Genomic DNA, 72,089 nt, shown 5'->3' on the forward strand with positions numbered 1-72,089 from the left:
TCTATTTAAAATTATTTAGGAATATGTCTCTATTTTAAATTCAATTTTTTTAAAATTGAGTTTCAATTAAAAACTCAATTTTTAGATAATTGTTAATAAAATATTTTAGAAAAATTTGACACAACTTTTATGGGAAATACAAAAAACTGTTAAAATAATGAATAATGATACATACACAAACTATTTTACAACAGTTTTATAAACTGCTGTTGTGACTTAACATTTCTAAATATTTATTGGTAAGTAAAAATATAATATTAGTGGTAGACCCAAATTGAAACTAGTAAGAATTTGTCACGTCAGTAGTTTATAAAAATGTTATAAAATAATTTCTGGTTGTAGCATTACTATAAAAAAATTAATTACTTTTTTTCTTTTCCCATAAAAAGTTTATTAAAATAGTTCCTAAACTAATACTCTTCAGGCATCTATTAACATTTTTCAATAATAATAAGAAGAGTAAGTAGTTAATATAACACAGTTAGACTCATTAAAAATAAAAAGTTAAGCCCAAACTCCAAAAAAAAAAAATAATAATAAAAGTTTAAACTTTTGGATTAATTGGTGCCTTTATGAGTATTTTTGATAGACTGTAATAGATAATATAATATAATAGTTATTCCAATGTTTTAGTTATTCAGTAGTTTGCCTTTTTAAAAGAAAAAGTTATTTAGTAGTTTGATTATATTTTTATTTCGGGGAATATATATTTTTTATGAATAATTATTCTTTAAACTAAGAAATCTCTAAAAGGTTCATAATAGATACTTATTAGTAAGTGTTATAATTTTTAAAATTAATATATTTTCAAATATACAAACTTTCCATATGTATATAAAAATTAAAAAAAATCATAAAAAATAACTTTTTTCTCTCTCAAATTTAAAAAACATTATTCTTTAGGAAATATAATTGTTTAAAATATTTCCTATATATAGATCTTAAGTTTTATTTGGTTACAACTTATGATCAAATTTATAAATAGATTTAGTTATTTCATTACAACATAGTTTATTCTCAATATTAAAGATTACCATTTTTTTCTCCAAAAAAAAAAAAGATTATCATTTCTGTTGTAATTTCTATTTAGCGTTCCAAGTGTGCCTTATATGTTATATTAACTACTTAATTGGAGTCTCTCCAAGATGTTTGTCTCCATAAGAAGTGGTATTTAGAGCCCATGGTAGTGTGTGACAAGATGTTCAAGGTACCCTTTACAATTGGAGTGGAAACACGATGTGTGTATTTGGACCCCGTGAATGTTAAATATAAACGAATGGTGTCACGTGAGGTTCCCATGGACATGGATATACAAAACAGTTCCTATGGATGAATGTGCGAAATTGACAAATGGTTCTCATGGATGAAATATGAAGAAAAATCCATAGCAGGGGAGAGTAAGTACTTGAACTTGTTCATAACCTATAGAGAAGTAATGACTTACATGTGAGAGGAAGCTTATTGGATATACACGTGCGAATGAAGTTTTACGTTAAATAATAATGAGAATAGTGAATTTTTAATATAATATAATTGACAAAAAAAAACTTAAAACATATTAGAAAGAACTTTGGGTTAAGTAGTGTTTTGAGCCCCCCAATGTGTTAGTTTCATAACATAAAAATTGATAAAGTTTGGTTACAAACTTTTTTATTTTTTACTTTATTTCTTTAAGAATATTAAGTATTTTTAACACACATACGGGCTAATGACTACAACTTCTACTAAAAAAAATTAACATAACTATATATTTTGAAAATATAACCGTTGATTGCATGTTCATTATGTTTTTAACATGCATGCCAGATTTACAATTTAATTTATATAAACTTATTTTTTATGCATAATTTTAAACTACAAAAATCTGAAATTTAAATATTTGTTTGATGACATAACTTTTAATTTTTTTTTTAATTTTACAAGTAGAGGATATAAGAAGAAAATGTTATTCAATGTTAAATTTATCAAAATTCGTATGTATTAAAATAATATTGAGTGGTATTGTAACCATTAACAACTACCAAATTTGAAATCAAACTTTTTTTCAAAAAAATTATATCATATATATATATATATATATATATGTATATATGTAATAGCGATATTACTCTATTTATAATCTATAAACTTAAAAAGTTACCCAAAAAAAAGTGATAAAAATTTTCATAACAACAAATTTCGTCGTGAAATAACTAAAAAGGAATACAGCAAAAAAAAATAAAATAAAAAAAAAACACTAAAAAGGCATATAATGGTCCTCAAAAGTCAAAAAGTATTTGATTCCAATCGAGTTGATGTCTTGCTAGAGTGTAGACAAGAAGAAATCAACGGCTCTATTGTATTGTCTATTGGCAACTGCAAGCGGACAGACGCAGACCGATGCAAACAGTCCAAGTTTACATAATTAACGTTAACGTTAGCAAGTTATGCAGTTTATGCAATCTCACGTGCACTCATAGCGCGTGTGCAGTACCTCCTACAAAACAAAATAAAAAAAAAATTAGCATGATTCATGAAGCTTGCATGCTTTCCATGTTTTCCCTTTTTGCTTCTTTTAAAATGAACAATATTTTCCAGTAAAGGATTTCTTTTTTCCTTTTTATATATTTATTTATAGATTTTCAACCTATGACATCTGTTTCTGATGATAACTCTTTATAATCAGACCAAAATATCAATAAGTTTTTAGTGTAAGTGAAAATTACTTTTCATATTTTTTATTTAACCATTAGAAATTTTACCAGTTGAGCTAACTGAAACTCACCAATAAAGAATTTTTTTAATTGTATTTGTATGTAATATATATATATATATATATATATATATATATATATATATATGTTGACGTCTTTAAATTATGAAGTCAGTTAATTAGGATAATATATCAATGTACTGTTTTTTTTTTTTTTTTGATGAAATGAATTTCCAGTCTTATATTGCATCTCTTATTAGGCATGCATGTACTTGATTATAGATTAAACAAATTAACATTATATCAATAATATATATATATATATATATATATATATATATATATATATATATGTTGAGGTCTTCAAATTATATATGAAGTCAGCTAATTAGGGCAATATGAATATAATTTAATTTGTTTAATCTATCATCAAGTACATGCATGCCTAATGATAGATGCAATATAAGACTGGAAATTCATGTCATCAACACAAGTTTTTAGAGCACGCTCTAACTTCTAAGAGATACAAAGTGCTAATTAACTACAAGTTTGTTTGTTTAATGTTTCCTCAAATTCATTTCTAAGAGACATTCGATATACATGTATATATATAAAAGATTGTATGATTAAAATAAATTAAGAGATTAAAAAACACATTTTTGATACAACTAACAGTGTTGTCCATTACGACTTGTCCTAGTTGGAAAATTATAGTAATGGATGTTATGCATAATTAAATAGATGCCCAATCGCTTTTAAAGAAAATGGTTTCAAAAACCATATTAAATATTAATGGGTGTGTTATAAATGGGTTTGGTATTTAATTTGTTAGCTTAAATATTAGGACTTTTTCAAAGTGGTGATGCTTGCCAATCCGTGTCATACTTTAAAATGGGGTTGTCTTTCTCCAAAAAGCTCTTTGAAAAAAATTACAACATACGCATCTTATCTCTTATTAATCGATTTGAACATCAACAAACTCATTGTTTATATAAAGTTAGAGACATTATTATCTTACTTAAAAAAGATCAATACCTTTTTCTCTCAAACTCGTAATAAAGAGTTTGATAGGACTTTTCAATAACTATCTTCAGAAAATCTAACATTGTTTGAATGCATGAAAATAGTCCACAGTCCAAACCATATTAGCACTAGAGATCGATGTGCTAAACCTAAATGTAGAGTCCAAATAATTAACTTTTACTCCGCAATCTTGTATATGTTCACCTAAACTGATTGACAGGAGTTTGGTCATCAGGAATCAAATATGCCTCATGATTTAGATCCCACCTTTCCTGTCATGACGCTCGCAACCACTTGAGGAATTGTTCTAGAAATATTCTCTCTCTCTCTCTCTCTCTCTCCTTATAAAATATTAACTTAAATAAAAATATTTTAGTGCAAGATATTTTTGCGACATCAAAAGAAACAATATATAACAAAATTTGGTTACAAATTTTGTTGTATTTCAGTAAAAAAAAATGACTACATATTTTGAAAATCTAATCAATGGATTGAATTTTTTTTTTATATTTTATGTTCTTAATAAGTATGTCAAATTTCGTGGCAATAAAATGTTATTTATTATTAAATCCATAAACTTATTTTTTACTCATAATTTTAGACTATAAAAACTTAAAATTTAAACAATTGATTAATGACATGACTATTTATCTTTAATATTCTGAATTTTTTGTAAACATAGAGGATATAAGAAGAAAATAGAATCCAATGGTGAATTTCTCAAATTTCACACCTAAATAAAAAAATATTGATGAGTGGAGTTGTAGCCATTAGCTACAATTAAGTTTGTAACTATACACACACACATATACTAGACTCATTACATGCGTTTTGAGCATGCAATAATGCTCATTTTTATTTATTTGTTTTTTTTTGGTTTGAGGTTATAATGTTTAAAACTTATATATAAATATCGTTGTTTGTATTTTTTTTTTAAGAGGTAAGGTAATCTGGAATAATATTTAAAATTTAGATAGAAATAGTGTCCTAAAATTTATGAATAGTAAATTACTCTTTTAACCAATTTGTGTTTTTTAATTTAAAATGATTTAACTAAAAAGTAAGGGTATTTTAGAGAGTTTAAGAATTTATGTGAGGGTATTTTAGTACGCAAAATATTGAAACCCAAACAGTGAATCTTGTTATCAATAGTATGGATATGTATATTTATATATATACACAAATATATTTTAAATTCACCATCAATTTTAGTGCAAAATATTTACAAACTAATACATTGTAACAATTCTTTAACATAGTAAGGGTATAGTTGGTATGCTGAAATAGATCTTGTAACAAAATGATTATTTATATGTAAGAACAACTAGGCTATTTGACTACATATGTATCAGAGGGAATGATTTGTTTTTAGTAATAGCTATTTCTTAAATTGAAAAATGATAATTTCTATCTAAAATTGTTGTAGTATTTATTCCTTAATATATGTAACCACTTTTAAAATTAAGATATTTTAAAAAAAATACTTACTTTTCCTATGAATCATCTTTTACAAATTTCTTTTAAGAAAATCTTTTACAAACTTTCTATAGGTAACAACCAAACATTTGAATATGAATAGTTACAACATCTTTTATTCATAGTAATAAAGATTGTTATAACTAATGTAATCTCTATTCAATCTACCAAATGTACCCAATTGATTTCTTAATCATCATCTTATTTTATGTATAAAAATTTATATTATTACCAACATCATTATAAAAAAATAAAATTTCCATGCTAAACCAAGCTTAATAATAGTAATATTAGTTAAAGTCTTATAACTTAACTGACACTTATATATAAGGGAAGAGGGATGAGATAAGAGAATACACTCACACAGATATATATATATATATATATATATGTGTGTGTGTGTGTGTGTGTGTGTGTGTGTGTGTATGTGTTTCTCAAATAAAAAAAACTAACACTTCGTATTGTTTTAATGGAGGCATCTATGATTCAAATATTTCTCTTCCAATTACCGAATATATATATATATATATATATATATATATTAACAGGAAAAACTTAGAGAAAGTTCAATTAGAATTCAATTTTGTACCGTGTGTCTAAATTTATGTGGGGACCACATCATAATTATCCACTAAAATTTGTTTTATGTGTCCACTTAAGTTTTTAAATATTTGTGCTAAGTGAGTTAATGAGTGCAAAATATTAAGAATCTAATCTTAATGGACCATAAAATTAAAAAAAAAAAAAACAATCACGTATAATCAATAAAACACAACACAATAAAGATCACTACACGTTCTTTCTCAAAAAAAAAAAAAAAAGAGATCATCACACGTTCTATGTTATTAAAAATTAGAAAAAAATTATCATAAGTAGTATTAAATTTAGGTAAGAATTTTAATATGTGACTAATTACGTTTACTTAAAAAAATAATTTGACTAATTATTTATATTTTTATGGAATCCAATTTTGTGCCATATGTCTAAATTTATGTGGGCACTACATCATAATTATTCAATTAAGTCTGTACTTTGTGTCCATTTAAGTTTTTTAATCTTTGTGGCAAGTGAGTTAATGACTGCAAAATACTAATAATCTAATATTAATAAATTATAAAAAAAAAACTAATCACATATACTCAATAAAAATCACCACCCGTTCTATTTTATTAAAAATTATAAGAAAATGATCATAAATAGTATTAAATTTAGGTACGAATATTAACATATGACTAATTGTGTTTACTTTTTTTTAAAAAAATAATTTGACTAATTATTTATATTTTTATGACAAAAATTGTGTTTAATTTTAAATGTATCTATAGTTATGCATGTGCTACATTTAAAAAAAAAAGTAATTTGACTAATTGTTTATATTTTTATAATAAATTTGTATTTAATTTTAAATGCACTCATGGGTTTACACATGTTACATGCTAGTTATCAATAAAATAAAAGTAAAATTTCGATAAGTAAAAAATAATATTATCTTTTCAAGATATTATAGATACAATCAAATTATCAAATTTTTTTTTTGAAAACATCAAATTATCAATTTGAAATCAATTGAAGAAATTAATATACAGTAACTAAAAGTTTTGGAGAAATGTTATATTCACAACATTTTCATAAGTAGTAAGTTATTATTGCTTATTATTTGAATCCACAACTTAAATTACTTTTTTTCTACCCTAAACAACCAATAACAACCCGACACTTATAATATATTGTGAAAATATTATAAAAATAGGTTAATATAAGATTTCTAGAACTGTTGTTGCCCTAATAATTGATCTTCCATCTAAAGGTTTCGTGTAATACACGCGCTGACATGGACCTTGAACTAATAATGCCAATAACCTCTGGTTGCGTTAGGCAGACGAAAGTGAAGCAATTAATCAAAATCAATCAATAAGTAAAAAACTAACCTTAGTTAATAACGTTGGAGTGTACTGTTCTCTCTGTTCCTCGTGTAATCACTAATCACTCGCTCAATAGCTCTCTCACACCAACAACACACACACAGTCACACTCAGAGATTGCACAGACAGAGAGAGAGAGAGAGAGAGGAATCAAGTTCTTCTTTGAATAAAGACATCCCAATATCCCATCCCACTTGTTGTCGGATGTACGAGAAAATAGAAAAAAAATCACAAATAAGCTTTTTGTGCAAACTGGAAGTAAAAGAAAAGTTCTGCTAATGTTATCGTCACAAAGTAAGAGAGAGAGAGAGAGAGAGAGAGAGAGAGAGAGAGAGAATCTTTCCTTTGTGTCTGGACTATCAATTCACAAACACGCACACATACACGCAGTGTGACACACACACTCTCTCTCTCTCTGTTTGTCTTTCCATGCCTTCTAGTGTGAGTTCATTTCTATTGTTTGTATCATTATAAAGCTTATATATTTCTTGTGGTTCTTTTTCTTTCATGTTGCATGCCACTTTCTCCTACTTTTGCTCACTTCCCACTTCAAAAGTTTGGCTGCATCTTCTACTGGTTAGCTAAAGTTGACTCTCTAAAGCTTCTTATTATATATATATATATATATACACAAATATATAAATTTTTTTATCTATGGATACTGGGTTGCTTATGCATTTGGCATTTTTCAGCCACTTTCGTCAGTTTTGCTGTCCAAATAGACCCTCTTGAGTCTTGACATTCCTGGTTTTCCCGGGTTGCTGTATGATTGGATTCTGGAGGTAATTTTGTCGCTTGTTTGTCTAATTCACTTCTGGGTACTCCCAAATCTGCTTAGAATTTCTTAATATCAGATTTCTTATGAGTTTTGCTCAGCAAGTGCTGAGTGTCAATCATATATATATGTATAATGAATAATTGTCATATGTAGAATCTGTATGTCTGGTTTATTTTTTCCTCTTTATGTCTGGTTAGGCTTTCATAATTTGGAATCATATGTAGAATTCAAGAGAGGCTCAACTGAGTTTCTGTTGAAAATTTACATATACATATATGCAGTTACTGGGATAGTGAGTGATTGGGGGGTTTATATTTCAATTTGCTTAGAGATTTGGGGAATTTCTGGCATATTTGTTCTGATTTTATTATTATTATTATTTTTTTTTTCAGTGTAGAACTTGATTTTCAGGAATCAAGATAGTCCTCTTTGTAGACCAAAAGTGTTTTGTCCTCAATCACAATGGTTTCAAGGTCATATTCTAACTTATTGGATCTTGCTTCTGGTGATTCTCTTTCTCTGACTTTTGGTCGTGAGAGGAGGAGGCTTCCTCGAGTGGCAACTGTTGCTGGTGTACTGTCCGAGCTAGATGATGATAGCACTGGCTCTGATGCTCCCTCATCCGTCTCTCAAGAACGGATGATCATTGTTGGAAACCAGCTTCCACTTCGGGCACATCGAAGTGACAGTGGAGAGTGGAATTTTAACTGGGATGAGGACTCACTTCTATTGCAACTTAAAGATGGCCTTGGAGAAGATGTTGAAGTAACCTATATTGGCTGTCTTAAAGAACAGGTTGATCCTCGTGAGCAAGACGATGTTGCTCAAACGTTACTTGAAACTTTCAAATGTGTACCAGCATTTATCCCCTCTGAGCTTTTTAGTAAATTCTATCATGGATTCTGTAAGCAACATTTGTGGCCTCTATTTCACTATATGCTCCCTCTATCACCGGATCTTGGTGGTCGGTTTGATCGGTCCCTTTGGCAAGCTTATTTATCAGTGAACAAGATATTTGCAGATAAAGTAATGGAAGTGATCAGTCCTGATGATGACTTTGTGTGGGTTCATGACTACCATTTGATGGTTTTGCCAACATTTTTGAGGAAGAGGTTCAATAGGGTAAAACTTGGTTTCTTTCTTCATAGTCCATTCCCTTCATCTGAGATATACCGGACACTTCCTGTTAGAGATGAACTTCTTAGAGCTCTTTTAAACTCTGACCTCATCGGATTCCATACTTTTGATTATGCTAGGCACTTCCTATCTTGTTGTAGTAGAATGCTTGGGCTTTCTTATCAATCAAAGCGGGGTTACATAGGGCTCGAGTATTATGGCCGCACTGTAAGCATTAAAATTCTTCCTGTTGGGATTCATATAGGCCAGCTTCAATCTGTTTTGAATCTGAATGAGACTGAAGCTAAGGTTGCAGAGTTACGAGATCAGTTTAGAGGCCAAACTGTTGTGCTTGGGGTTGATGACATGGACATCTTTAAAGGAATCAGCTTGAAACTTCTGGCTATGGAACAATTGCTCATACAACATCCTGATAAGAGGGGAAAAGTTGTTTTGGTTCAGATTGCGAACCCTGCAAGGGGCAGAGGGAAGGATGTACAGGAGGTCCAATCTGAAACTACTGCCACAGTGAGCAGGATCAATGAGACATTTGGAAGGCAAGGATATAAGCCAGTAGTCTTAATTGATACCCCACTTCAGTTTTATGAACGAATTGCTTATTATGTCATTGCAGAATGTTGTCTTGTTACAGCAGTGAGGGATGGAATGAATCTTATACCCTATGAATATATTATATGCCGACAAGGAAATGAGAAACTAGATGAGACCTTAAGGCTAAACCCATTGACCCCAAAAAAGAGCATGCTGGTGGTATCTGAGTTTATTGGGTGCTCCCCGTCACTCAGTGGTGCAATTCGAGTTAACCCATGGAACATTGATGCTGTAGCTGAAGCTATGGATACTGCCCTAATCGTCTCTGAGGCTGAAAAACAGATGAGGCATGAGAAGCACTATAGGTATGTCAGTACTCATGATGTTGCATATTGGGCACGAAGCTTTTTGCAAGATCTTGAAAGGGCATGTAGGGACCATGTGAGGAGGAGGTGCTGGGGAATTGGTTTTGGTTTAGGGTTTCGAGTGATTGCTTTGGATCCAAATTTCAGAAAACTTTCAGTTGAGCATATTGTTTCATCTTATAAGAGGACCAAGAGCCGAGCAATTCTTTTGGATTATGATGGTGCTATGATGTTGCCTGGTCCAATTAGGACAACTGCTAATACTGAAGTTGTCGGAATCTTAAACAGCTTGTGCCGAGACCCCAAAAATGTTGTCTTCCTTGTTAGTGGGAAGGGAAGAAATAGTCTAACCGAGTGGTTTTCTGCTTGTGAAAATCTTGGGCTTGCAGCAGAGCATGGTTATTTTGTAAGGTACATTCTCTTTTCCCTTTTCCAAAAAATAGAGCCATGTCAAATTTGAGGCTGCTCTTCACACTTGAAAATGTGATCTTTTGATTCTTAATCATCATCTAAGTTTGTTCCTCAATGTCATATGGGCAACATGCAAAATGATGTTGAGCATATACTAGGAAATTTTGTTTATTCAATTGGTGAATTTGCTGGTTTTCTTTGCAGAAGAAGTGTTAACTAGCTCCCCTTATCTGTTTGTGAATTGAATACGACCTAATATGCACCAAGTTGGTTTCCTTGTGGTAGTAATGGATGAGTCTTAAATTTGGATCATGATTGTTAGTTATTGCAAATTTGGTGGCTTAGGTTTGTGTCTTCAATTGAATAAAGAGCTAATCTCTAGCATGTCCATTTTGGTTGGCTGACTATTATCCACAGCTTCATGCCATATGTTGGAAAGCCAAGGAGAAAATGGAAAAGTGATATTAGGATCTCATTTGCGCGTATTTGCTTCTGTTACTTAAATTTGGATTTCTAGAATTGACAGCCCTTGTGGTGGTGATTATTTCAAACCTTCATATTTCACCAGCTTGTCTTCAATTGTAATGTGAATGGACCATCCAGTTTACGGGAGATATCCAGATGCCCCTTAAATCCCAAACCTGAAAAGTCTTAATTTTGCATATATTGCTGTTTCTTATATCTGATGTTCCTACAGTATTTGAGTCTTAAAATTTATTCAGGCTTGGCTTCACAGGCTTTTGCATGTTCAAATCATCTAAAGTGGTAGAGAGTCTATTGCCCTCAACCTGAAAAATTGGCATTTTGGTTACTTTTGTTGTGAAGATAGTACTATGGGGAGACTTTAATCGAGGCCTTAACTTAAAATTTGGGGACACCACTTAACCCAAAAGCTTGTGTTATATTAATTTCTCTCCATGGGGCTTTGAGACCTCTCTATATAAGATGATACCTTGGGAGACTCCAATTGAGGCCTTATACCACTTAACCTAAAAGTTTAAGCTTATGAGTTTGGGCTTAATTATATTGCATTAATTTCTCAAGTTTTTGGTATATTTGATTATTTTCTCTATGTGGGATTTCCACTCACTTATGTATACCCAACAGTTTTAAGGGATGTAATAAAATGAAACCAGCATATGGTTGGGCAATCCATTTAATAATTGTCCATCAAGTTTCTGTTCTTAAAGATTTGTAATCATAATCACAGCTGAGTTCAGAAGAAGATGGATTTGCTTCATGAGTTTTGGACCAAACACCTACCCAACCAACCCGACTTCAACACTGGAGCCAAAGTCCAAGGGCAAATAAGTCATATTGTTATCATAATATGTAGTGATCACATAGCTTTTAAAAGGTTTATTTTATTGTCATTATATCTTTTATTCCATTTGTTTTAGCATATAGTAGTGTAATATTGGCTGTGATTATTGTTAACAATCCATTCATCAGTTGGCATTCATTTTTCACAATATCGTCAAAACAACATATTCCAAACCCCAATTATTTTTGTGTCATTCAATTTGATTGTTGTTCTTTTCAGGACAAATCATGAGGCAGATTGGGAAACTTGTGTTTCTGTGCCAGATTTTGATTGGAAGCAGATTGCTGAGCCAGTAATGCAATTATATACTGAAACAACTGATGGATCTACCATAGAGACAAAAGAGAGTGCTCTTGTTTGGAGTTATCAGTATGCAGATCCAGATTTTGGCTCATGCCAGGCTAAGGAGCTTCTTGACCACCTGGAGAGTGTTCTTGCTAATGAGCCAGTTTCTGTCAAGAGTGGCCAACACATAGTAGAAGTTAAACCTCAGGTTAGTGGTACAATTCTATTTCTACAATCCATATATCCGTCTATAATGAGGTGCCAAGATTTAATAGCTGGAGAACTGGTTGTTAACATTAATCTTCATGGAACTTGCTGCTTTCATTAATGCCTTAAATACACACATACACACACACCTGGGCAAGGAAACCTGGGTATGGAGTGGAGTGGTGGCATTTAGCCATCCCTACTCCCCTGCCCAGTGCCCCCATGGCCTCCCAAAGTGTCAAATTTTTATGGACTCTAAAGGTATCATCATCGCCTATTGTAAAGGAAACTGCAATATTTTTTTCCATTAGTATGTTTTATTTTATAGAGTCAAATTGACCGGAGACAGAGCCTTTAGGCCAAAGGAAGGCCTCATCCCACTCAACTGAATTAACCAGATCAAAACTCTTGAATAATCTCATGAGCTAGCAGTGAGCTTGTTCTGTCCTGAGAGCACCGAAATTATAAAACTCTACCAGTTATAGAGGATGTATTTTAGCTGTCACTCTATTTAACTTTTACAATTGCTTATTTTTTCAATCAAATGGCCAGGTTACAACACAGTTAAGGATAGAATTTTGAATTTCCTCTCATTCTTATTCTTTTTTAGCTTAGAAACTGAGAAATAGAGAATTAATTCATGTCATTATACAGTTTATTTTATTTCTTTTCGAATCCGATACAATACCCAAGGATCTATGTGGTTGTTATTTTGTAAGGGTTAGTATTTACTAAATGCCTAGCAGAAGAAAGGGGGAAGAGGGGGGGGGGGGTGGTTGGAATAATTTCTTATCTCATATGAGTAGAATAGGGGTTAGTGTCAAGTTTTAATTATGGAGAGAACCTTAGAAAGATTGTCCGTTACGCTGGACTAACTACATCAGAATCTACCTTAGAAATTGTAAAAGTAAGCATAACTGAAAGGTTTTTTTTTCTTTTAATTTTTTTTACGATGGTGATCAAACCACAATTCCTTGAGTCAAGCGACTAATTTTGTGATCCATTTGTGAAGAAAAGGAAGTTTTTGCTAAACAGCATCAGGTGCAAAGTTTTTAACTACCATTAAACAGGAGAGAGTAACTTAATCATCTTCAGATTGATTTGTGGTTGGTAACTGCTATCCTTGCATTCAAATGGTGATGCAGCAACGTGTCTTCGTCTGTTGGAACATTTGATTTCAAAACCTAATAATTTAAGATTTTGGGTTAATGTGGTACCAATCATAATCGGTCTAAATTATGAAAAATTCATAGTGCATTTCATAAATTAATGGAATCTAGAAGTAATAGTTTTGTATGGGACCTTGAATTTCTAACCATTTCCTCTGCATGATTTGCCCATTTGCTTGGCTATTTTATAAGATTCATTCCTTTTTGTATTTCTAACTATAAGATGTGCTAAAATCTTGTTCTCTGTGTTTCTGTGACTACTCAACAGGGTGTTAATAAAGGTATTGTAGCAGAACATCTCCTCTCAACAATGCAACAGAAGGGAATGCTTCCAGATTTTGTTCTATGTATTGGGGATGACAGGTCGGATGAGGACATGTTTGAGGTGATACTGAGTGCAGGGGATTCTCTTTCCCCGGTTGCTGAAGTGTTTGCTTGCACTGTTGGCCAGAAACCCAGCAAGGCCAAGTACTACTTGGAAGACACAACTGAGATTGTGAGAATGTTGCAGGGCCTTGCCAATGCTTCAGAGCAGGCTGCTAGAAATCCTCCACAAGCTACTTTTCGACTGGCTTTCGCAGACAGTAAATAGTCTTCTCTCTCTTTCTCTGCTTTCTCTAGGGCCCTATCATAATCTAAAAGGGTTTATCTTGTGAAGATTTCTCGACTTGTGTGCGTTTTCTGGTTGGAGACAAAGTTCATCAGTATTTTGTAGGGGTAGTAGGTTCATTTCTGTCAGATTGCAAAGTACAAGTTGTATTGTTCATGTCATACTATTGGTTTGTTGATGATGGATTTCATGATTCTTTAACGATTGAATGTGCCATTGGGATAGCAGCTCATTCTCTGGCTTGCCAAAAACATTTCACAGGGCTGGCTGAGGAGCTTACAGAGGATAGGCTCACTGTGAAAATTTGAGAGGAAGCTACCCAAACGCATGGCACGCAGTATACTTCTTATAGCTGAATTCAACATAAATAATCAAGAGGGTCTTTTGGAGGAGTAATCAATAGTTAATATGTCCAAGATGTCTACTTCACTTAGAGATTAATTTTGCGTAATATGTTCATACAATTTTTTTTTTGTCAAGTGAGTTAATAGTACAAAAGTTGAAGGGTTCAAAAATAAATAAATAAATAAAGAGGAAAAAGAAAGTTTGGGGGAAATTTTAAAATAACAAGAATAATAATGAAAATAGAATTTATATTAATGTTGGACTTCGGCTTCAGTTTAGGTTTCATTCCCGTTTAAACTAAATCTAAATCAACGTAAACTAAAAACAACAAAAAGTTAATAACATTAGCTATTAGATGTTTTTCTGTTTATATATTATTATTATTTATTTTTTATATAAGATAAAAATTTTATTCTAACATAATCTAAGTGTGTATGTATGTGATCTGGAGACTTGAACTCTGACCTTTGCTCTCCACTTTCAACAAACATTTATATTTGTGGAGTGATCATCGCATCAAAGGTGTGTAGTAGTAAAAATAAAAAATATTGTATAAACACCTTGGGTAGTTAATATATCATATATAAACACACTTAACCAAAAAGGCCTAAGTCCCTTTTATATATTATTACTATACAAATAGTGATTGGACAAACTAAAATCGAGAATTTGATGGATTGTATTTAAATGATTTTCTTTGTCATTTGTTTCAAATAAATTTAAATTTATTTTATAAGTAGCTAAGTTATATTTTCAAATATACAAATATTATACATATTATATATAAACTTGGTAAAATTTTATACTTAGATGTAAATGTATAAGTATTAAAATTTTTGTTATTTGAAAATATGTATAAAAAAAAATTTAGTTATGCTTATATGTAAATGTATCCCATGCATATGCTTTAGATTACAAACTAGTTTTTATTTAGATGTAATACATATGGTAATTAAAAATATAAATATCATGTGTTAGTGCCACACATCCAAAAATGCAACATATTTGGCACATATTTAAAGTATTGCTAATGCTGAAAACTTTAGCTCCTTTTAGATACTTGTTGGTTGTTTTTGCTATAGCTGATTCGTTGGAAACCTATTTTGGCAATGGAACTAACATTAGCCCTATATTTTGAAAGGACTAGACACAATCACAGTTAATTGTAATTGTTTATTTAGTCTAGATGGACCTATTAGTTTTTTTTTTTTTTTTAATTTTTTTGAGAAACGTCACACACAAAGGAGAGGGAAAAAAATTTTAAATGAGCCTATTAGTTTGATGTGAGATTCAAGGTCGGCACACGTTGATACAAAGTTTTGAGTCTAAATTGACATAATTTTCTATGTAAGTCTATTAGTTTAATGTGAGATTCAAGGTCGGCACACGTCGATGCGAAGTTTTGAGTTTAAATTCACATAATTTTCTATATAAGCCTATTAGTTTGATGTGAGATTCAAGGATGGCACACGTCGGTACAAAGTTTTGAGTTTAAATTCACATAATTTGGGCATCACAATATGCTCTTCTTTATTCTATTGTTGACTCAACTTGATAGTGGAAGAAGAATTGGTGCATGATTAGATTCTAATACACCTTGAATTCGCAAGATGGAAATCTAGAACCCATTAGAAAAATAGTGTGATTGACTCAAATTTAATTGGAGAAAATGCAAAAGCAACTGGAATGTAAACGATAGGAATCTTGAATCCATTAAATAGATCAATAGTGATCGATTGAAATTTTAGGGGGGAAAAAAAACTTCCTCTTTTCAATGGAATGGTTAGACCTTTTATTCGTATATCATAATTATATGCTTTTACTTTTACACTATAGGAGTGAATTGCATAAGCAAGAATATACTGATCTAAGAAGTTCGGTACATCCTCAATCCACCCACCCACTCACATCCTTATATATTCTCAGCATCTCGGCCTAATTTGATGTTACCCTTAGTCTTGAGACATGGTTTTTTCACTTGAATTTAATATCTAACTTGATAATTTCTATATAAAAAAAAAAAAAAATCTAACTTGATACATTTTTTTTTTTTCCTGAACTTTGATAAAATATTTAATGTAACTTGTGTAATTTTTTATTAAAGAAAAAGAATCATAATTTATGACTAATGTGGTTAATAAAATTAAAAATATATGTGGGATTTGGGGCCAGAGAATATAAGTAGGGGGGGGGGGGGGGATTGGAGGGGCAGTTGAAAATGGAGAGGGAACTATGACATGACATAAAACATTGTCTTGTCATAGCTTTGTTAGCCACGTAGACAATGAGATTAATAGCAATTAACAGAATAACTAATAATATTCGTATTTAAAACTTGAAAGACTAATAATGCTTACTTGAAACTTAAGAGACCAATTGTGCTCATCTCTCCCTAAAAAAGAAAAAGAAAATTGCGCTCATCTAATAAACCTTAAGGACTAATAGTATTGTTTTGTCATAAAAAAATTATAGGGTTTAAAACTTTAATGTGATTTTTTTCAATAAAAAAAAAAGAGACTTTTTAGTTTTGGTAAAAAATATATAGCAAAGAGAGAGAGAGAGAGGAGTAAGATGGATAAATATTCTTAATTTTAAAACTATGTAGCAAAATACTCATCTTTTCAAAGTATTTAGCAAAATGTCTATATTTTAAAACTCAATTTTAACAAAATCAAGTTTTGCGTAAAACTCGCTATTCTGAAAATCGAGTTTTATGTGTATTTTAAAGTAGAACTCAGACATTAGCAAAGTTATATTCTACTTAAATTTTCAAAAAATATTAAATGGAAAAAAATATAATAAAATTTAGTTACAAAAATATGGATTTTTTTTTTTTTTTTTTTGCTAAATACTTTGTTTGCACACAAAATTAGAATCCATCCCCCCCAAAAAAAAAAAAAAAAAAAAAAAAAAATTCCATGCATTGAGTAGCAATGTTTTTTTGTGCGACTAAACAAACACAAAAAGAAAGCATTACTTAGGGAGCGAATCTGAGATATACCCAATCCATAAATTTTTTGGGATTTGGAGGAGAAGAAGAAGAAGAAGACGGTGGTGGTCCAACTCAAGTGGCTGAGGAGTGTCATCAGATCGACTCAGTCCCACCTTCCACCTTCCACCTTCCACCTTCCAATCCCTTGGTCAGTTTCCCTCTTCATCTTCTTCTTCTATTTGGGTTTGTTCTGTTTTACTTTTTTTTACATATAATTTGTAATATGTTGTTTCTAGCTTATCTTCTGCCTCCAAAAACTTTAGCAGAGTAAACCAAGTTTATCACTAATAAAAAAAAAAGCTTAGATTACTTGGTTATTTGGCTCACAATTTGATTATATACCCATATTCCTTCGTTTTTATTTATTTAAAACAGCCTAGTATTGGTAGACATGTACCTAGGAGTTTAATTTTATGAATTTTCTTTCACACCAACAACATAGAAAGAATAAGAGAAAATGGAATTTTTGATCATTTAGGCATTGGCCTCTGGGCAATGAGGTTATTCCCTTGGGATTTGAAATGTGATGTTGGGCTGATTTAGGAGATCTCTGCGTGCTTGTGGTGAGTTAGGGGCTAGGAAGCACGGACCCAGGCATGAACACACGAGATGGAATAGAATACAACATGATGGAAAATTATGGATGGCCATTCTTAGGTGTGGGGTTAGGAGAATTTGTGGTTAGGGCTCAAATTGATTAGACTTTTATGAAATGGGGAAGAAGGGCAAGAATACTTTTTCTTGAAGCAAACAAATTGCTAGAAAAATTATGGATAGCCATTGTGTTTAAGAATTTAAAGGTGGCTTGATGAGTTACTAGATGGTTATTTGGTAGAGAATCTATGTGGGGTTTTTAGAATTTTGTTAAGTAAAAGGAAGGGTTTGATTTGGGGTTGTAAGAAAGAAGGAAAAGTGAGCTAATGAGCATTAGCTCAAATGGAACCTCCTCTCCTTATAAGAGCAAGATGGAGGGTGACATGAGAAATGAAGACTGATTGGGTAACTTACCAATAAAAATAAAAATAAAAAATAAAAAAAAGAAAAAGAGAAATTTTTATGGTGCTCATGGGCTAGAGAAAAAATTCCTATGAACAATAGTAACATGAGAAAGAGAAGAAAGGAAAAATATCACACTAGGGCATACATTCCTTTCACAACCAAATATTCAATTCTTATTATCCATTCCTACATCAGTTCTTTGAGCTCATTTTGCATAGATGTATAGGGGCTCTTTCTTGTGCTAGTAGTATTAAAACTCCTTATTTGACTAGTAAATGACTTCCCAGTAACCATAAAGTGATAAAAGACTGACTTAGACTCCAATGAATTAAACCAAAGATACTTAGAATCTCCTTGAAAAGTTTAGCCTAAATTACCAAATTACTCTTAATTAGCAAGAGTTGCAAAAATTATAGTTTTGCCCTTGAATACAGAATTAACCATTTAGAATATTTATAACTAGACTTTTAAAACCATATGACTATTACTTCAATTGGACTTCATGCACTGGCCCAATAAAATAATCTTGAAATTACAAAATTTGAAGTAGCAACAAAATGTCTTCCATGGTTGTGTCATTCTCCCCCTGTTGGGAAAAATTCAGCCTTGATTTTGAAAGTACAAGAACTCTTGAACTTGAAACTTGTACCAACTCTTCAATCACTTTTTGAAAGATAAAGTCAATGGTTGGAAGGCTTTTCAACATAAAATCCTTCCTGTTTGATCCATAGCTAGAACATTGTTGTCTTACTTGGTCTTGACTTTTCCATGATTAGCCTTATGCTCATCTTGCTCTTTGCACTCTCTATTGCCCTTGTAATGCATTCCTTTGTCTGTTCTTGAAATTAGACGTCTCACATTGACCCAATAAACACATCTTGAAAGGAAAATTCCAAAGTAAGAAGATAATTTTTCCATTGTCACTTCAAAATGACTGGAAGATTCTATTTTATAGACTTATAGTATAAGGGATTTAGGAATTCATAACCTAAATCCACATTTTAGTATCCATATTTACTCTATAAGAATTTACAAAATTTTCCCCAAATGCTACCTCAGTCTTGAGTTAACTTCTCTCTTAATCCTTTTTCTTTTTTTGGCTTTTCCCCTTATTTCTGTAGAGCATACACAGATTACTATTGGCTAAGAACTGAAGGCTTCTTCTAATGGAGAAAGGAAATGGATGTTGCTTCTCCATTATGGCTTCAAGTGCTACCATTACATTCTTTCTCGTTGGTATCACCTTAGTCATGTGTCGTGTCCTCTATGCTATGTATAAAAGCAGCAAACCTCTTCGCAAAAGAGCTCCACAACCTGTCAGTACCCTCATTGTTTTAGGTTCAGGTGAACTTCTGGATCTACCTTGATTTCTGTTAATATAAAATTTGTTTCTTTCATTATTTATAATTATTTTTTTCTTTTTAATAATTGGACATTTTACAATTGTAGGGGGTCACACTGCTGAGATGCTTAATCTCTTGTCCGTGCTGCAGAAAGACAGGTTTTCTCCCAGAATCTACATTGCTGCCGCTACTGACAATATGAGTCTCCAAAAAGCTCGTTTGTTTGAAAATTCCCTTGCTGATGAGGTAAATATTGTTCTGGTTTTTCATTTTAACCTTTTATTCTCTCTCTCTCTCTCTCTCTCTCTCTCTCTCTCTCTCTCTTATTTGTCTCCAAGTCAATGAAGGGTTTGTGCTTTTCAAAGCTAAATGCATCCCAGATTTATCCTCCTTTAGGAAGCTCCCTCCATTTTTTGCATTGTTAGCGGATTTGTATGGTTGTACCAAGTCATTGTAGTCTGTTGCTCAGTTTGAGAGTGTGACTATTAGGCTTTTAGCTTTTCTTATGTCTAAGATGGTTGTGGAAGGGCTAAGCCTTCAATTGTTCATGTGACTGTATGCTATCTCAATTATGCTTTCAAGTTCAGCATCTTTGAATTGTGAGAGGTTTGGAGCATTCTTGGCTTGATTAATGATTATGTAGCATGAATCCATCAATACTAAAAAACCATTGGTTAGAAGCATAGTTAGTACAATACGGTAAGTATATGAACAGATATAATTCGACATCTTTTTAAAAAGTACGTTTTAAAATTTTGCAGAAAAATACAGAAATGGAAAAATAATAGCACGTGCATAATACTTTTATATTTTAAAACTTCGCAACAAAAATACAAAAAATATTTGTTATGTGCTTTTTTTTTTGGGAGATAAATACAATAATCCAACAAATTACAATCATATAGATAATCCACTTAACAAAGAAAATTATTTCCATAATCATATAAAAATTTCTCAACAATTTACACATTACAAGGCACGTGCAAGTATATTGTATAAATAAATACAATAGATTCAATCAAATAAATAATACGAAATGATATGCAGGTACATGAGAATGGATGCATCTATAATATTAGATGAAAGAGATTTAGAAGGAAAAAAAAAAACTTTAATAGAGAGCACTTAATACCATGGAAACGGTGAGGCAAAGCCTTAGAATTTAGAAACAATAAAATTTGACAATAAAAGAATGGTAGGATATTAAAATTTAGGCCATTAGGGTGCAGGTGCAATTGACTATAAGAATAGTAGAGTAGTAGCCTAGGGTTAGAAGATTGGTAAGGTGTGTTGTGGCCTCACATAGCTTGCTTTTTGGTTTTCAAATTTTGGGGTATATGGTAACTTCTCACAGGCTTCAGTGTGTTTGCTCACCACTTACTATACTTTTGTTGGTTGCCAAGCCTCGCAGGACGCTATTGCCTAATTAGAAGGAAATTTGATATTGTGTTATTGTTTTTATGATTCATATAATTGTCTTCCAATATTCCTAGCTTTTTACAATGACTTTGAATTTTGTTTCTTTTTTACTTTGATGGTAATCAATAGGATGAAAGAACATAAAGACGAGTTAGATTGAGTTAACGGGCATAGTTGTTACATTGCTCCCCAACCCCTTTGTACATGCCTTTGTGGGGGTGTTTGTAGATTGTAAGTTCATTGGATTGTGGTTCTATTAAGAGCTTGATTGGTGCTGATTTTATTTTCATTAGATTTTTGCTGGTTTATGATTGAATTTCAAGTTTACAATTGAACTTCTTGAGATTATTTTTACTGCAGAATGGAGTTGGGGCAGTAAAGACTGCACAATTCATGCAGATATATCGAAGTAGGGAGGTTGGTCAATCATATATTACTTCTGTTTGGACGACTCTTCTTGCTATTGTTCATGCCCTTCAACTAATGATTAAAATTCGACCCCAAGTGGTATTATTTCTATCCTTCTTGTTTATTCTCTCATTCATTTCTATTACTTTGGTTGTAATTCATTATTTACTTTGTCACAACCCCAGATTCTCTGCAATGGGCCTGGCACTTGTATTCCTCTATGCGCAATCGCATTCTTATTTAAGGTTTGGACATGTTTCATTAAAACTATTCCTTTTTGCTGATCGTCTTTCAAACTTAATTGGCTCATGTAGACTGATTCGTTGGGATGATAATGAAGTTCAATTAACGTTGTGTGCAGGTATTGGGGATTAGATGGTCATCTATCTTTTATGTTGAGAGTATAGCAAGGGTGAAAAGGCTGTCTTTAAGTGGTTTGCTTCTTTATAAGTTAAGAATAGCTGATGAGTTATTTGTTCAATGGCCACAACTACAGAGGAAATATCCCCGGGCTCACTATGTTGGTTGTCTCATGTAGTTGATTGCTTCATGCTACTGCCATGGGTACAGACTACAGAGACTAACCTAAGTTTTTGTAATGTACTTCCCTATCTCAAATGATTAGGGATAGTCTTTTTTTTTTTTTTTAATCACAAGAAAATAGCAGTGTTTTGAATCCCATCCTGGAGAACGCGGCAAAAATTATACAAGTGATTTTTAAGTTCATACTGCACAATTATAATGATAACCTTGAGTTCAATATATTAATACTTTTTTTAAGCACAATCTGGGCACCGGTTCTCTCTCTAGTCCTCAAATATTTATCCTTTTATTTTCTGCAAATTGGTAGAAATTGTATTGATCTTATAAAAAAATTAAAAATTAAAAATTTCAAGGGCACTCGCTATCTTTAGCTAGGCTAGGTTACTCGGTAGAAACCTTGATCAATACAATAAATCCCTCACTTGTGTCAGCCTTATTGTCATTCTTCCCCTAAACTTAAAAACTCCAAAATCACTCTATTCTAAAAGAATTGATAGGTTCCAAGTCTCTGTCTGATTGTTTCACAGCTATGATTTCATTCAACGCCTATTTCTGCACCCCCTTCGCACCCTTGAATTAATACTGCTGAAGGTAGTTGCATAAGACTTGGCATCTGCAATCAGATGGCCAAAAGATGCCATCGTCACTTTTTAAAACTTAAATAACCATCTTTGTGAAGTAACATTCTCAGAAGAAAATATGTAGTATTGTTTTATTTTTTTAGTTTGCTTATAGAAAATGTAATGATTATATAAGAGTGATCACATCATAACGATGTACCCTCATGACCTTTATACCATCCTTGGAATGATTGTTTCTCTTTGCATTATGATTATATTATTTAGGAGTAATGTTAAAACTACAACTTTTGTCACAACTTACTCACATGGCAAGTCATGAGTGGAGTAGAAGTAGTGGGTCCACAATTTCATCACTCATAACTTGTCATGTGAGTAAGTTATAGCAAAAATTGTGGCCTTAGTATTACTCATTATTTGGTAATCTTGTTCATCTTTAATTATATCATGTATGATTAAAATTAATTCTTTATTTATATACTGCATCTTAAAATCTAACAAAGATCATGAGCAAGATCTAACTGCGAGTGTATTCTCGTGATTCACATGGCCCATAATCTAGCCCTTACCTATTGCTCAAATTTTTACAATTTAGAATTCTAGGTGTGGTCTTTGTCAATCTAGCAAGGGAAAAATGGCAATGTTTCTTGCCTTGGCCATACTGGCAGTGGTAGGTATTGTAGCTTTTGAAATTGATGGAACTATGTGATGTCCTATCATTTCTATGATAATAATAGCAACCCCAAGTAGAAGCAGGGGTGTCAAGGACAGAATCATGATTGGGAGGGTCAAAGTTCTTTGTTCAAGAATGTTAGAAGTTGGAATATTAATACTAGAGGTTGATAATGACGCATTATTAGTATTAATTTTTTAATTTTTTTGTATTTTTTTTTAAAAATCAATAATAGATATTTATAATAAGGAATTCTATAAGTCAATTGACATGTCTTGATATTTTTAAGATTTGAAGTTTGACTAATTCTTTATTCTGTTCACATTATAATTTTTTTAATCTATTTATTCTTTTCACATAATTCTATACCTAATAACTTCATAATGCTATATATAAAAGATTCTAAAAAAATAAATACAAAAACTATAGTTAAAAGTTCAGATCCATGTCTAGTATTAAATTAATAAAACAACTAAAATAATGGTTAATCAACATCATGCACTAATATTCAACGAAAAAAAGGGTGAGACAATTATTGGTGTCTTGGTTAAAGAATTTTTTATTTATAATTACTTGGTTAAGGTTGAGGCAGCATAAATATGTGAGATCTTTTCTATAAAAAAATTTCCATTTTGAAAAAGTAGTAAAAAAATAAAAGAAAAAAAAATTTATTAAACAATCACATGATAATGAACGATAACTTTGAGACTTCAACTATGTAAATAATAAAGCTTTTTCCATCACTACATTAATTTAGCTAAGACACAAATTTTATTACCAATAAACTAATCACACACATGTTTTGGTGACAGTTTAGGTTAGGTACAAAACAGTAGATTGTTGTTTCACACGTGTATTACATTTATGTATGCATGCCAAGTGTGTCCCAAAGTTGATAAAATATTAAAAATTAATAAAATTTTATCATTCAAAGAAAACAAAAATTTTCCACTGGTTGTGTTAAAGAGTAGCAGCTCTTTAAAAATATAATTTTTTTTAATGGGTTGAGTTAAAGACAACAACTGATCCAAGTTACTGGTGACACTAATTGGTATGTGGATAGAGTGATTAATAGCATATGAGTTGTCTCTGTGACTATGGGATGAAGTCATTTAAGAGGGACAAAGTGCTCTCAAATTAAAGGTAAAAATTGGGTAAAGATTATTCAGTTTTTGTGATTTGTTTTGCTAGGATTGATAATTGATTTGTTATAATTTTTTTTTTACTAAAACCGTGTCCAAAGATTTTTTTTAATTATCTGAATATGTGAATTATTTTGTAGATTTCCTTATTGTCCGGATTTGTAAATTGTCCAAATGTTTAGCTAAATGTTTTTCTTGATATTCTTGGGACAACCAGACAAGGGATGATTTGATAATTTTTTTCATTTTTGGTTTCATGGGTTAGCTTATAAATTGTTTGAGAGAAGGGGGCCAAGTATATTAATTTTAGAGTGAAAAATAAATTTTTATGCTAATATATATACTAGGGACTTTTTTTTCAAGGGGGGGGGGGGGGCATGGCCCCCTCAGCCTCTAGGTAGTTCCATCCTTGCGGGGTGTGCATAGCATATGTTGAGGGGTTTTTTCAACTGGGTTTGGCTTGCCTCCAATACTTTTTTAATCGGACATGTTCTTTTGTTTTAAATATACAATGACAAGTGGTAGTGAGTTTTAATCTTCACCTTTTATTTAGTTAATGAGTGATGTGGTAGTCTCTCATTAAAACAAAATGAGATTCTTCTTAAAAAAATATTGAAGGTATGCCAAATCCTTTTCAACTTAGTCCACCATGGTGAGTTAAAAAAAAAAAATTCAACTCAAGCCGCGTAGATCAAGTTGGACCCATGGGTTGAAGAATTTTTTTTAATTACCATTATTATTATTAAATTGAGTATTAAAACAACACTACTACAAATAAGATAAATTTTATAACCAAATAATCTTGAACATAATACCAAACTAAGACAAACTATATGAGGAGAACTTAGAGTTTAGATTTCATTTAGAGCTCAAAATAGGAGTGGGAGTGGTGGTCGAGAGACAGAGTAACATGAGATAGGGAGGAGATTGAAATGAGAACTTAGGGTTTGAGTTTTATTTATAAAGAGGGGAAAAAAATAAATAATAAAATTGTATAATATATTTTTTTAAATTTAAATATATATTAAATATAAGGTGGTTGGGTCAGGTTAGGTGAATTTGGGAATTTGATGACTTGAACCCAACTCAACCCACTGTATAAAAAAAAAAATCACACCCCAACCCAACGCACAAACCCCTAAAAACTGAACCAACTTGGCGAGTTGGTTTGGATCAGGTCGGTTTTGGCGAGTTGACGAGTTAGCTGCACACCCCTAACCCTAAGTAAGACTTTATCCACCACCTTAGCCACATTGTCACATTTGTTTTAGGCTCCAGTTTATATCTAATGAAATATTTCCTATGCTTGTTACTTGTTTTAGGTTATTGTCATAAATCTAATGAAATATTATGTGAGCTTGTTTTTAGCCTATGGACTTCCTTACATTGTGTATTATTATTATTTTAAAACTCTACAAAAAAAGAAAAGACAACTCCTCTAGCAGATTTTACAACTCATAGAAACCAGTGAACAACAAAAATTCCAACTAGCACTCATGTTAGATTCTATATTTGTATAGTTTTTATTGGCAAACTCATGAACATAAACTTATCTAGATATAAAGTTCATTGAGTCTATAGGAATGATTAGACAATACTCAAGGTACTACTACAGTGTGAAAAGAACAAAAAATCAACTCATTCAAGAACTGGATTTTTAACAGTTTTGACTGATCGAAAGTCATATCTCAGAATCAGAATTTCAGCCCATTAGCCTATTAGACTATTAGGGTTTCAAACCTACTTCACTAAATATTTAATGGAAATCCTAGGGTACTTTTTTCAAGACTTTGGGGCAGCTTAGTTTGAGATTTAAAAGGTTTGTACCAACTGCTTCTTCAAAGTCTCTACTAATAATCACTCACATTCTTTGAATCGATGGATTTAAGTTGTTGATCTCCAAATATTCAAATCTTTAAGGGGACATTGAAGTACGTGGATTAGAGGTTAACGTTGTAGCATATCACAATCAAATCGTCTGTGGGATTAAGAGCTCAATTTGGTAATTGTAGTTAAATTTACAACGAATATGGTTATTTTGACTGTAAATCTCTATCTAATAGTGAAACTGTTTACATCAGGATTAATAAGTCTAGTCCCCCAAGTTTTTCCTATGAAAATGTTTGCATGTTTCATTGGTTTTCCGTTTCCTAGGTTATCATATCGTCTCTCTCTTAAATTTCCGCACTTGTATGATATTGATGATGATGTGTTTAACCTAAGGCTTTTATAATAGATCTAATTAACAACTCAACCTTAAAATTGGTTAAATACTATGTTTTGAGAGGGTCTAATGTCTAAATTCTAACAACTCTATTACAATCTGCCACTAAAGCAACTTCTTAATCTATAGAAAACACTAGTAACATAATTGGCCACAAGAGCCATTGGCATATCAAAGAAGGTGCAAACAACCACATCTAGAGCTTATTAGAATTCTGTGAAGCATGATATTCCCAGCAATAACAACATGCTCCATTTTAGCTCTAATCAATATCCCATTTAGTTCTCTATATAATCTATTCCGTGTCAAAACAACTCTTCCATGTCGGATATATGCATTGTTGCTAATCAAATATTAATCCTTTGTTTAAAGTCGATCAACAATGGTCTAAAGCTTAACATCTTCTTTTTTTTTTTTTTTTTTTTTTTTTTTTTTTTTTTTAAAGTATTAGATTTTAAAAAATTAGATGTGTCGAATGGTCAAAACAGGTCGAAATTTTCAAATAAAATAAACAGACTCAAAATTACTTCAGTAAAAATGTTTATTGTCTCCCTTTTGATCGGCCTGGAGTATTCTTATTTACTCTGGGGCTTCAAATACAATTTATATGCATATTATCTGCATTATGTCGCCACCTTTGAGTTGACCTTAATATTGTTGCAGACATGCAATATTCCAAACACAGTGACCCACAAAAAGTAAGTTGAACTGGGTTAGGGTCACCTCATAATTGATGAAGTCGACGTAAAGAGTGGGAAGCGGCAATCAGGGACGGAGCTAGGATTTCAAGTGAGGGGGGCGAGATATACTCAAACCCAAATGCTTAAAAAAATTGTTATAACCTAAACCTTTATATTGTAACTCTAGATTAACCCAATGAAAAACCTTTTTTTTTTTTATCCAAGCAACTTATAAAATTATATATATATCTGTGTGTGTGTTTATCCCAAACTTTTTTAGGGAACTTCATTGAACACTTAAGTTGCAATTATCCTACGCTAATACTTTAAGATAAATTTCATAAATCATTTAGAATCCAGACAGAAACTTATAAAAAGAATCAAAATTTAATGAAAATTTGAATAAAGAAATTGTATTTTTTTGTAAAAGCATGGAAACATTGAACAAAAATTGAGTATGAAAATTCAAAACCAAGTTTCATATATTTTATATTTTGCTTTTTCTCATTGGGCCAAGGGGGGCCATTGCCCCCCTTGGTCCAAGCATAGCTACGTCCCTGGCGGCAATGCAAATGCAATGCAATAAATTCATTAAATTGGCACAATTTTGTTGGTATCTCTTTTTTATATATATGGTATATTATAATCTAATCTGTTAGCCTTTAAAATCATCCATATCCAACCACTTCCATGCTTTCCATCTCATTGCCTAGTCCCCACCTCTCAACACTCAACTGCCTCTGCCCGTCTATATCATCATTTATTACTTATTAAATTTATATATATATATATATATATATATATATATATATATAATATACAAAATTTTAACTTATAACGAGTATATTTTAAAATGATAATATTTTATTTGAAGATAAAGAATTTAGTTGGTTTTTAGTACGGACGAGATATGTAGTATAATATTTAGAGGATAAGAAAATTTACCTATTAACTAATTTTTGTCGAAAGTTCAATTTCTTGCCAGGCCACTGACCTTATTATTTCATAATTTGTATTTAAAGCATTTAGGGAATTAGATACTACCGACATTAAAAAAATAGAAAAAGGGAGAAAGAAAGAAAAAAAGTTTCTTTTAACGGTTTAACCTATGAAAGTCTATTAATATTCCTTCCATTCCATTTTCTTTTTATTTATTCACTTAAAAAAAAAATCAAACTTCATTAGAAAATATCATTTCATACATTCTAAATAATATTTTCCACGTTACCCTACTAGTCTACATTCTAAATAATATTTAAACTCATACTACAAAACAAAAGGATTGAAACTCCTTCAAAAATTAAGTAGATGTAAGATGGAAAATCGCAAAGGATCTGTGGATCCTCGAAATAAAGTATCAAAATGGAAGTTATAACAAAGTTTGAGTTCAGTAATCTTTGATCTCGTGGATTATTAGGGTGATAGTAAGTGGTGGAAACTTTGTTTATGCAATTTCTATCTTCTTTTTTCCCCCCTGTTTAATTGGTACCTATCAGGCTACTTTAATTGAATCAATTATTATATCTTAATGAGTTTTTTGGGTGTTTGCTAAGTCTAATGTACATTAAAAAAAAAAAGAGGTTACGAAAATGGCTTCCTAGTTACCCCACAAACTGCTTGCCCTAAACTTCTTTGTTTCTAATAATTAAGTAACGCTAAGAGCTAAGATATCCTATAGTCCATTAATTGCACTAAAAGTACCAAAATGAGGATAAGGATTCTCATTAGGTCAAACTCATTCTGATTTTTTTCATTGATTATAATAAAACAGTTCAACGTGGGTGGGGCTTGTGTTTTATAGACTAGGCTAATGTGCATTGCTTGATCCATCAAATCATCACAATCCGTCACTATCCTATTAATGGTAAACTTGTACCATATATGTACAAATGAAGAAAATGTTTTGCAAAAATACTATTTCACGATGCGGATAGCCCTAACGTGTCCACAAAGTCGGCTCCAAGACCAATTCAAAGGGTTCAAATAAACTCCCTGGCCTGGTCCTAAATAAAAAAAATTGTATATAATTTTTTTGATCCCTACAATACAAAACTAAAACCCTAACTTAAAATTTTTTGTTAAAGCCAATTGAAATAAGTTTAAACATGATCCTTAGTTTTCTCTATGTTGGATTTGTATTTACATTTTCTTAGTATTTCCCTATGTTCGATCAAGTATTTTGATAAGTGCTCTACACATTTTCAAGTCTAAGAAATCTTTTATTATTTACTCCAATTTCAAGAGAGTGACAACGTGTATATTTAAAAAACCATACACTTCAAAAGCAAAATTTTATTACTGGAGTATTATTTTTCTTAGTTTCACACTTACTCCTAGGCTCCAACCGTACTCGTAAGTGTGTTACTATTCTTATTTATTTAATATTTTTTATTCAATTAATATAACTTATAAATATAAATTATATATTAAGTTATTATTAATTTGATAAATTTGTATAATTAGTTATTTAATTCTATTCGTTTACGCATCCAATGATTGTTGTCTTAATGATCTTTCTAATGTTAATATTTTTAAGATTATTGTACAATATAGTTGTGTTGTATATAATGTGAAAGTTATATATACAGAAAAAAAAAAACAAAAAAGATAATTATTTTTTTTTTTACTCATGCCTCTCCCGCCAATAAATTCATGGCTCTGCCATTATTGACCCTCCTAAATAAAAATCCTAGAACACCCACTGCAGGAATAGGGTGCCCCATGCCATTAATAGCGAATTTAAGTGAGCCCGCTTTCCCTATCAGATAAACACATCTTATTAAAAAAATAAAAATAAAATTGTAGAATGATGTGGAGATATGCCTCACATGTTAAATTCATCATAACAGTGATATGTTCATAAGAGAAGAGAATTCCTTATTTTCTGTCAAGAGTCTTGAAACTAAGCAACTTTGCCTGCTTCATTAATTAGAGAAATCAATCTTTAAAATTTCATCTTTATATATACTTTGGTGTAAGTATGTCCGTACAATAATAATTTTGCTCCTTTTGTTCACGGGGCACATGTTTGTTGCATCAAGCAAGTTTGTCAGCCACAGACACACAGCATCAGCATATTGTAAATTTGTGGGTTCCGACCAGCTAGTTCAACTGGTAAAATTTTTGATAGTTGAATAAGAAATCTGGAGTGTAATCTCTGCCTACACCAAAAACTGATTGGTGTTTTGGTCTGATGATAAAGAGCTATCATCAGGAGCAGAAGCCATAGGTTAAAACTCTCTCTCTCAAAAAAAAAAAAAAAAGTATATTGTAAATTTAAATGCAAATATCAGAGCATATAGTTTGGTGGGAGTTCATACCAACATAGAGTGTTTTAGACTCCTTAACCAAAAAAAAAAAAGCATACCACTTTGATCGATAAGAATCATGTTTGCCTCTTAACTGGGTAACTACCCAATTAATAAAGCGGCCTTTATGATGATATGGCCCAGCTGCAAAGACTTTCACATACAATCCGCAATTGGTAGCCAGTATCAGTTCTCTTTCTGAGTAGAATCGTACATGCGCAGGCATATCGGTTCTATCTTCTATATGTCGGCAAAAAGTCCAAGACCACGTACTTGTCTATACTCGCAGTTCTGGAAATCTTTTTAATAAAAAACAATTTGAATATATGGAGTTATCAAAAAATATATATACACATATATATATACAAACACAAATACATAAAATTTTACAATTTTCTTTTATGAGTTTTTATATTTTGAAATTGTTACATGATAATTTATATTAGTTGTTGTTATTTTTAATCAATGTGGGTAGATGTGATCATTTTATTTTGTTAAGTTTATATAACATTTTTATTTTTATGCAGTTTCATTATCTATTTGTTATTGGTTTTATTAAAATATTTTAAACTAAATGACAAAACTCAAACCACTAGCATTGTATTAATGATTGACCCACACAACTATACTCATTCATACATAAATTATACATTAAGTATTTATTTAACAAATCAAATGCTTGAACAATTACTAACTTTATTATTATTTTTCCCTAAATCGCTAACTTTATAACAAAAAGTTATTATATCATGATAAAAATACACACGCATGTAACAAACTCCATATGTTTCCTAATTATTAAATTATATAAAGTTATATTATATTTATATTATACATGCACACATTCACACAAATAACATTATAACAAAAAACAAAAGCACACAATCAATATTGAAAACACACACAGACACACACACATAAATTATACATATATATATATATATATATATATCTAAAAGTTGAAACGTAACATTTATTGTTACTACGCTTCTATTGAGCCACATTAGCGACTATATTATCTATCTATTTCTAACTTCTCTCCACTACTTCCAACCATAATTTTTCTTTTACCTTTTCATCTTTCCACTACTCTCAACCTTAATGTCACTCTTCATCTATCTCTCCCTCTTTCTTTTATTTTGACTCTTCTTATCCCCATTATATTACTATAAATATGACATTCTCTATCTCATTCTATACATATTTTCTCACATGAAAAATGTTCTCTCTCTCTCTCTCTCTCTCTCGTTTTATTTTTGTGTGAATTTTTTATTTTTTGTATTCTTACTTTAGATTGATGTATTTATGTGTTCTTTAGAATTTTAATTTGGGTTGCAATTTGGTTTTGTGTTTTAAAGTTATTATCTTTTTTTTTTCTTTCCTATAATTGTTAAAAGTTATTTTATTGCATATAAATATAATTTACAAGAAAATAATGTTATTCTATTATATATCATGGCTTGAATAATTTGGTGTTTGATTTATGATTATATTTTTTATTTGATGCTTCTTTTTCTCATTTTATTTCCTCTCTTCCGAAAAAGGTGATTGCGCTCTCTCTCTCTCTCTCTCTCTCTCTCTCTCTCTCTCTCTCTATATATATATATATGTATATATTCTTTTTTGCAACTTTACTTTAGGTTGAGGAATCATTGTATTTTTTATATAATACTATTTTGGGTTAATACGATTTGGTAGTATGTTTGATTTTTTTTTCCATCACAACTCACAAGTCTTCTCTCTCCCTCTTTTAGCTTTTGTTTGATTTTTTTTTTTTGGACAAAATACTTAATTAGTTATTTTGGAAGTGAGATTTTGAATTTATATCAAAATACAATGTTGACTATGTATTTGAATGTGTCTATCAACTATTAAAATTAAACCCCCTAAAAAAAACTATTAAAATTAAACCACCCAAGATGAATATGTATAGAAAATATTTTTATTTTTTTTATTGATTTATTATTTAGTTATAACATCAAAATTAAAGTAAATGAATATGTAAAGTTAAAACTGCCTAAGATGAATTTGTAAAGCCAATATATTTATATATTTAATATTTTCAAAAAAATTAAAAGTAAAAAATAATAATAATGATGTGGCCAATAATGTAACGGATAAGAAGGCTATCAGAAGCTTGTAACAAAAATGCGATATGCAGATTCAATTAAAGGCAATTAAATCTTAATAAATAAAGGTGTATGTAGTAAAAAAAAGAAAAAAAAGAAAAATATCATGTTCGCTTTATGTTATACATATTATTTTCTTTCATTTCGATAGGTGAAGTGTTTAATTTTAGACATAAAGTCTACTTTTTTATTAGATATTATTTTAAATATTAAATTTATAATATGGTACAATCTCTGAAGAATATCTAAGAAATATGATCTCCCTTAAAATGACCCTCATTGTTGATGAAATATGGCAAACTAGAAACCACATTCAGTTCCAAGTTGGCAAAGCCGATGTCCTCAATACCAAGCAGAATGTCGAAAAAAGGTTCCTTGAGATTTTAAAGTTGTATTCTCCAATCATCCACCCCCCACAGAAGCAAGTCTCTGTACAATGGTCCCCACCTCCTCAAGGTTGGATCAAAATCAATGTGGACGCTGCATTAAACAGCTCTAGATCAGTGCCAGCGGCTGTGGCTAGAGACCATCATGGCGAAGTCCTTTTCTTATGGGGAACAAGACATCAGTTATGCAGTCCGACCCAAATAGAAGCTGATGCCCTCCTGTGGGTAGTGAAACTAGCTATACATGAACAGTGGAGCTCAGTCTTCTTTGAAGGAGATGCTAAAAACTGCTTCGATGCGGTGTCAAACTCTGAGCTTATCCCCGATTGGCATTCGAGCACTACCATCAGTAATATCCGTTGTTTTTCTTCTCGTTTTGTTTCTGTCAAGTTCTGTTGGGTTCGGAGAAATGGTAATTCAGCAGCCCATGAAGCTGCTAAATTTGCCTTGAACTCCAATTTAGACTTTGTTTCAATAATGGAAATCTCCCCCCCTCCCTTGAGGCTGTTTGTAGGGGAGACTCCTCAGTTTGTACCTTTGCTGTTTAATGGATGTGTTGTTTATCAAAAAAAAAAAAAAATACAGTTCTAATTTCATGTATCTATATTAATAAGCGAAACTCAATCAATAGTTTAAAACTACTCCTACGATCAGAAAAATTATAAATATAATAATATCTCTTTAAGAGAATGAAAATTTTGAATAATATATTTGAAATTCAAACAATTTAGATGTACAGGAAAAAAAAATTTAGGAAAATATAACGCATGATAATGTAATTTATCAAACTATGGACCACCTAAAAAATGAATAATATCAATCAAATAAATCCAAATAATAAAAAGATGATATATTATTTGAGATAAATAAATGAAAAATAATTTTAGAAATTGTTTAAGTTTTTGGGAGAACAAATTATTTTCCACAAAATTTAGAGAACAAATTATATATTATACCATAACTAAAATATAATTATCAATTCCCATGCATCGAGTGAGTTAGCGTCTAGTTTATAATAAAGAGAGAGACACTTGCAACTCATAAACACTAACTCTTTACTCTTAAAATTAGAGATACTGAGATAGTTTGATAGAGAAAAGAGATGAGCCGAGATTCCTAAGAATGAGATCAGAGATCATATATATATATATATATATATATAGAGAGAGAGAGAGAGAGAGAGAGAGAGAGAGAGAGAGAGAGAGAGAGAGAGAGAGAGAGAGAGAGAGAGAGAGAGAGAGAGAGAGAGATTTGTGATGTTATTTGGTTTTAGGATGGATTAATATGAGTAGTTGTTTGGTTTTGGGTTGGGCTGATCTGTGATTAGGTTGTGCAAGATCTAATTAACTTTGAGTGTGCAAAAATATTTTCAAGGGTAAATTAAATTAGAAAAAAATATTTCATAGGTTAGAGTTTTAAGCCCCGATTGTCGCAAAATTAATCAAATTTTAGTCAATTGAATTGATTAACATATCACACAAGTACAAATCACTTGTAATATAACGACTCAAAAAAACCAATAAAACAAACTGTAAGGACCTGAGAATTCACAAACTTGTTTAACTTCCTCTTCTTCGTTTATTGATCAAAGATCCTTATACAATAAATTTGGTAGAGAGGGTTCAACAACAAAAAGTCCTCTTTTCGTAGTCTTTTGATTCCTATTTATATTGTTTTCTGCTTTCATCGTAGCCTTACACCTTGCAATCTGCAGTCCCTTCCCCATGACACTTGTCCGTCGGCAATGGAGCAAGATTCTACTTTGCGTTCCATACTGTTCAGGTTATGTCCACATTAATGCGACGGATAGAGGTGATGCTTGCTAATTAATGCGGCCAGAATGGTTGTTGCCGAGCATTTAATGCAACCTTCCAACTCAGCCTACTACATCCAGATATTTGTAACACGTCATTTATGTAGTTATCGTCCACGCCCCTTCATCTTCGGGCACACCCGGAGAGACCTCATCTTGCATACTAAATGTTGGCCCTCCTTTCTTCGGGTCCTAGGGTTCTCAGGTCCTTGGGTCCTCACACAAACTGTTTCACCCTAAAAAATATAGGGAGGATGTATTCTAATTAAACAATCCCTGAGGCAACATATCCGCTAAAATGGAATCGAAGTTTGTATAATAGAATTAACCCAAAATCTGCTGCTAACCTCATGTAGTACTTACTAGCATGACCACACATAGCTTCGAGATCCTCAAAACTATTCTATTCTGGACTATTTCACATGAACTCCCAAGTTCGTGACTCTGAGATTTATGCTCAAAGATTTGATCAGTAACTGTGGCTAAATGACTGCAGCAACTTTTATTTATAACTGGACCTGTTGTTTGTACATAGTCTCTAGTTGATGCTTCAAGAGAGCTTGGAAAAATCTAGATCTATGCAGAAACATCGCTCTTTTGTATGTGTAAAAACGTGCTCTAGGGTTCATATTCATATATACTTGAGTTCCATCAATGCCCTAGATCAAAAGTTGAGAGAAGAAATTGAAATTCCAATTGGCACAATCTCGATTGGTCGAGATGTGCAGTTCAACTAGTTGAAGTACGTGGTTTTCAACTTGTCAAGTTGTTGTCTTTTGGCAGTCCATTTTTTGAATTTTTGAGTCTTTCAAATGTTCTAAACTTGATTTGTTTTGATCCCAGGATTCATTCAACACTAATCAACAAGACAAACTAGGTTCTAAGTTGTTACATAATTTGTTCATGATTGCCAATCTAAAAATATAGACTTTATATATATATATATATATATATATATATATATATATATATATAATTTTACATTTTCAACAACATGTAGGGTTGCTCTTGCTTTTTTCACACTTTGATACAATTCAGACACATTATAACCAGTGATTGAATTACATTTTAATAAGTCTCAAAGGTAAACCCTACCTAAGTAATGTAATTAAACCACACATTAACAAATGGACAAGTTGTGTCAAAGTAGTCCCCGAACAACGTCTTTTGCACACTAAGTCTCTAGTATCGGGCAATATGAGACGTGGAATGGAATTTTTTTGTTTTGTTTTGTTTTTTATTAAGTGGAATAGCAACTTAACTAATGCATTAAAATAGACTTCTTTCAAATTTTTCATTAGTATATTTCTGTTTTAAGAGAAAGGAATGTGAGAGTCAATTTTTTTTTCCCTTTGTTATATGAATCAATTTCCTTTTAAAAGGGAAATGCTCATTAGTAAATGAATCCATGATGTATTCTCTCTTTATTACTAGACTAAGACACTATTTTTTTTTTGGGAGAATTGAAATTTAGATCTTTCATTTGATAGTAAAAAACTTTATTATTTGAGTTAATTGAATCTCACTATTGATTTCAAGTCAAGTTAGCCTGATATACCAAATATGCACTTCTAAATGTTTTGAGGAAAGCATAAGATCTAATTCTAAATCACTATGTCATTAATGGGCAACTTCCAATAAATCAAAACTTGTTAGCATACAGGCCTAACTGGCCTTAACCCTATTGTACTAGTGTTTTATTCATATTACTCGTATAACACTCATATGCCTGACAGTTGGGCCTTAATCCTATTGTACTATACTTGTACTTTATTCATATTACTTATACTGCCTCTAAAATTGTACGACGTACTACCTCTATGACAACATAGAGGCAGTACGTCATACAATTTTATATTGCAGACAAGTAATTTTAATGCCAAGTGTCCTTATATTTTAAATGTTCTTTAATTTATGCTAACTGTCATTTTATCTTATTTGTAAAATTTTGAATGTATAGCACTTCCAAGTTCCAACCATTTAAAATTATTTTTAGTCCATCTATAATTACTTAATCTAAAAATACTTCTAATTAACTCATTCTAGTTAGGTCCCATTTGAAATCATTTCCTATTTATTTAAAACCTAGATTTTCTTATAAAAGCTTATTATGAGTTAAAACATAAATTTCAATGAAAAATTATATTATAATGACAACATAGAGACAATAAGTCTTATTTAAAAAATGCATACATGAAATAAATTTACTGCATCACAATAACAAAAATTAAGTTAAGAAGTAAAATATTTTTTTTTCTAAAATAAAATACAAACACAAATAATTTGCATTTTCTACGAAAAAAATATTCTTACAATGCTTTTTTAAGAGTTAACAAAATATAATAATGACTATGTAAGTGCACAATTACACCTGGACCCAAAGAAGATTATGGGCTCAAGCCCAATGAGCCTTAAACAATAAAATTTGTAGAGTGTGGGCTTGAAACCTAGGTTAGAAGTGCTGGGAGCTTGATAACAGGCTTTTATAAACGAATACAGGTAAAGAACGAATGAGAATTACAAATGAATCTCCTCGGACGTGAGCCGAGGACTACTTCTTTATTATTTTTCTTTCTTTCTTACAGGTTACAATCCTTTATTTGTTTTCTTTTTCTTTTGAGAGAGAGAGAGTCAGCGAGAGAGAAAAAGATCCAGATCCCCCTTCCTTTTGCATTCCTCCCCCCTTAAATACCCCTTTTTTAGATGCCCTTTGGGACCCTAACTAGAAGTTTCTACCCTACTGTTCAGGGGTCACTTCCCCATTAATGCGGCCAGGGAGGTAGGTGCAGAGTCTTTAATGCGGAGGTGGCAGCCTTTGCTCTAGATATTTTCCTTAACACTAGGGTATCGAGAAGGTTCAGGGTTTCCCCTTTTAACCATTAGTCTTTCTAGAGTTGTGCTTTGACCTTCATAATGAAGCTTTGAGTTCTCTTGGACCTGTCCGAGGAGAAGCACGCCCTCGGCTGTATCCTCAGACCCTCGGCGTATTGGCCAATTCGTAGAGTTCAATTCTGAAGCAGGTCGGCCCTTCATGCTACAGTCCAAAGGCCCACATGCCCATTTGGGTCCTTTTACTCCCCACAGACCATATTTAGCTTATGTTGAAATTATAAAATATATTTAATTACATATTTTAAAATGTACCAATATATATATATATATATATATATATATATATATATATATATATATATATATATATATATATATATATATGGAGTTATAAGCTAATTATTATAATGTTTAATAACATGTGATTTTTCAATTTTGGCTTTTAGATTAATGGTAATTTACAGCTGTCATAATTCTCCTTTATATAGGAGAATAAAATTTATATAATCTCCAAGATTTACGATTTTTTATTTTGATAATTTGATAGTTACAATAAAAGAGGGGGAATTTGTACACTAGATGTTTTAGAAACAACATAAAGTGTCGATAAGTTAAGTTACACGACTTTTGGTAATTTATGAATATCTTTTTATAGAGATGGGTTCAAGTTACACTTTTTTTAAACCGTTGGATTTAAGTAGATCTAACGGTTAAAAAAAATATAATTATTACAAATATTCTGATTAAAATCTAATTAATTGCCCTCATTTATTACCTTCTAAACCTATCTTTAAACCTAAAAAAAGATTTGATTTCTGACTATTTCTCTCTCTCTCCGTTTCTCTCTCTAGGTTTCTCTCTCTCTCTCTCTCTTTCTCCTCCATCACCTCCACAGGTTGCCGGCAGAAAAAAAAAAAAAAAAAAAACCAAAATGGTGTACAAAGATTATAAAGCATACAAGTAGCAATTGAAGAATGCTTGCATATGTTGCTCTGTTGTAGAGCCCATGGACATTTTCATAAAAGACAAGTATAGCATCATACAAAGCTTAAGAAAACGTTTGATGAGAATCATAAAAAAAATTAGAGCAAGTTGTAGGTGTTATCTCTTATGCCTCTCTACCGACAAGTAAATGTCTCAAGCAATGCAACACCTTCATCAGGTCCATTGTTGTGGAAAATTCCAACCATTCCAAATTAATATACAATTGTTGACCATAGAATTAATTAGTTTACAATGAAATGTGGGAAATTCAGTAGAAAAAAAAGAAAGAAAGAAAGGACACCGGAGTAGAAATTTAATGAGTGCTGTGCCTGTGCCCTTATGCGTCATGTTGCATATATTGAAAAATAAAAATATCCTCACCCTTCTGATTATGATCAGTGATGAATCATTTGATGAGATTGACAAAAAGAACTCATCTTCAATCATTGTTGAGAATCAGCATTTGGTTCACTAATTCATTAAAATATAGCAAAACATGGGATAACAAGTTAAAATATGCAGCCTAAAGTTCTTTGACAAATCATATTCCTATATAATAATTGGCAGGATTACAACTGAGTATTGATCCCCTAGATCATCTAATAGAGTAATAAAAAAAAAAAAAAAAACTTCTCTCTGAATATGTCAACCCGGTCTAGCATTTGTTTGTGAAGAAGATAAGGCTTTTCTTCTTCGCCAACTACTCTAGATAGATGTATTACAGTTTTAAATGGTAAATTATATTCTTCTTTTTCTTTTTTTAAAGTAAATGTATCTCAATCTCAAACCTTTTTGTTGTTGGGTACATGGGTCAACAATGTGTATGATGATGCTATACTTGTCTTTTATGAAAATGTCCACGGGCTCTGTAATTGCTACTTTTATGCTTTATAATCTTTGTACGCCATTTTGGTTTTTTTTTTTTTTGCTGTGGCAACCTGTGGAGAGAGATAGAGAGAGTGAGAGAGAGAGAAAAGTCCAACTTTTTTTGGGTTTAAGGTCCGTTTGGTTGGGAGGATGGAAAAGTGAGATGATAGAAAATAGAGATAATGGAAAAATGAGAGAATAGAAAAGTTTTTAGTTTTTTCCATTTGTGTTTGGTTGAGAGGGTGGAAAAGTGGAGGGATGAAAAACTTTTTGGTTTGGTTGAAAATAATGTTTGTATAAATTTACCATCATATTCCTTTTAAATAAAACAAAAAGTAATATATTATATTTTTTTTAAAAATTGTGTATAGATGAAAAAAAATAAGAAAAAGAAGAAGAACCCATCACCTGACAAAACAAAAAAAAAAAGAAAAAAGAAGCCAATGTTACCCAAAAAAAAGAGGAAGCCAACGTTACAAAGGAAACGGAAAAAGTCAAAAACTGAAAAATAAAAAAAGCAAGCCAACGTTACAAGGAAACGGGGGAAACGGGAAAAGTCAAAAACTGAAAAATAAAAAAAGCAAGCCAATGTTACAGGGCAACTGAAAAAGTCAAATGAAAAAAAAGCCAACGTCACAAGGAAACTGAAAAAAAAAAAGAAAAAAAGTCAGAAACGTTATTCAGAGGTGGGACAGTTTTGTCTAAATATTTTTTCTACTTGTACTCCAATTTTCTTTTCAATTTGGAGAGATTATATTTTGAAGGGGAGAAGAGAAAACTGGTGGACTCCACCACTTTTCTCTTCCCCTCCCCTTCTTATCCAAATAGTGAAAAATGACATTTTTCACCATATCTTCCTTTTTCTATTTTCCATCCTCCCTGTTTTCACCCCAACTAAACATAAGTTTAGAATGTAATAAATGAAGGTAATTAATTAAATTCTAATCAGAATATTTATAATAATTATAGTTTTTTTTTTAACTGTTGGATCTACTTAATTCCAATAGTTTTAAAAAAAATATAACCCTTTAGAATTACACTAGGTATAACTTGAACTAATCTCTTTTTTATATACATATGTAAACTTAATTTCATCTCCAATACTTAGGAATACTTTTTATATGTATACATGAACTCGTACAAAATGAGCTCAAAATTATTTGCAAAGGATGGCCAAAACTAACTACTGTGTGCTCCACAGAATTAATGGCCCATAATATCTTGTTTGTTATTTTATTTTTTATTTTCTTTTTCTTTCTCTTGTAGATTGTGACAATTCAACAAGGCAAGCACCGAAACTCACTAAAATATGAGCACGATCCAACTGCCAGCCTCAATGCATTTAAAATGAGGCTGTGACATACACCTATTTCAAGGGATAAATTTCACGAGAGAGAGTGAGAGAGATAGAGACTTAAAATCTCAAAGAAACCTTCTCCGATATCTCAAGAGACTGTCTATCTGATGTATTATGACGGTGAAGAAAGTAACTCCAAACTACAACTATAATGCATTCTAGTGAGTTTAACTGACAATTTTTTTTGTCGTTAAATAAAAAATTTAAGGTTTAAATCCTGTTTAAATCAATTGGTATCTTAAGTTTAATGATAAAAAATAATTATCATGAAACAGACGTTATATATTAAAATTCTATCGTATTGAAAATAATAAATTAGAATAAGACATTCACAAGTAATTAATCCCTATCATAGCCAATCACTCAATTGTCAAATAGCCGGATTAAGTTGCACTTAATGGCCTATCTAGTTCTTTTTTTCTTTGGTACCATAAATGACGCATCTTTCTAACTGTTTGCATACTCTAGCTTATTTTTATTTTTATTTTGTTCTTTTCTTCGTTGTAATTTAATGTTCCTTCCAACTCCCCACCACCCTATCCTCCTCATATTATTGTTCTCCAAGACTTTGAGGACCATTGTTACTTCTCATCCTCAAAAACACATTCACTCTTCATGAGTTTCAGTCATTCTTAACACTTTCTTTTCTTTCACACACCTTCTCTTTTGGGGCCAAAATGACAGACCCAGGTTCAATCTCGGCCAATGATATGAAGAAGAAGAAGAAGATGGAGAAAGGAGAGGACAAGAAGCAGAATAAAGTCTCACTGCTAAAACTTTTTGCATTTGCCGACTTTTATGATTACATTCTGATGGCAATCGGATCAGTTGGTGCATGTATTCATGGTGCTTCAGTACCTGTATTCTTTATTTTCTTTGGAGAGTTGATAAATATTATTGGTATGGCTTACCTCTTCCCAAAAGAAGCTTCCCACAAAGTTGCTAAGGTACATATATACATGAAAGCTAGTTTATAAACATTATCTATCAATATATCTTGAGTTTGCATGCATCAATATGGGCACTCTTTGTTTTTTTTTGTTTTTTTTTTCCCTACAAATCACTAGTGGAAAGAATCAATTGGCCTTTTCCAATACTATTTGTTTATAAATTGTTATAAGAGGGATAAAACTTTGTCCATCAAAAGTTGGAGTGTGAAAGTTTATGACACATTTTAATTATTAAAGCTTATTTTATTCAACGTTTTTTTTTGCAGTATTCCTTGGATTTTGTATATCTCAGCATAGCTATATTATTTTCCTCATGGATAGGTATGTGATAAAGATCTTATCTTTTCAGTCAATTATTTACTCTTCTTACAATATTCACATGTGAAAGACATTGTTTTTATTACAATTGCATAATTTTAGTTGGAATTATATATATGGTAATGTTATAATTATTAATTATGATAATTTTTTCAGAGGTGGCTTGTTGGATGCATACTGGAGAAAGGCAAGCGGCAAAGATGAGGATGGCATATTTGAGGGCCATGTTAAATCAAGATATTAGTCTCTTTGACACTGAAGCTTCTACTGGAGAGGTTATTGCTGCAATTACCAGTGATATTATAATTGTTCAAGATGCCCTTTCAGAGAAGGTATAAATGGATTTTTTTTTTAATAAAAAAATTTTCAGAGTAGCAAATATTGCTCTTGCATTAAAAAGACGTCTTCATATTGGTGTCCTTTTGCATTAAAAGTTTCAACTTTTATCATTATTATTAAAGAGTGTTGCAAATAGGTTTTCTAGATCACCCTTTTTCTACTGTGTCTTCATGGGTCAAGGAACAAATTTATTTCACTTCACGGTTCTTTACCAAAAATGTCTCAATGGTATTAATTTTTTTCTCTTCTTTCTTTATAGTGAAATGAATGCATGCAATTAGTTTATTCACAATCTGAATGGCAGATTTCTTTTTCTTTTTCTTTTTCTTTTTAAAGTATGGTAAAAAATATCAAATAGACAATTGCTTCTTTTTCTCTCTTTTTTATTTACTTATTTCTAAATTACTCCTTTTAGTATATAAGGTAAAGCCAAAAACTGAGTAAAATACAACAAAAAGGGGGTTAAAACTTAAAAGTGCATAAGACAAGGTGTTATTTAAATAATAAGTATTGGTTCCCCCTCCCCCCCTCCCCCGGGCAAAAAAAAAAAAGCACCCCATGTGGGTTGAATTGAATAGAGTTGTTTTAGTTATTTGAATGTGAGACCCAATTTTGAAGTAAATGCAATATTAAGTGGCATTTATAACTCAGTTGGGTTAGTTGTGCTGCTGCTTGTAGGGTTCAAAAGGCTTTTGCCAGCTGGAGTGAAAATTAATACTGCAGCTGTAAAACCTTCACCTATGCATCGTTTTCTTTTCTTTTCTTTCCTTTTTTTTTTTTTTTTTTTATTTTATTAATACAATGGGATCATTTTCATTTAGGGTGTGTTTGTTTAGAAGTGAAATATGGTGGATGGAAAACTTTGGAGAGAAAATGAGAAGGAAAACTTTTTTGGAGTGTGTTCGGTTGAGTAAAGAGGAAGAAAATTTAATTTAACACACCTCTTATTAGAGTTGTGTTATACAACTTCTTTTTGCTACATTAATTGTAATAGGATTTCTTTGTTTGGCAAAAGAATGTGAAAATTTTCAATTGGAAATTTGAAACTCTTTTACCTTTTTTTTTTCTAGTGAAATTCAAAGTTAAAAATGATTATTTTAATTACAAATTATTGGGTATAATTAGGTGCTTATTTCTATTGCTCCAACTAAATGACCTTTCACTTTGATCTTAGGATTGATGCCAGATGAGAATATCATGAATTTCATTTTATGAGCCATCAACTTTTGCTTCTACAAAACTCAAAACAATTAATTTAAATAAATTGCTACACAATTACACCAATTTTGGGCTAATTTCAAATTGAAGTAATTAATATTTACAGCAATTTAGCCAGTATCACTAATCTCTAGTACTAGTAGTACTACAATTCATCCAAACCTAACTTGGGCGGACTGGACAGAACAGGAAAAGTTGCTGAATTTTAATAACACGTTGGACTGTGTGCCAAAAGTGATGGAGTGTTTATAAATAAATTGTAAATTTTGTGTCCAAAGAATGATTGTGTGGGAGGCTTTTAATTTTTCAATATTGATGCTTAATTTAAAAGTTGATTTTAGGGGCTCCATCTTTCAATTTATAGCATAATCATGCTAATTTTTCTCTTTTAAAAATTAAAACAGGTCTGAGAAATCCATCTTGAATTAATATTTGCCATGCATGGTGGGTGAACCAAACTACTTGAAATCATATCCAAATTTATTGACCCTGATCCAATTAAAAACTGCGCTGATTGCCATGGCCCATGAATGGTGTTTGTTCTGTATCATCCATAGTATCAGTTTGTATAGAAACATCAAGTTTTTTTATCTTCTTCCCACTACAAATTTATTTATAAAATGAAATGATATATGTCTGAAACTTAAATGTTGGTGGGTGATGTAGGTTGGAAACTTCATGCACTACATAAGTCGGTTCCTAGCAGGATTCACTATTGGATTTGTAAGGGTCTGGCAAATCACTCTGGTAACACTGTCAATTGTGCCCTTAATTGCCATAGCTGGTGGCCTCTATGCCTGGGTAGCAACTGGTCTCATTGCCAGAATCCGAAAATCCTATGTCAAGGCCGGTGAGATTGCTGAAGAGGTCAGCTCAGTCTCTCTTTCATGGACCTATATTGTTATCATAAAAATGACCAAAACCCACCATATGATGGCTCCATTTGAAAATATCTATATTTTGAATGTATAAATGGGCATCATTCTCACACATTTCTTTATATACATCGTCTGTGGTCATATCACTTAAAAACAGTGGACATCGAGTATGAAATTATGAGTGTTGTGCATATCGACTGTGAGAGAGTAATAATTGTATATATATTGGAATGTTAAAAGGTCATATTTGGTGTCTAAAGTATACTTTTTCATAGTCTAAAAGAAATGATTGATAGGCAGTCTTATCCTTAAATTTTATTTATTTATATTTTTTTTTTTGTTGGAGAGGTTAATTCTTGGTCTTGAACTCCCAATTTTTGTTTTGGAACATAGCTTAAATTTATTTAGGACATGTTTTGTATGTGGTAAAAGCTCCTATAATAGAATGGCTATTCAATTAGAATTTGGTTGTAGGAATAGTTATTCCTTAGGTTTAACAACTATTGACATTAATTTATTTTCAAAAATATAAACCGTAACGACCCAAGAAAAGTGTTAGCCACATTTGCGCTATACTTCAAAAGGACTAGTCACAATTGAGACTCTTTGTAATTGTTAATAAAGCTCAGATCTATACAGTAAATACCCAATGTGGGACTCATCACACACCTACACAATCAATCATATTGGGGCATCACAATCTCCCCACTTAAATCCCTAACGTCCTCGTTAGGGCCCATTTTGTGAGATAGTGTCTTTAAGCCCACACGAGGTTACTAGGCCGGCTCTGATACCATATGTAACGATCCAAGAAAAGCACTAACCACATCTGCGTTATACTTTAAAAGGATTAGTCACGATTAAGGCTCTTTGTAATTGTTAATAAGGCCCATATCTACCCAGTAAATATCCGATGTGGAACTCATCACACACCCGCACACATCACACAATCAATCAAATTGGGGCATCACATAAACCCTTTATATGTATCATCTTTTACAAAATTTCTATTCGTAACAAATAATTTTACAACAAAACCTATGAATGGTACAAAATATTTTACTTCTTGTAATAAAAATGATTATTCCTACCGTAATCTCCATTTAGTGTATTGTACTCTTAGTAAGTGTGCATTGGGATGGGCATATTTTCTTCACTTTAGTTTGTTTATTGTGTAAAAGTATGGCTGCACCTTAAAAAATGTGATGCTTTTACAAAACTGAAAATTCTATATTGTTTTGCGGTGAAAATAAGCTCATCCAAATGAACCTCTAACTCGTAAGAAGGTGAATTTTGTTTCTAACTATCATCATAAGATTTTATTGGAAAATTGACACATGCAGTCTCTTTTTTTTGATGTTGCGCAACTCTCAGGTAATTGGAAATGTTAGAACAGTACAAGCATTTGCAGGAGAAGAGAGAGCAGTGAGATCATATAAGACAGCTCTGACGAATACATACAAGTATGGGAAAAAAGGAGGATTAGCCAAGGGGCTAGGACTAGGCTCCATGCATTGTGTCCTATTCCTATCATGGTCATTGCTTGTTTGGTTCACTAGTGTTGTTGTCCACAAGAATATATCGAATGGAGGGGATTCTTTCACCACCATGCTCAATGTTGTGATAGCTGGCCTGTAGGTCCTTACTTTTCTTGCTTAACTTGCATTCCAGGAATTTAAATTATTTCCTTGTGTTTGACATAGCATTTTATCAATTTTATTTTTTTATTCACATCTGATTTGTATAGTTACCTGCATTTGGAAATCAAATTCTTGCTTTATCTTACCTTGCATTTGCATTATAAATGATTTTTCTGTGATGTTAGAAGTAGAGATGAGTTCACTTTGATGGGTATGAAGATTCATTCCTTGTCTTTTGGCATGTACTATGAAGAGTTAAAAATTTAAAACTTGGTGGTAGGCTGCCAGACATCCGATAAAAGTTCCAAGTAGGGAATATATGAATTTGGAAGCTAGGAAAAATCAGCATGTAATAGATATGGAAATCATAGGGAATTTGAAGCAAAATGTTTGAACTAATCCAGTAGTAATTTGGAAGGTTTTCGTTTAAAAATTCAGTGATAATTTTGAGGTGTGACTGTAATGAATTAGAAGAACGTCAAAGCATATGTTGTTAATTAAGAATTATCCTTGTAAAAGTGAAGACTTCGTTAGCTATTTAGAAGTTTTATTCACATTAAAAAAAAGATTTGTTTTATATCAGAGTAGTACATTAGTACTTTTTAGCTTTTACAATTATAACAAAAAAGAAAGAGAGATTGTAATAGCGAGTTGGTGGTATCACTTAATACTTAGTTTTCAGGGACCATTTATTACTGCTAAAATCTTTTGAGTCTTTGAAATACAATGAAATTTTATGAATAAGAAAGAACAGTTAGTGAGACCAAGTGCTTTATATCTTCTTACTCACAACATATTCTATTAATGGGGTTCCCCAAACATCTGGTTGACATGATATTCCGTGTACACTTCAACTCCTACTGATTCCACTTCATTGCAAAATTATTTCTGAAATAGTACTTCTCCCTAGTTTTTGAAACTTGCTGGTTGCTTGAATAATGATCATCATTGGCTTGTTATCAAAGTGCCATCAAAACTCCATGAAACAATAATCATATTATCTGCTTCTATTGCTTATCAGGTCACTAGGGCAGGCAGCACCAGATATCACTGCCTTTATCCGAGCTAAAGCAGCTGCCTATCCCATATTTGAGATGATAGAGAGGGATACAATGAGCAATACCATCACCAAAACTGGGAAGAAACTGGACAAACTAGAGGGGCACATTCAATTTAAGGATGTGTCTTTTAGTTATCCATCTCGTCCTGATGTAGCAATCTTTAATAAGCTGTGTCTTGATATCCCTTCTGGTAAGATTGTAGCCCTAGTGGGAGGAAGTGGGTCTGGAAAGAGCACAGTGATATCTTTGATTGAACGCTTCTATGAGCCCCTTTCTGGAGAGATACTAATAGATGGACACAATATCCGAGTGCTTGACCTCAAGTGGCTCAGGCAAAAAATTGGCTTGGTCAATCAGGAGCCTGCCCTTTTTGCTACAAGCATTAGGGAGAACATACTCTATGGAAAAGATGATGCCACCATTGAAGAGCTCACACGTGCAGCTAAACTTTCAGAGGCTCTCTCTTTTATAAACAACCTCCCCGAGAGATTTGAAACTCAGGTATTGATTTGTTACATTGCTGTTCAGAACGATGGGGTACTGACAAACACATGTATTCCTGTATTATGGAAATTTAGAAGAAAAGGAAAGAACTTATGACTTGTGCCTGCTTAGAATATTTATGAAAGCTTCTTCCCTAACAATTTTCAACCATGAGTGGTAGCATAGTAGATGAAAGTTAATGAAAACTTGATGTCATGTAACTTTAAAGCTATGCAATTCTGTTTCTGTTTCTTGATTTCCATGATTATTGAAATTCAATTGGAGGCTATAGAAAAGGTGAACTTGAAGATATAGTCTGTGAGTAGCAATTTGAAAAATACACTTCTGTTTAAAGATGGAAGTAGTTCCTACATGCTTCTCTAATTAATTGCCTCAAAAGATACTTGATAGAGATATTATGGCAAAAATCTGACAGATAAGTAGTTCTTACTCCATGGAATTCTCATAGAGAGTGTGAGGAAATAAACTCTTAGGGAACATCTATTGTAAAAGAGTAATTTTTAAGTGCTATTTTGCAGGTTGGTGAGAGAGGCATACAACTATCAGGTGGACAAAAGCAAAGGATTGCAATTTCACGTGCAATTGTGAAGAATCCATCAATACTTCTACTGGATGAAGCTACAAGTGCATTGGATGCAGAGTCTGAGAAGAGTGTGCAGGAGGCACTTGATCGTGTCATGGTTGGTCGAACAACTGTAGTGGTGGCCCATCGGCTTTCTACCATTAGAAATGCAGATGTGATCGCTGTTGTTGACGGAGGGAAGATAGTAGAAACTGGGAATCATGAAGAGCTAATTTCAAATCCAAATAGTGCCTATGCATCACTAATTCAACTTCAGGAGTCAAGTTCTCTGCAACACTTCCCCTCACTGGGTCCTAACTTGGGGCGGCTACCAAGGTACTTCATTCACACTATAACGCTAACAATTTTGTCTATCTCATTAATGTACTCAAATTCCAATCGGCTGAAATGTGTTTGTTTTATACACGAATGATAAGGAGTTTGACAAAGGCTTCAGAAATCCTTTTTCTTCAGTGGTTACATATGATCCCATCATAGGTCAGAAATAATGCACCCTTGAAAATATAAGAAGATGTTTGTCTTCAATCATGAAACACTTGGAGGTGAACTCAACACAAAATTTCATTCTACAAGAAAGTGTTGCTCCATAATTAAAAGATTAAAATGGAAAAGTTATTATCAGATATTCTAACGAATAAAGCCATAGTTTATGACTCAGCTAAACAAAATTCTTATAGAAAAAAATAAATAGATAGAAGGCCACAGTTTATGCGTTGTCTTTTGTGAATAATCATTTAACCTATCAATAACAATCATTTCTAATAATTTCATTTTCAGCATAAGCAACTCAAGAGAACTTTCCCGCACTACAACAAGCTTTGGAGGTAGTTTTCGTTCTGATAAAGAATCTATTGGGGAGGAAACTGTTATATTGAAACGTGTTTCTGCTAGAAGAATGTATTCCATGATCGGCCCAGACTGGATTTACGGAGTGGTTGGCACCATATGTGCATTTATAGCTGGAGCTCAGATGCCTCTTTTTGCTCTTGGGGTGTCTCAAGCACTTGTTTCCTTTTACATGGATTGGGACACAACACGTCATGAGGTCAAGAAGATTGCATTTTTATTCTGTGGGGCAGCAGTTATAACAGTCATAGTTCATGCAATTGAGCATCTCTGTTTTGGAATCATGGGAGAGCGACTCACTCTTCGTGTGCGGGAGAAGATGTTTTCGGGTGAGTTCTGATAATACAACTGTTACCCCTTCTCTTACCATTGTTCCTGTTGAAGCTACCACATGGAAATGGAATGATTTAATTTAATTTTTCTGATTTCTTCTTACTTCTTGAGGACAAGTGGATGTATTTATTTCCTAAAGTTCTTTGATTTGAAGAGTCACTATGTGTTTTTCAAGGATGAATCCATATGTTATTATGTTTTGAACTTTCTAACAACCAAGAGTAAGTTTGGGGTCCAATTGACTCCTACATGACTAAATCTTTACACAATAGTATTTTATTATTTCACCAAGATTTGGAGGTCAATGGTTTTTGCTCTCTTCTGCGTATATTTTTATTTTATCAAGATTTAAATTCAATGGTTTTCAGTCTGTCTACTTAAGTTTTCTCCTGTATTTGATTGCAGCCATTTTAAGTAATGAGATTGGGTGGTTTGATGACACAAACAACACAAGTTCTATGCTTTCATCGCGTCTAGAAAGTGATGCAACTCTGTTACGAAATATAGTTGTTGATCGCAATACAATACTTTTACAGAATGTAGGATTGGTTGTCACCTCATTTATCATTGCCTTCATCTTGAACTGGAGGATCACACTTGTTGTCTTGGCCACATACCCTTTGATCATTAGTGGTCACATCAGTGAGGTATCCTATTAGTCCTATTTTCATTTCAATCAGTAGTAAGAGTAAGGCACTGTTAGAAACTTTTTCCCTATTGTTTCAGAAACTTTTCATGCAAGGCTATGGTGGCAACTTAAGCAAAGCCTATCTGAAAGCTAACATGATGGCTGGGGAGGCTGTGTCTAACATCCGAACCGTCGCTGCATTTTGTGCTGAAAACAAGATCCTTGACCTTTACGCTCGTGAACTCGTTGAGCCTTCCAGGCTTTCATTTAGTCGTGGCCAGATTGCTGGCATATTTTATGGCATATCCCAGTTCTTCATCTTCTCATCCTATGGCTTGGCCTTATGGTATGTGGCTTTAGCTTCATTAGGTCCCACAAAAAAAAGACTAGTCAGTACATTTTTTTTCAACATTCCGATACAGTTATGCTATTTTAAGGTGTCCTGCAACACCTTGAAATATATGAACTGCAAAGAATGCCTGAAAATACACCAGGAATGAAGAAAATGCAAGAATAGTAGTTTTCTTCTTACATAAGATTATAGGCTATATTAAAATAATTTCTCTCGTTGCCTTGATTTATATGGCCTGGTTGAAGACTTCACGTAGTATTCAGAGCTGAGTTTTGTTTGACTTTCTCTCAGGTATGGTTCTGTTTTGATGGGGAAGGAGCTTGCTAGCTTCAAATCTGTCATGAAATCTTTTATGGTTTTGATTGTGACAGCTTTAGCCATGGGTGAGACATTGGCATTGGCCCCAGATCTCTTGAAGGGAAACCAAATGGTGGCATCAGTCTTTGATTTGATAGACAGAAAGACCGAAGTGCATGGTGATGTTGGGGAAGAGCTAAGGACAATAGAGGGAACAATTGAGCTAAGGGGTGTCCAATTTAGTTACCCTTCAAGGCCAGAAGTTGTGATTTTTAAGGACTTCAACCTAAAAGTTCGTTCAGGCAAGAGTGTGGCATTAGTGGGGCAAAGTGGTTCTGGAAAAAGCTCTGTCATCTCCCTTATTTTGCGATTTTATGATCCGGCTGCTGGAAAAGTGATGATAGATGGTAAGGTTATTGTAAAATCTATGAAAAGACAGTAGTATTGGAAGCACAGAAAAAAATTCATGATATGGAAGTCCGAACAGTAGAGCCTAGCCTTTCATTTTGCTTGTACATAATAACACTAGAAATTTGCTATTAATATTTTCTGGTAGGCTGGTCTAACAAGAGTTCATCAAATTCTTGCAGGGAAAGACATCAAGAAACTCAAGCTCAAATCTCTTAGGAAACACATTGGGCTAGTCCAACAAGAACCAGCTCTTTTTGCCACGTCCATACATGAAAACATTATTTATGGAAAAGAAGGAGCCTCTGAAGGTGAAGTAATTGAAGCAGCTAAGCTTGCTAATGCTCACAGTTTTATCAGTTCGCTTCCTGAGGGCTACTCTACCAAAGTAGGTGAACGGGGAGTGCAACTGTCTGGTGGCCAGAGACAAAGAATAGCCATTGCCCGAGCTGTTCTGAAGAACCCAGGAATCTTGTTGCTAGATGAAGCCACTAGCGCTTTAGACGTGGAGTCGGAGCGTGTGGTGCAACAAGCTCTGGACCGACTGATGAAGGACCGAACAACAGTCATGGTGGCACATAGGCTGTCAACAATAAAGAATGCAGACCAAATATCAGTTTTACAAGATGGTAAGATAATAGAGCAAGGCACTCATTCAGCTTTAATAGAGAACAGGAATGGAGCATACTATAGGTTGATCAACATTCAGCAACAGCAACAGCGATAATACCATAATTGATACCAAATAACACAAATTATTTATGCAGGGTGCTTCCTTATCAATACAGCACACATCTATTAATTTGTATACTGTATTTTAGTCACGATTTATAAGGACTTAATGTGAATTTGAGTGATTATTTCTATTTGAAAATAATGACAATACAAGGAGAATGGTGTACAAGTATATAGTGGCATTTCCTAACTTATTATTTGCTTCTCAATTTTTCTATATGACCTCCGTTTGCATCCCAAAAGTGAAGCACAAGAAAGAAGAATTGACACTTAATTACATTCTATAATATACTACATGTTTAACAGGTTTAAGTAACTCTCTGATGCTACTGTTAAAGGCTTCCAAAAAAATCATAATAAGAGCATCAGCATTGAATGGGCCAAACCTCTTGTCTATGCCAAATTCCAAAGTAGTATACCATTGAGGTCCAAAAGAGAACTCCATTAAATGTTGGGTTTTGTAACAATTGCAAAAAAAAAAAATACCATGGAGCTACAGTGCGATTCTAAATGTAAAATCGCACTGTAGCTCAATGGTAAAAAAAAAAAAAACTATTTTTTATTCGGTTTATCTTCTCTCTCCTCTCTCTGCAGATCAAAATTTCCATTATCTTTCTCTCTCTTTCTTTCTACTCTCTCTTCTTCCTGCTTTCTCTTCTTCAACGGCATGGAGGCAATGGCGTGGAGGCTCGATCAGCTTTTGTGGTGGAGGCGTGGAGGTCGTGAGTTTGTTCATGGGTTTTCGGTGTGGGTTTGTTCATGGGTTTCCGACGTTTGGGTCGGATTTGGCATTTGGGGGAATTGTTCCAATGGGTTTGCTGGGTTTGATGATGGATTTTCGCTCTGTTTGTTTCAGCATTAACGTTTTCTGGAAAATGGTTTATTTTCCAGAAAGCATTTTCTAGAAAACTATCTCATTTTCCAGTGTTTGATAACAACCTTGAAAATGAGCTTGAGAATGTATTCAGGGTATGCAATTTTTTTAAAATATTTTTTGTATAATTTAAAACATGTATATTATGTAAACTAACTAATGTAATCATTATGAATAAAAAATCAAGAATGAATTTGGTTTTTATACTAAAATTTTGAAAATATACAATCAAAATTAATTAGTTATCAAATTTTCATGATCTCTACCACTCATCTTATTCATATATATAGATAGTAACATACGTACGTACACACACACATATCAACCATTTGCCTATATATATAAATTTGACAGGAGAATATATTTTCAATAAGTATAAATAACAATAACTTTTAATTATCTACTCTTTTTGTTGGTATACTAATTGTTTATTATGATCAACCACAAGTCTTCAATATTACTCTAAATTATGTATTTACATAATGTACTGCATAATATATCATCACTGCATAGTATTTGCCAACAAAAAAAGTATTTACCAACAAATGCAATTTTCCTAAACAATTATCATTCATTATATAACAATATTATTAGTCCATGGTAAATATTGTCCCATGTAAAAGCAATTTAGATCAATATAGCGGTACTATGTTTAAAATTTTTATCTTTTACTTCATTCATTCTTTCTTCTTCTTTTTTATTTTTTTGCATTTTATGTATGAAAAAGAAGTAACTTCTGCCTGGAGAAATAGTTAGAGAGAGAGATCTATGGGAAGAGGAGAAACTAGAGTTAGTGACAGTGAGGGTGTGAGGAGAGAAAAAGCAAAGGGAAGAGAGAAAAAGTGAGAAAACTTACTATGAGAGAGAGAAGATGCCAAAAAATTATGTTTCCCACAGCTATAGACAAATATAATATTTATAGAAGATGCACCGTGTGAGAGAGAGATTGTTTTCCAAAATTTTTTTTTGGAAAACAACTTATAGAAAATAAGCCTTATTTTTATTAGGGTTTTCTGTTGACCAAAGATAGTTTTCCGTTGACCAGGTTTTTTTTGTGCTACCAAACACTGGAAAATGTGGAAAACTATCTTTACAGAAAGTTTTCCAGTGAAACAAACAAAGCGTTTGATTTGGCTAGATTTTGCTCAGCGGAGGTGGGTAGTGTGATTGAGAATGGTGGAGATCGGCATGGGTTTTGACGAAATCGGCGTAGGTGTTGACAACGGTGGAGACTGGTGGGTGGCGAGATTGGGGTGGCGGAGATTGGTGGGTGGCGAGATCGGTGGAGTTGTGGTGGTTGTGGCACTGTGATCGGCGTGGGTGTCATTATTATTATTTTTTCTAGGTTTGCTGGTATATGTGATCGGCGTTGTGGTGGCTGTGGCGTTGTGATTGGCGTGATGGTTTTTTTTTTTTTTTTTTTCAGTTTCGCCGATTTGGATTGATATGGATGAACGATGATGGAGGAGTTGGGTTGATTTGGATGATAGAGGAGGAGTATGGAAGAAGGTGAAAAATAAAGTAACTGAGGATTTTGGAAGGAGGATAAAATTGGGAAAAAACAAAAAAGTAAAAAATATATTTTATTATGAAGATATATTATTTTAATGAGTAGAATAGAAAAATAAAAATTAAGATGTTGGGTGTATTGAAAAATTGTATTATATAATTGATAAAGTGATTTTTTGATGGTAAAATAGGATAGAATTGAGATAAATGAATGTTGATGCTCTAATAAAGCTAAATTATACATTCACTGAGGGGCTATTTGGTAGTGTAACTAGAACAATAGTTTTCAGTGTTTAAATAACATTACATGTATTTTCATACACTTTTTTACTCACACGTATTTTTAAAAAATACAAATAATATTATTAGAACAACGTTACCAAACTCTCCTATCGACCTAAACCATCCAGTTTTCTGTTTTTTATATAGGATAAAGATTATGTGTATTGCCATCATTTAATGACCTCTGAGATGATATGTGATATTTATGTCAGAGTTGACACAACCAATGGCTTCGAAGAACATGAGCTGAACTTCATTTAGAAGTGCTTCAGTCTAACATTTGATAAACGCCGAATTAAATCACTCGTTTCTATATAACAAATGTTAATCACAGATTTCAAGCAGAGGGGATGGAAAAATAGGGGATATAAAATATTTAGTTTTTCCTGATGTGTGTTTGATTGGGAAAATGAAAAAGTGGAGAGAAAAAAAAATTTGTTTGGTTGAAAAGAAAAAAAAAATGAGAGGAAAAAAATTGTATTTTTTTTTATAAATTTACTATCATGTTTTTATTACATAAAAAACAATTATAATAGTTTGTAACAAAAAAGTACACCTGAACGTTACTTGATTGGCTGAAAAAAAAAAAAAAAAAAAACAATGCAGGAAGGGAGAAGCGGGGCAAATGAGTAAATTCTCTTCTAAGCTCCTCTTTCTCTCATTTTCTTCCCAATTTGGGAAGACACCAAAATCACCTCAAATGGTGGACTTAAGGAGAAAACACCTAGACTCTACCAAAATAACCCATTCCTCCTTCAAACCAAATACAAACTAAAGGAAAAACAACTAAGGAGTTAACTCTAACTCCTAGAAAAAATTCACTATTTAGAATTGAAGTGTACAACTTAGATATACACATATCTGTAGTTTCTCCCCTATACATATTTACAAAAATGACCCCACAATATGCTCCAAGCCGTTTGGACTCTTCAAAACCAAAATGCTTCCACGAATTGCATCCGTAACTTCAGGGATTGTCTTGAAAATTTAGTGTTAGTGCAATCCAGCAGGATTGAATAACTGATTTTTCCTACAATTCAATTTCAATTGAGATGTTCTATTATAGTTTAGTTCAATTCGAAATGATTTACTTTGGGCTGTTTAAATTTGGGATGATGCACTTCGATTTTAGTTTACATCAAGTAGGCACAATAACTCAACTAAGTCAATTAGGAACTGTCTCTTTTTTCTTAAAAATTAAAAAAAAAAAAAAAAAAAAAAAGAAAGAAAGAAAGAAAATGAACTTAAAGGTGTGTTTAGATACCGCTTATTGCTGAAAACTGAAAACACTGTAACAAAATAATTTTTAGATGTGTGAATAGTATCGTTAGACTCAGTTTTAAAGTTTTTTTTTAAAAAAAATAGTTTATGGTTCTCGTGAACAGTGCACGGAACCCACTAATTTTGATGGTGTGCATTTGGGAAATGTTCCATTTGTTGAAAAAATGTGGGTCCCACGGCACTGTTCACCGAACCACAAAAATCATCCAAACGCAAATTTCAATATAAATTTGGGTTTCACACATTTAAAAATTATTTGGTACAGTATTTTTAGTTTTCAACAAATAAGCGGTATCTAAATACACTCTTAGTCTCTTAGGATTTCTCATTCCTCTTGTTGTGCATTTCCCAAAAGTCCTATTAAGTTAGATATTTAGGCTCCAGACCCTAGTCTACGAAATCTAATAACACTTCTAGCAAGTAACATTATCTTTAGAACCATCTTGTGATAAGTACTAACAGCAACAACTTTACAACAACAAATTGACATCCATCTCAAATAACCTGAATTAAGAGGCCAAGACTAATCTAAAAATTGGTTTTTGATCAAACAAGTTGAACGCACCATCTTAAGATTCACTTGTTGAACTCCTGGTATGTGGTTTTTGGGTTTTCTTCTTTATGTTGTATGACACAATTCTCTTAAAACCTCTAATTAGTCAACTCTTATGTGCCCTTATACAATTTAGCATGTTGGGTATGATTTCCAACTCAGCAGTTGACTTAATAGGTTTGGTTAAAAATTGGGTTTCTCGTGTTTCGATCAAGTGAGCCTCAATCGAGGGTATGTAGAGAGGCCAATCCCAATTAATTGAGACTCGATCAAAGTTGAGTCTAGATTCAAGAGATCTCTCTCTTTTAAGCTAATTCTTGAACACTTGATCTTGTACTTGTGATTTGATGATTACAACTCAAACAAGATACACATCATAGAATTTGCCAACACTAAACCAAACATGAACAATCAGGTACCAGATACTTCTAAACATAATTTTAAAAGTGAAATTTGGAAGGTTAAATAAGGTGATAAATCAACTTTATGCCATTAAGCCTTAGAGACTTGTGACTCATTACATTGTTTGATTCTCCGAATAAGAAGAGCTTGGAGTCAATCCCCTTTCAAGAAGAAAATTTTAGTATGTTATTAGGTTAGCTATGAAACTTCTTACCACTGTAAATTTAATACCTAGGAGGAAGGAGAGCTTTGTAGTTTTGACATTTGTTCCAGATACTCTGGTTGGAAATTTAACAAACAAATCTTCTGAGTCACTGATTATTATATTACTGGAAAATTATAACTACTATTCTGTTTACCAGATTTATAAATGTATCTAATCAAAGAAACATAGAAACAATTGTCATAACAATAATACCAGGGAAAAGGGATATATGTCTTGTGATATTTTCCTAGTAACATGATAATTGTTTATCTCTTATACCGTTAAAGACAATTAAAAATGCAATTATTCATTGAAATTAGCCATACCAAACACTTGGCATTTTGAAAAAATTAACCTTCAGGAAGCTTCTTGGGTGTGAAGGGGATAAGATCTTTGTTATTTCTATCTCCTAATTTCTTTGTTCCTCCTACTCTTGTTAGTATCGCAAAAGAAACGTGCAAGTGTTAATTTATGACAACAGCAGTCCAAGACAAGAACCTTTCAAGCAATGAGGAAACCAAGTTTGATAAGTAAAGTACCCTTAGAAACAACATGACATTTATAGTCAACTGGTTATATTCATTGTTCTTTACAATTTAACCATGGTTTCTTATCATTTTTTTTATTCAAAATTTTTTCATACAATAGGCTTGCCAATGAAGGCAATGAGGTAACAAGGTTGAAAAAAAGCTTGGCATATCTCACTGTCTTTATCTCGCCCACTTGACCCGTGCTAGTCATGATGTCTTTCCCTTTGAAAGCTGTAAAAAAAAAAACCTTGAGATTTGTACCTTATTATAAACAGGTCTAAAGACTCCAAACCAACTAAGATATTCTAGGAATAGTCAAAGATTTTGGGAAATATTTAAGTAACATACCCAAACAATAAGCCCTATAACTTTTTTTTCTTCTAAATTGGTCCAAGGAACAAGTGTACTTCATGTGTCCAATTACAAATTAGATTGCTGCCATTTCATTCTAAGATACGCATCTAAATTGTTCTAAATCACAAGCGTAGGTCATACAGATGTACGTAAAATCTTACATTAAATATTAATAATGACAAAAATGGGCAGTTGATATATCATAGTTTACCCACATACTCATAAACTTAAACTTTATGGCTACGGTGTATGTTTGGTTTTGTTAGAAAGTATATAGAACAAATTGACCAAGTATCTGTATCTGCAGTATGTTTAACTAGGCTCCGAAAAAGAGCGGTACCTGAGGTCAATACGTACAATTTGGAATGCAAACAAAATCTTTAAAAATTCGAGTTAGCTCTGTGGTACGTATTAAAGTTTTTCTCTATTTCTTAAAAATTGACCACGGTTTAGGTTTCAAAATTGAATAAAATGTCAACAGCCAAATGCAGCAATGCTAAAGAGTATTCTCTCATTAATCCTCAATGGCAAAAGGTGGTATAATAATTAAAAATATATTCCAAGTTCCAAATATTTGTACTTAAATGGGGTAGTGCAGCCTTCCCTGACTATATCAATTTATGTTTAGGTTTACTTAACAGTTTGACAATCATATATTTTGAACTTATTTTATGATTTGCTTTGATTCTCATCACATGCATGTTTACTTTTTTGTTTACGATATGTTGAATTGAATAAAATTCAAACTTATTCGGTAAAAAATTAAAACGCCCCTTAGCATCCCAGAGGTTAAAAAGATGTTTTGGTAAATGGAAGATCAACAATGCAATGGGAACGCTGAGAGCAGTTGGAGACTGCTTTGTTTTATTATGTTCTTTTAAAAAATGTATGAGATTCAGAAATAGTACCATATACCATTTCAAACAATGTCAAAAATAATAAGAGAAAGACAAGAATGATGACCAATACGATGAGAGCATGAGGATTAGAAAAGTGTATTAATTTGAAGAACAAAAATAGTTAAGGAGCTTAATTATATTAATTAGAAAAGTGTATTAATAACGTTTATTCTGATTTTCCATGAAGCAACATTGGAAAACACCCTCGCAATAGAATATCTAAAAGCATATTTGATAATGACAATACAGATATAAGAAGACAAAGATCAGTGACCATGTTTGTCGATAATATACATGAATTCTCAGTTTTTGCATCATACACGTGTTTGGGTGGCACATCATTGTTGTGTCTGCAACTTCAAAGTACTTACGAGTAAATTGTCTTGGGCTAACTGCTAATGATTCATTATATGTTGATGGAAAACAATGGTCGCTGTTAGTAAATCACTTGGGGGGGGGGGGGGGGGGGGAAACAATCTTAAGAACCATTTTATGACAACAAAGTAGCATGTTGTACTACAGAGTGGAAAATATTTTGCACCAGAATTTGCTTGTAGTGCTATATATATACTTTCACGTATACAATTTGCAAGTCCATCTTTTTGTATGCTTCAACTTGAGAGACCCAGGACAAATCAATCTATGACCCGCTTGAAAAGACTCTAAACAATTTTCAGAGTCGCTGACTTTTGCACTTATATCATGAAAGATATGCATGTTCAAACTGTAACATGTGGCTCGGGCAATTAATTTTCAAAGACCCACTTTACTATATATATCCTATAGATTTATAGATTTTCCAGCAAGTGCAGTACCAGTAAATTTTAAAATATGTCAGAAAAAGTAAAAGTCACTTTTTTTAAAAACTCAGCCATCTTAAATCTGGAAAGACAAGGTGTATGGTCTCCAACCTTTGCAAAAACATCTTTATCCACGAATGTCAAACATGAAACACCCCCTGTAGGCCAATAGCATCATTGCTTACAGACTAAATGGAAATCAGAATGGCGTCTTTCATGAATTAAGGACACTTGCACTACCTAATCTTGATTTTGGTGCTATTCATTTGATAATATGTTTCTTAATTAACGTTTGCAAAAAAACAAAAAGGTCGCTAGGTGGCTTCCTCTTCATATTGCCGTGCTTTTGGAAGCTAAGAATATCATTTGAAAAAAAGAATGATAATGACATCATCCTTTGAATCGTGCATATCTATCTCCCATGCATCTATAAAAACCAACAAGTCTCAACCATATTTCCAAAAACTACTTCTACTTTTAACTTTATACACATTGTTAATTGTTGGGTCTAAGCACAATGGGTCGCTCCCCATGTTGTGATGAGAACGGTTTGAAGAAAGGTCCATGGACACCAGAGGAAGATCAAAAGCTGACTGATTATATTAAGAGTCATGGCCATGGAAGTTGGAGGTCGCTACCTAAGCAAGCTGGCTTGAATAGGTGCGGAAAGAGTTGCAGATTAAGGTGGACAAATTACCTAAGGCCTGATATTAAGAGAGGGAGGTTCTCTGAAGACGAAGAACGAAAGATCATCAGCCTTCATTCGGTTCTTGGAAACAAGTACGTATATATATATATATATATATATATATATATATATATTTTTTTTTTTTTATTGAAACTTTGTAAAATTTTGCATATAGTTTAACTTATTTAGTATATAATTAACCACTAAATCACTTCCATATGCAATTGTTGTTTCAGGTGGTCTAGGATTGCAACCCAACTTCCAGGGAGGACTGATAATGAAATCAAGAACTATTGGAACACCCACTTAAGAAAGAAGCTTCTTCAAATGGGTATTGACCCAACCACCCACAAGCCAAGAACTGATCTCAACCACCTTATGAATCTCTCTCAGTTACTTGGTGCTGCAAGCTTTGGCAATTTATTGAGTCCTTGGAATAGTGCTTTGGCTCTACAAGCAGATGCCTCTCAACTAGCTAAAATCCAATTACTGCAAAATATGTTGCAGGTTATAAACACAAGCACACTTCTTAACATGGACAACGTTGGTCTCTTACAAAACCAAAATCTTAATCCATTTGAAGGACTTGTCAATGGTACAAGCACACTCTTCCATAAGGAGCCCTTACTAATAGGCCAAGAATATCAGAACCAGGGAGTGATCCCTCAAGCTCCTAGTAATTCCCAGGGGATTTTCAATTCATCATCAGGATTTGAAGGTCAGTTTAACATGGAAGATTTTCTTGGTTCCAACAACAGTACTAGTAGCTTGAGCAGTTCAGCATGTGAGAACCAAACAGAGAACCCAATGCCTGCATTGGTTTCTGGCTCTCCTGGGACTTACACTGTCAACCAAGTGGAAAGCAAGACTGACCCAAATCAGTTCTTAACTCAATCATCTACCTCTACTACCTTTGAAGTTTGGGAGAAACTCAAGGATGATGAAACAAGTGACTTTTATTGGAAAGATTTATTGGAGTAGGTTCTACTCTCTAATACTTTGTTTTATTCCTTTACTTTTATTTATTTATTTAGTAGATATGGATTGGATATAACTTCACCAATATTTTAAAATGCTATGATTAATTTATAGTATGATTCCTGTTTTGCAGCGAATTTAACATTTTTTTAAAAAAATTTCAGGTTAACACCGTCATCACCATTGCCAATGTCGTGATAGAGCAACTACTTTTTTTCTTGAAGAAATATCAATCTATGACTACTCTTGTATTTTAGTTTGATTCATTTGATTAATGATTATTCTTGTATTTTAGTTTTTTTTTTTTTTTAAATAGTTTATCACTATACTGAGGCAGCTAGTGTTAAGCTACCCCTACACACAGATACAGTTTTCATGTAAACATCATCGTTGCAAATTGTTCATTGTATTGAATCCTTTGATATGTTTTCAAAATTTTTTTTTCTATGAAGCAGTTGATAATATTCGGTGTGTAACTTGTCTCCAAGTGTCTTTTGCAACTAGCCAACTAGTCAACTACTAACTCCTTTCACTAACATGTTTAGTTAAGGAATGTTCAACTCTGAAATGGAAAATTTGGCTCCAGATGCAAACTGTGACACGTTAGAGGATTCACATTAAAACATGTTAAAAAATATAGTATTTACTATTTAACATCTCAAAAAATTATTTTATCTTTTTTAACCTTTCACTTTATAATCCAACCAACCTCAAATTTTTTTTTATTTTACCATTTCATTAAAATATTATTTATTTATTATTTTCAATTCCTTTTTATTCTCCACATCTCCTTCTCTCTCTTTCTCTATGTGTCTCTCTTCTCCAAGGTAAAACAACCAACTCACCCATTCATGGCCACCTCCAGCCACCAACCACTCAATGTCACCTCCCTCAAAATGAAAACACTAAAAGTGAACCCACTGTTAAAAAAAAAAAACATATATTGGTTTTGTTATTATATTTTAGAAGAAGAATGATCTTGTTGAACTAATTTTAGATCCAAATTAATCAAACATACACTACAAGCAAGACTGATAGACTGTAAGCAAAGCAAAAAAAAAAATGGTATTTCCTAGAACCCAATTTTTTAAAATAAAAATTTAAGTAAAATTTTTAGTCTCCATTGAATAAATCAACAAAGAAACCAAAATGAAAAAGAGAGTTTGAAAAAAATTAGAATAATCTGGAAATGGAAAACTTGAAAAGGTTGCCCACAGAAAATAGATTAAACAAAATCAGAAATTTTACGAAGTAAAAATCTAGAAAAAAAAAAAAAAAGTGTTTTTAGAAATTAGAAAGGGCAAGCAAAATATAAAAACTATTTGCTTCATATTCTCAAATAAAATAAAATAAAATAACCAAAAATCACACACCACAATCCAATGAAGCCTCGTGAGCCACGGTTTCACCTGAGAGGATCACCTGAGTTGAGAGGAAGAAAAGAGATTTGACAGGAAAAAGAAGAACAAAGTGCAGCGTAAAAAAGAAGAAAAGAAAAAGGGTCAAAAAGGCATAGAGAGAAAAAGAAAAAAGAGTCCTAAAGAGAGAGAGTTAGAAAGAAACATAAAATAATTTTTTTAAAGAAATATAGCAACTAGCTACAAGAAGGTGTTAGTTGTAGCACCTTACTGTAGCAAGTTACTAAAACTTTTAAGATTTGACACTTTTGAGGTAGAATATGTTTTTGTGTTTTGTGCTATAAAATAGCATTTAAGCACTCTTCACATATTTAATGTGAATGCTCTTATATTACATTTGTATGACATCCAAGCAAAATACCTAATAATAGGAGTAATTGAGAAAACGATACTCCATTTGAAATTAATCTACTTTACGATTTGGATTAAATTTTATAGATCTAAATATATATCAAATACTACATATATAATTTAAAATTTTAAGTAACACAATGCACAGTATAATTAAAAACAATCACAATTACACATATATATGGTGATAATGAATATTTCTACAGGGCCAAAAAGAGATTAACTCAAGTTAGTCATCCAACTAAACCTCATTCATCCAACAAGGTCTAGTCGTTCAATACCAAGAACTCAACTGACAGGGTTAATTAAATGACCAACTGATAGGCATCACAGTCGTTCGACAGCCCCAGTAGACGAACGACTTCGGACATAGTCTCGCAAATATACAACAAACTTTCCACTCCAAGCTTGTATATGTGAAAAGCCTAATACATGAGAGTTGTCATGTCACTAAAGAGTCGTCAAGTATCTATGGGTCATCAAGTACCCTCCCTGACACCTTGCACTGCAACCTACCCAATGCTAACTCTTCCAACACGCCATGGTGATGAATGAGTAGGGCTTGACAGATGATCTTTTACACTTGGCTCTCCAGCTCTTGCTTGTCCTCCACTCCATGATCTCCATATGGAAGAATTTGCACACCAAGCCCAAAGATCCTTCTACATATTCGTATCCTCTGAATATGGGAAGTAGACTCCGAGAATCTTGATGCCATTAATTCATTTCCTCTCATTGCCCTCCCTATATGGGAAGTAGCTAAAATCATGGGAAGATGGTTAGCTCTACACCTCTATATGAACACCAAACCCCCTCCATTCAAAAATGGGTCTTGATATACTTTTATGCTTATATGCTTTACTTTCATTTGAGCTTTATTGTGTTCATATAAGGTATCGACTTAATTATCGGAGGGTTGTCGACTGATAGGCCGACCCCACACTAACGCTCTCTAAGAGTGTGTTCATCCTTGCAGGTCTTTCAAAACCCTCCATTCAAATCGTCGACTCACTGATGATTTTTACACATCATCATATGGATTCAAATTATATTTAGTGTAAGAGTACACATTTTTTAAGTCATAAATATATACATGAGTTTTACTTTTTTTTTAATATATAAAGATGAGTTTACTTTTTCTTTCTTTCTTTCTTTATTGGGTTTTTGATGATTTATTTATATTAGAATCATCGTCTTTTGCAAAATATTAACTCACCTAGAATAAAAATTTAAAAACTTAGATAGAACATGTAGCACAAAATTAGATAACAATTAGAATTCAATTTAAAATCTAATTAGATTTTCTCTCAATTTTGGCTTTAAATATATATAGATCTTTTGGTGGGATTGATGTATATTTAGTGGAGCCCAATTTACTATATATTGGTTATGTTAGGGGTTCAAAGGCTGTTAGGCCCTGGACATTGGTGTTTGTACAATTATTGGGAGTATTTTTTATATTTATGTATACTTAAATGTTTTATACCATTTATTGTTGTAGCCGTAGTAATATCTTATGATTTTATGGACGTGTAAAAAAAATCTTATGATTTTGATTTTTATACCACTATTTCCAATCTGACTAAACTATCTCACTAAGCTTTGGCGTTAGAAACTGAATTATGATTTCAAATCAAAATTTTATTGCAAATATATACATGCATGTAACTATTATATTTTAGTTTGTTAGAGCATCCACAACAAATGCGCCAAATGTGTCAAATGCCAAATATTTGGCACACCAAACACAAAAACAAAGCATTATCAGATATGTTAAATGTGCCAAATTTTTGCAACATTGAATAGAACCGTTGCAATCTTCCACGGTACAGACGAGAATGGCAAAACGCGTTTATTATTTTTTTATTCGACTTTTCTCTCTCCTATCACTTCTTTAATTGATTTTTTTCTCTCTCCTCACAATCTGTCTCTCTCTCCCAACCAGTGTTCTTTCCTCTTCAGATCAGATTCCCAGCTCCTCCCTCAACCTCAAACATCTTTCTCTCTCTTTGCACCTCAAATCAAACCCAAAAATCTTCCCTGCCGATCTTGATCTTGATCTCGATCCTTGCCGATCTCGATCTCAATCTCACCTCTGTTAGCTCCTCCCTGCTGATCTCGATCTCGCCTCTGTCAAACACTACTCGTTCTCGCCTGTCGCTGTCTTGCCGTCCAGGTCTCTCTGATCTCGCTCGCCACCATCTCGCCGTCCAGATCGTCTAGGTCTCTCCGATCTCGCCCTCCACCATCTCGCACACTGCCGGATCTCTCTTCTTTCTCTTGCGGTGGTTGTGGCGATGTATTTTAGGGTGGTTGTTGTGGGTTGTGTTTGGTGGTTTTGTGTTTTTGGATGGTTGTAGTGGGTTGTGTTTGGTTAATTTGAGTCGTGGTTGGCTAATTTGAGTGGTGGTTGGTTGATTTTGGGATGGTGCCAATGGGTTTGAGATTTGTAGTTGTGCCCATCTCTCTGGTTGTGTGTGTGTGTGTGTGTGTTTTTTTTTAAGGTGGTGTTGGTGGATGTGAGTTTGTGCCGGTGGTGGCTGGTCAATGTTGTTATAGTTGGTGGCCGTTGTTGCGGCAATGGTGGATGTGCCGTTGTTGTTTATGGTGATGATAGGGAGGAGATAATATATTATTTTAATGTGTAGTAAATATTATTTTAATATATAGAATTGAATGATAAAATATCTGATAAATGGGATGTAAAATGATGTGCTAAAATAATAAAGTAAGTTTTTGGTGTGGTAAAATGACTTTTTTTTTTTTTTTTGCAACATCTGCTACGGATGCTCTAACTTTTATTTTTATCAAGAGACTAGCATCCTTAATGAAAATCGTTTAGTTTATCAGTTAAGATTTTGAACTTCTTTTTGTGACATACATAGCAAAGTCAAGCATGTCACGTCCATTTCAACCCCATTGGAGGAATATTTTGGCCTTGGCGTGTCTTACAGTTCTTAATTAGTACTGTCTTACAGTGTAACATCAAAGGAAGAAACAATTTAAGTAAAGAGAAAGAAAAAGATATAGCTAGAGGCGGCTTTTCAATGACATTAATGATCATAACCATTGTTGGATAGTAGTATAAGTTTTGTATATTGAAGTCAGATTGTTAGTTATATATTGTTACCCCGAGAGATACAAGATTATTTACGTCTAATACAAGTCACTGACTGTTGCAAACTACAATTACCTACTAACCAAACCACCCATAGTTGAGTTCATTTTTATTCTTTGAACTGCTACCTTGAGAGAGAGATTTGGATTTATAATTAATTAGGTAGATTCAATAACTAGTAATTAAGTGAGAGAGACACAATTAAGTGATCCCACCTTATACGTCTTCACCAGCTTAAGAGAAATTAAACTATGCGTTTATTAATATTATATATTAAGCTATTTCTATGTCAATCTGTGTCATATATATGGCTTGCTTGCAAGCCTATTTGACTGGTGACATAAACACAGATAGATGCCAGTGCACAAGTAGTAAGAACTAATCCATCTCTCTGCGAGATAAATCATTTTCAAAAGAGACAAGCCTGAGCAATGTCGTGATCTTGCAAGTAAATGCCATTACGGTTTGGAAATATAATTAAACATGTGGAAATAAAAGTTATACTTAATTGGAGGAAATTTGGCTCCATTGAGGACCAAATATTAGCACCTATAGCAAAGAGAGGGGAAGAACAAAAGAAAAGAAAAAAAAAATTATATATATATATATATATATATATTGCAAATATAAACCATAAACATTATTCCAAGGCGAATGTTTCTCTTTGCTGGCTTTGAATAATTTATTGAAAATATTAAAAATTAGATTTAACAAATTAAGAAGTGGTACTAAAAAAAAAAAAGAATAAAATGAACAAGAAAAGACTCATTTGGTCTCTACAACTTGTTTGTCTCATGATTAGGAAGGGATGATAATCATATATAAGAGTTAAGAGACCCAAATTGTCATCCCAAATCTGATACACGTCCTTTTTCAAAATCATTTTTCTTAGGTTTTTTCTTTTCATGGAAAGTCAAGAAGAAGAAAAAAATTTTGGTATCTCAAATTTCTACAGGTTTGTTCGAAAACCTTCTTGAATTTTGACAATGAAGTACCATGAAATAGAATAGTATAAGATAATATATCAAAACGAGGAGGGGAAAAGAGAGGGGGCATGTCCAACACTCTAACTGGTTGGAAGACTTTTGTTTTGTTTTGTTTTTTCAAGTAGTAGAGTGATAGGACGTAGACTTCAAACCTCTCATTCAAGCACTCTATAAGGCCGTCTTTGAATAAGAACGAAAGAGTAAAAAAGTAAAAACAAGAGAGAAAATAGAATTTGGAATTATTCGGTAAGAGAGAAATGATGGAAAAACTTTTGTGTGGCTCAGACGTTTTCTTTCCTGCCCACCGAAAATTAATCTCTCTAAAACGGAGAGAAAATAAGAGTGGAAAACTTGCTCAATTGGCTTTACAAAACTAATCATCTTCTTTTATTCTCGTTCGTTTTGGTCTTTTTCTTTATTTGTTTTTGTGAGCTTCTATCTTTGCGCCGCAAAGTAACATGATGCTTTTTCTTTTTTTTTCTTCATCGCTAAATGGGCGTGTGTATGGCTGTACGCTATGGCTTTTTTTTAACTGGGCATTTTTTTTCCTTTGCTTTTAATTTATTTTTTAATTGGGCATGATATTTGTTTTAATTAACTTGGTGAGATTTTTTTTTTGGTTGATTGTTTGTTTATTTTTTAATTGAGCACAATTTTTTAAATAAGGACATATGAGTCAATATATATCAACCTCATTTTCTATCTTCTCATTTTTCTTCTCAACCTAACAAATGAGTTTTCCATCTCTCCATTTTTTCATCCTTTGAACTAAACACATATGAGAGAAAACTAAAGGCTCATTTGATTTGGCCATGACTCAGTTTTCATAACTCAATACTCATAACTCAAACTCAAAACCCAAACACTTTTTCTCAAAAACTCCAAAATTCTTGTTTGGTCACATAACTCACATATATAACTCACATTTTGCCAACATAACTTATATTTTAGAAATTGAAAAAACCAAAATTCTATTTTCAGTTTCCATCATCTATCACTCAAATTTTTGAGTTTTGAGTGATAGAAACATCACTCAAAAACCAAGCCAAACAAGATTTTTCAGTGAGACCCACGCGTTTTGGAAACTCAGTAATAAAAACTAAATGATATCACTCAAAATCGTGGTGATCCAAACAAGCCCTAAATCTCTTCTATCCTCCTATTTTTTTATCCATCCAACCAAATAGAACCTTAGTGAGCGTTTGGATTTAACGTTTTCTGCATTTGCGTTTACAAACGCAAGAGACCCACACTACAGTACGCTCACTAAGCCAGTGTTTGCGTTTGGCTTTTTTTTTTTTTTTTTTTTGATGCACGCAAATTACACTGTCCAGTTTGTTCTGGAGACATTATGCACTGTTCACGCACTATTCACGGGACCAACAACCACTTTATTAAAAAAAAAAGGGTCCCACTATACTATTCACACATTTAAAAATTATTTTGCTGTAGTGTTTTCAATTTTCAGCAAAATAAACGTTATACAAACGGACCCTTAGTGTATCAATCTTCATTGCTTAGTATTTTTTTCCCCTTCTTTTCCAATTCTTTAAAAAAATTAAACCATAAAATGAGTGAAAATTTAAGAAAAACAAACATTGAAAAATATTTTTAAAGCAAAAAAGAAAAGAAAAAGATTCCTATTAAGAAAACATTTTCTGATGAAACAAGCAAATCCAAGGAGTTCATGCTAAGAACAAGGCTTACGAAAAACACTGAGCATCTCCAGCTCAACTTTCGGTTGTGAAATGTTAAGACCTCATACAAGGTCAAGTTGTGTTTCATTAGCACGCAAAGGCATCGATCATTTGTTCCTTCTGGTCTAAAGGTTTGAAGACTATAAATGGTAAAAGCTAGAGAACTCATTGGTAGATTGTCACTTCATGATGGATCGTAGGAGACTAGAAGTATTTGATCAGTCGGTTTCATAAGACCGTCTTTTCCCTTCATATATATATATAAATTAGTAGGAACACTAAAAGGATTGTTAAAATGGTTCACCCAACAAATAAAATATGGTCATCTATGCAAGTGTGGTGAGCTAGCTTCCTTGTTAGCACAATATATATATATATATATATATATAAAGAATATTACCAAGTAATGTCACATTTGTATATGTATATATGACGGTTTTTTATTGCTTGAGAAGACTATTTTAGTAGTCTTCATGGTGAATTTAATAATTTTTTCGTATAGTGAGTTCGAGTTAGCTCAATTGATAAAATCTTTCATAGTTAAATAAGAAATTTAGAGTTCAATCTCCGCCTACATAAAAAACTAACTGGTATCTTAGTCTGATAATAAAGAGTTATTATTGAGGTGAACGACATAGATGGAAACTTTTTCCAAAAAGAAAAAAATTCTCACATGTTGGGAGTGGAACCAACACATTTAGGACTTACAAAAGATGTAAAAGAGAAGTTTTATAAAACCGTTTTATAAAATACTTTTTCAGGACGTAGACCTCATTGATGCCCCGAATTGCCATTTTGCCTCAACAATGATACTGTTAAATCATAAATGTACATTTATTTATGAAACCAACCAAGCAATTTTTGCATCTATCTAGGACAGAGACACTCCTTGACTTGGGGGGGGGGGGGGGGGGGGGGAATTTTTTTATTAATTATTAAAATAAAATAGTATATACATAGTACTAATTTTACCAATATTGCTTTATAAAATCAATTTTTTTCTCCTTAACAATATTATTAATTCTTTTAAGAGTAATGTTATAACCACAAACTTCTCTACAACATTTTTACAAACTATTGAAATAGTAAATTCTTATTAGTTTGCATCTTACACCACCTTTTTATTTACCAATAACCACTTGCCATATTAACACTTTGTAAAAAAGTTTGTAATTGTAGCATTTTCTTTCTTTTAAAGGTCATAAAAAAATTTATAAATCTAAAATTTATAATAAAATATACGAATTCAACAAAATTAGCCCAAGAATAAAAATTACCAATAATAAAGCTTAAAAAAAACTAAGTATAATAAAGTAATTTCACCCAGAACAAACGATCCAACCCTTTTGAAAAAATTTTAACAAAATAATTTTGTCATTACCTAGAAGACACATGCTTCCAAAAAAAAAAACATCTAAGCAGCAGAGCTGGAATTAAGTTCTCGCTGCATCAACATAAAAGTACAGGAGGTCTTAGTTTATTACCATTATTTCCATTATGATATTTTTAATTTCATGGGTTTATATTAATACTATTGTAAGTGCACAATTGCACCTGGACCCAAAGACAATTACGGGCTCAGGCCTAATGAGCCTTAAACAATAAAATTTGTAGAGTGTGGGCTTGAAATCTAGGTTAGAGGTAACGAGAACTTGATAACAGGCTAAGAGTTACAAACACTTGTAAATAACAAATGATAATTGCAAATAGACCTTTTCGGACGTAAGCCGAGGACTACTTCTGTATTATTTCTCTTTCTTTCTTAAAAGTTACAATTCTTAATTTCTTTCTTTGTTACCGACCCCTTTTCTCTGGCGTCCATCCCCCTTAAATACTTCTTTTTCTAATGCTTTATCCACGTGTTGCTCCAACCCCCTCCCCCCTAGATATTTCTTTTCTTAGTGCCTTTGAATAGTGACTAGAAGTTTCAGTTCTACTGTTCAAGGGTCACTTCCCCATTAATGCGGCCAGGGAGGTAGGTGCAGAGTCTTTAATGTGGAGGTGGCAGCCTTTTCTTTTGGTATTTTTCTAACACCGGTGTACCTCGAAGGTTCAAGGTTTCCCCCTTTAACCATTAGTCTTTCCAGAGTTGTGCCTTGACCTTCATAATGAAGCTCTGAGTTCTCTTGGATCTGTCCGAGGAGAAGCTCGCCCTCGGCTGTATCCTCAGACCCTCGGCGTATAGGCCAATTCGTAGAGTTAACAAATTCTTAATTCTGGAGCAGGTCGGCCCTCCATGCTACAGTCCAAAGGCCCATATGCCCACTTGGGTCTTTTTACTCCCCACAATAACCCCTCAAAACTCTATTTTTCAGCATCCGAGAAAAATAGAGTTTTGATCCAACGAGGACTTACCCCACACGTTTTGTAAATAATTGCACGTGTGGAGACCGTTTCGCATTCCAAAAGATGCCACTTGGCGGTTTTATTTTCAAAAGCACGCGCATTTATTACCATAAGTTACGCCTTGTCCCCCACGTTCAACGGTAAGATAAGCATCCAACGGCCCTTGTTACTCCATGAAAATTTGGGCGGGACAAATGTAATTTCGAGGCCGCTTCCCGCACGTCGTGACGCTTCAGGAACCTGCGCTTTCATTTATTTCTTCAGAGGCTAATCCCATCAAAACATCAGTAATCACCTTTTGTCTGCACAAATTCGTGAAAATTCGCACAACTTCAAATTTGTAAGTGATTATTCCTTTTCCTTAACCCATTCTCCTCGGATCCTGTCCTCGGCTCCCCTTCTAACCGTTTTCCCTCTTAGAACTTAGTCTTTCGTTCCTTTCTGATGGGAAAGTTTATGTGTCTAGTTGATACCGCCGCTAGGATGGAAGGTTTTAGAGCTAAGTATAACATTCCCAGCGACGTAGGTTTAAGATACTGCCCGGCGGAAGCCGTGGCCGGTTCTAGGAAAACCGGAGAGGTCATTATCCCAATGGTCGCCTTCGTAGAAGGTGGAATGACCCTCCCAATGAAACCCGTAACCAGGGAGTACCTCTGCAACCACCGGTTGTGTCCCGATCAGTGCGCTCCCAACGTTTTTAGAGTCTTAGGTAGTGTCGACGCTCTAAACGAGCAGATGGGTCTCAACCTTACCTGGCACGACGTTGTTTTCATGTA

General features: G+C 32.5%; 4 protein-coding genes across 5 annotated transcripts; all 4 read left to right on the plus strand.

Moving 5' to 3' along the window:
• Positions 1-7,241: 7,241 nt before the first annotated feature.
• On the plus strand, positions 7,242-14,131 carry LOC142613317 (alpha,alpha-trehalose-phosphate synthase [UDP-forming] 5). 2 transcript variants are annotated; one of them, XM_075785620.1, is made up of 4 exons: positions 7,242-7,895; positions 8,284-10,335; positions 11,879-12,152; positions 13,589-14,131. In XM_075785620.1, the coding sequence occupies exons 2-4, from the start codon at positions 8,354-8,356 to the stop codon at positions 13,910-13,912; spliced, it is 2,580 nt and encodes an 859-aa protein (XP_075641735.1). In that variant the 5' UTR covers positions 7,242-7,895; positions 8,284-8,353; the 3' UTR covers positions 13,913-14,131. The 2 variants fall into 2 exon arrangements, with proteins under 2 accessions (XP_075641735.1, XP_075641736.1); XM_075785621.1 differs by having other exon boundaries at positions 7,242-7,554.
• A 3,099-nt stretch (positions 14,132-17,230) lies between these two features.
• LOC142612734 (UDP-N-acetylglucosamine transferase subunit ALG14-like) lies at positions 17,231-22,219 on the plus strand. Its single transcript, XM_075784877.1, has 6 exons — positions 17,231-17,415; positions 19,388-19,610; positions 19,716-19,855; positions 21,389-21,535; positions 21,622-21,681; positions 21,798-22,219. Exons 2-6 carry the CDS (start codon positions 19,433-19,435, stop codon positions 21,972-21,974), a joined length of 702 nt encoding a protein of 233 aa, XP_075640992.1. The 5' UTR covers positions 17,231-17,415; positions 19,388-19,432; the 3' UTR covers positions 21,975-22,219.
• A 19,298-nt stretch (positions 22,220-41,517) lies between these two features.
• Positions 41,518-52,262, plus strand: LOC142613748 (ABC transporter B family member 2-like). The gene is made up of 12 exons (XM_075786233.1): positions 41,518-41,899; positions 42,169-42,223; positions 42,377-42,552; positions 44,444-44,644; positions 46,030-46,289; positions 47,317-47,857; positions 48,379-48,758; positions 49,221-49,618; positions 50,028-50,269; positions 50,349-50,596; positions 50,894-51,306; positions 51,490-52,262. The coding sequence occupies exons 1-12, from the start codon at positions 41,630-41,632 to the stop codon at positions 52,032-52,034; spliced, it is 3,729 nt and encodes a 1,242-aa protein (XP_075642348.1). The 5' UTR covers positions 41,518-41,629; the 3' UTR covers positions 52,035-52,262.
• A 7,956-nt stretch (positions 52,263-60,218) lies between these two features.
• On the plus strand, positions 60,219-61,829 carry LOC142613899 (transcription factor MYB39). Its single transcript, XM_075786420.1, has 3 exons — positions 60,219-60,511; positions 60,656-61,396; positions 61,562-61,829. The coding sequence occupies exons 1-3, from the start codon at positions 60,249-60,251 to the stop codon at positions 61,593-61,595; spliced, it is 1,038 nt and encodes a 345-aa protein (XP_075642535.1). The 5' UTR covers positions 60,219-60,248; the 3' UTR covers positions 61,596-61,829.
• Positions 61,830-72,089: the final 10,260 nt, after the last annotated feature.

This window comes from Castanea sativa, chromosome 10 (assembly GCF_040712315.1).
Source record: "Castanea sativa cultivar Marrone di Chiusa Pesio chromosome 10, ASM4071231v1".
Taxonomy (NCBI): domain Eukaryota; kingdom Viridiplantae; phylum Streptophyta; class Magnoliopsida; order Fagales; family Fagaceae; genus Castanea; species Castanea sativa.

Bases quoted from the DNA above. Each gene is read 5' to 3' on its own strand.
- LOC142613317 (XM_075785620.1), top strand. From the start codon at position 8,354: ATGGTTTCAAGGTCATATTCTAACTTATTGGATCTTGCTTCTGGTGAT. The intron at 10,336-11,878 runs GTACATTCTCTT...TGTTCTTTTCAG, and splicing joins GAGCATGGTTATTTTGTAAG to GACAAATCATGAGGCAGATT. The intron at 12,153-13,588 runs GTTAGTGGTACA...ACTACTCAACAG, and splicing joins TAGTAGAAGTTAAACCTCAG to GGTGTTAATAAAGGTATTGT.
- LOC142612734 (XM_075784877.1), top strand. From the start codon at position 19,433: ATGGAGAAAGGAAATGGATGTTGCTTCTCCATTATGGCTTCAAGTGCT. The intron at 19,611-19,715 runs GTGAACTTCTGG...TTACAATTGTAG, and splicing joins CCTCATTGTTTTAGGTTCAG to GGGGTCACACTGCTGAGATG. The intron at 19,856-21,388 runs GTAAATATTGTT...TTTTTACTGCAG, and splicing joins AAAATTCCCTTGCTGATGAG to AATGGAGTTGGGGCAGTAAA.
- LOC142613748 (XM_075786233.1), top strand. From the start codon at position 41,630: ATGACAGACCCAGGTTCAATCTCGGCCAATGATATGAAGAAGAAGAAG. The intron at 46,290-47,316 runs GTAGGTCCTTAC...ATTGCTTATCAG, and splicing joins AATGTTGTGATAGCTGGCCT to GTCACTAGGGCAGGCAGCAC. The intron at 50,597-50,893 runs GTATGTGGCTTT...ACTTTCTCTCAG, and splicing joins TCCTATGGCTTGGCCTTATG to GTATGGTTCTGTTTTGATGG.
- LOC142613899 (XM_075786420.1), top strand. From the start codon at position 60,249: ATGGGTCGCTCCCCATGTTGTGATGAGAACGGTTTGAAGAAAGGTCCA. The intron at 60,512-60,655 runs GTACGTATATAT...TTGTTGTTTCAG, and splicing joins CATTCGGTTCTTGGAAACAA to GTGGTCTAGGATTGCAACCC. The intron at 61,397-61,561 runs GTAGGTTCTACT...AAAAAATTTCAG, and splicing joins TATTGGAAAGATTTATTGGA to GTTAACACCGTCATCACCAT.